Source organism: Neopelma chrysocephalum, unplaced genomic scaffold (genome assembly GCF_003984885.1).
Source record: "Neopelma chrysocephalum unplaced genomic scaffold, ASM398488v2 Primary Assembly neopelma1_60, whole genome shotgun sequence".
NCBI lineage: Eukaryota > Metazoa > Chordata > Aves > Passeriformes > Pipridae > Neopelma > Neopelma chrysocephalum.
The window spans coordinates 5,596,353-5,653,775 of NW_020897715.1; the positions used below are offsets into that span (position 1 = coordinate 5,596,353).

Here is a 57,423-nt window from a genome sequence, read left to right on the forward strand (position 1 = left end):
TGTTCAGGTGAGAAGACCTCCATGCAGCATCTGTGCAGAGATGTCTATGGGGGCTGCATGAGCTCAGTGCACCAGGAGGGATTTGCATGGCATATAGACTTGCCAGATAGATCCCTTCTCTGGGGCTATGAGTTAGAGGTCCCAACTCCTCCATAATCCTCAAACACTCCCTTCCCACTCCATCAGTTTTGCAGGTGAAGGGTACAAACATATAAAAGCTGGAACTGGACAGGAGAGTGGTTGATGTGAGTGGCCGGGAGAAGGGATCTCCCAGAGGAATGCAACCCACCATGATCCACAGTATCCCCATCAAGACCTGGCATGCAGCTGATGAGGAGCTGCTAGTTTGGTTTCCTCTAAAGCAATGCCCATTCACACATACTGCAACCACTCCATATGTTGGCTCAATGCATGGTAAAACAGAGCCAAGCAGTTAATTTAAAAATCCCTCTACAGACCAAGGATAAATTGGTAGCGTAGATGAAGCCCTACTGCACAAATGTCAGGTGAGATTCTTTTTTATTCCTTTGAATCTTGTTTTCTATCATACTTCTGTTTTTCTTTCTGTGAATTCCTCAGAGCAAACACATAAAGCAAGATGTCAATAAAGATCATGTGAAACTTATCTGTTCTGTTTGGAGCAAATTGTCAGAAGCTGTTATATCATTAACAATGCAGAAAAATACTCGCATCAAGAACTCCAGACAAACTGCTTTTATTGCAAAGATATCCCTTAATTTTATGGCAGGTTTGGGGTTTTATTTAATATTAGAGTACATTAATTTAGTCTTTCTTCTTCTTCCTTTACATGCACATTAGGCATTTTAACTAACACTAAAAATAAATTCTGGTCATAGAGTGAGGAATTAAAAAGTTAAGGAATATAAAATTTAAATTCACCTAGCCAATTTTAATTCAATACCCTTGATAATCTATTAAAAAGACTGTTATTCTGTCTTCTGCATCTTCTTCCCTCAATGTGGTTTTTTATGTAAACCATCAAATTTCTGCCATTAACAAATATTTATCCATAAAAATCCTTTAAGCAAGCATTTTCAGGTACTTTGGAAAATCTCAGCACTGAGATTTCTGTCAATACTGAATGCATGCATGTCATATATATTAGTAACCTGAGCACTTCATTAATATATTCCTTTTTTTGCCAGGAGGAAAAAGAGAAATCTCTGTTGAAATACCAAAAATGTATTTCATTGCCTGCTTGTCTAAATAGCTCTCCATTTCTAGAAGTCTTTTCAAGCCAGCTGTTGCTAATCAATAACCAAATATTTGAGGATGTTTGCCTCAGGAATGAGAAGTAGAGGTAGAGCTGGAAAAGTGCTGAGTGATGAGCCATGTATAATTTTTTGCTTTTAGTTAAATCATTAATGTTTATTACCTGCATTACTGACATTTCTAAAAGTATCACTCATATTCCAATGTCACTGTGACACTAGAACAAATATTTGAAAAAAGAACTTTTAGATAAATTCATGTTACTGAAATGTCTTAAGGTCAAAAGATATGTGGAGAACCAAACATTTCAATGCATGTTATGGATTGGCCAAAACAATCAAGTTCTGTTGTTTTCACATCTTATTAAGTTCTTTCAATTTCTCTGAAAATAAGTAAAAATCACACTTTAGCAATTAATCCAAGAGATACATCAAGCTTCCTGGTATATTAAAATAGTGATGCAGGATATTTGAGATGGAGAGTGCCTAACATTGCATTCAAAAGGCACGTGTAGATGTGCCACTTGGGGATAATTTTTAGTGGTGAACACAGTGGCGCTGTGATAACAGTTGTACTCGATGCTCTTAGGGGTCATTCCAACCTAAGTGATTCTATGACTCCATTCCTTCCTTGATTATTCATCCACTCTTCTTCTTTTGTTAGCAACCAGGCTGGCTGGAAATCTTCAGCTTCTTGTCTCTTGTTATGGCTACCAACTGCCAGCCCCCGCCACTGTCACCAGAACACAAGTCCTTAGCTGAATTCAGCTGTTTTGCTGAATATTTTGCTGAGAATTTCCATCTTTACCTCATCAAAACGTGGGGTTTCAAAAGATACACCCCTGGTCATTTCTGAGCTGTTGCCTTCCTTCTTTGCCCGCACTGCACGATACTATGCTTGCACTAAAAACAGAGCTTTGACTAACTTCTGAACTTATAACTTTATCTCAGTGAAATCCCCTTAGAACTAGAGGAAAGTCAAATTGTTTGTACTTTTGTGTTGTGAAAATGTTGTAGGGAAACTATCAATAAAATATTCACTTTTTAAAGATTTCAGTGGTTTTTTGGATGCAGCTTATGCTACATGGAAATAGTTTGAATGGAGGGTTTACAAATCACATATAGTGTGTGAAGAAAGATGACTCTTCTTACTGTCATTTAAAAATGCTTTTACCATCACAACAGTCCTTATAAAGTAACTGCATGATGCTTTTTATTCTCTTGGGAAAACCACTCCTTCACTTGCTCCATCTGCATCTGCCCAGATCCAGAAATTGCACTGGAAATAAGACATTTAGTAGGTGTTTTATTTTTGTTGTTCAGGTATTTTGCCTCTCAGTCTGGCAGACCTGTGAATACTGGGAAGATATTGTGATCAATTGTGTGTAGGGCAATAAATTCCTGACATCTTTCACTGGTTATCTGTGCAGTTGGTTAAAATACTGCACTTCCACAGTTTCCATTCAATGTCCCTTAGGCACAACACTGCTGGTAGGCAATGCAGTGCCTAGGTTGGTAAAAAACTGGAACAAGAAAGTCACAAAAAATGGAAGGTCTGACTAAAGCCAATAATTTGCAAGGAAAAGTGTCTTTGCTTAAATAAATTCTACGCACATTAACTGACACGGCTAAGGCATTCTATGACTTTCTACTCAGATGTCTTGTTTCTTGTTTGTTAATTTTTGGAGGGAAAAAGAAGTTTATTTAGATCCAAATTTAACAGTAAGATCTTTGACACCATGAAGTATTTATGTCTGATTTCAGCCACGTGTTTTGTATAGTTTCGGGGTTTTTTTCCAGAACTACCAGTTCAAAAAGCTGTAGAAAGGAGTATCATAGTGTTTATTTTAATTCCTTTGTGTTTCTGTATCTGGAACTCTGATGAAGTTCTTAGTGCTAGGAAAGGTAACTGGTTTATACATCATGATCAGGTGAATAAAGATTGCATCCTTAGCACAGACAAGGGAAAAATGTCTTCAGAAATGAACATTAACATCAGTATTAACTAGAAAAACTCACGTCTTCTCATTATAACTCCATACATGGCTTTTTTTAAGGTCTTAGGCAAACCCTGTCTCCTCTCATCATCTTTCTCTGTAAGCTGTCACTTAAGTGCATGAGTTAACTATGTGCCTGGTGGGTAGTGAAAAAGAATTGATGAGCAAAACCTTCCCACTCATTTTATACCTTCATAAAAGGTTCTGATTTGCACCATTTCCAGTGAAAGGAGAATGGATGGTACTTTGAAGAATTACATCGAGGCAAAATATTGTATTTGGCATTTAAATTCAAAGTTGATAGCAGTTTCAGAAATGCCTGAACTAGACAGTCGGTGCCAAGGGCTACATTTTTCATATTCTGTAATGTTCTTCAGTAATTGCTCCAAGACTTATACAGAGAAAACAGTGCACAGTGAAGGCTGTTACTAATTTTTTGATCAAAATCATATGATTCACCTTTCTGATTTTTTTAAAGTTTCATAGCTGTTCTTGCTTTGGTTACTGTCTTAAGAGTTCTCGATGCGAAGCACCACTTACATGTTTGCCACAGCTTCTGAGGCTTGTACACGTGCGAGTAATAACAATCAAGATGCAATAAATTTCCTGAGGATTAATGGCTGGTGGGGAGGAGACAAAGGTCAGCAGCACAGCCAAGGATCATTAACCCAGGCTGGTCATTAATCTCAAGAATTTATTCCTGCCAAGGTCAGTATTGTTATTTTAAGCCAGCTATGAAAAAAATATGGCCATGTGAATTTTTATTTGATAGGCTTAATGGTAACATCTAGCATATTTTAGAAAAAAATTTAATTTTACTTGGAAGAAATACATTAGCTAATCAGACCACCAGCCCATCTTCCAGTGACTGATTAGTTTTGCTTTCTTTAACATATGTACTGTCAGAAGGGATTTATACCATTTTTTTCAATGTGCAATTGCTGTGGACCTATTAAATAGTGACCTTATTTGTGTATCTATTTGCAAGTTTCTATTTCCTTCCCAAATTTTAACTCCTAGAGCTTCTTACATCTCTCTCAAAATATTTGTATGACTGAACATCTGCTTAAGTTTTTAAAGTGATGTTTCAAAAGACTGCTGTTTGAAAGTGAGGATGTTATAGCTAACTAGGGGGTGTCTACAATGTAGGGAGCATTTACTCTCTTTAGAAGCAGTACTTTAGTACTCTCCCTTTCTCAAATGTCCCCCAGCTCTTCTGGCTCTTCCAAAGTACTATTGATATAGATGACAGTTGAAGAAAACAAAGACTCAGCAAAAGGGGGGGAAAATGCAATTTATCTTACACAATACAAGAAATATTTAGATGTTTCTAAAGTAAATAGCATTTTTCATGTTTCAAGGTGGAGCTTGCCTTTTTTTCTACATTTCTTCTTGCTAGGAAATTTGTCCCTGTGAGTTGCTCCTCAGCCTTTGCAATTCAAATCCTCAGTTGACTATTTCCGTCTTTGCTCCCACATGGGGAATTGCTGCTGAAAGAGACAAAATCTTTGAGTTCAGTCCTCTAAGTTTACATGAAACTGTGCAGTAGACAGAGATCTACAGAGCTTTGACTCAACTCACCACAGATCACAAAATATTTTTCAACATTTCTTACAAACTTTAACTCCATGCTAAGAGACCAAAATGAGAGAGTCATGTGCTACATGAAAAGAGCAAGAATGACAAGGATCCATCACAGGAATTTTACTTGCTCAGCTGCATCCTGGCTCCAGCTGAGGTCAATCTGCAATGCTTTAGAGCATGACTCACCAACGAGGCACCTTGAAGACTTTAATACCTTTCTAAATCACCCCCTCATTTATTCTTACTGACATATGTTATGTCTCTACTTGTAACATATTTTTATTATTTCCTTTAAAATATATTAACAGGTGTGTGTGTGAAAAATGGACAACTTAAGGAGGTGGTTGTTGCTGGATAAAGACTCGATTTGAGTGTAGTCCAATGAAAATGTTACACTATGCACTCTTAGAAGCCAAAAAAAAAAAAAAGCTTCCCAAATCTCACATTCGGATTGTAGATCAGGCTAATTCAGCCAGAAATATGTTATTATTCAGGTTCCTTCCCACAATATATTCAGTTTCTTCTTTCAGTCATGCTTTTTTGTATCTTTTTCTTTTACTTTTCCTTAAAAAAAACCAAGATAATTAAAGTCTTGATATAAAGTTATGGAAAGTCATAGCAAATGTGGCCTCCCATCCATAGTCCTTAGCATTTATGTTGGTGGCAGTCTGCTCCTCACCTCTTGTACCGTCATAAGGTCCTTCATTATAGGCCAAATTTTGCTCTTCTATTTTTGGCTGGACAACGTATGATTTCAGAACTTGTTCTACAAAAGTACCATTATGTGAATACTTGTGACTTGAACTTTTCAATGTACACTCATCAATCAGTACAATATACACACCTACAGACAACATATGTTTTGTATAATATTAGTGTCTTTTTCCTAACACTGTCAAGATGCTTTCTTTAGGCAACCCTCAAGAAAGTTGTTCCTCTGAGGTGATTAATGACATAAGCTTGCTGCATCAACAGTTTGTGTTTTGGTAGACAACTGCCGACCCCCACACCCCTCCCCTCAGCTTTTGAAGCATGATGGTAATGGAACATCAAATGTCATTATGAAAGACATATTAAGGTTGTTTTGAAGTGAAAACCATTTTTAATATCCCTTTATTAGATTTTCATACTAAAATTCATACACACAGGAAAAACCACCATAATTTCATGTTGATTTTGTTTAGTTTCTTAATGGTCATGCTTTCCTTTACTATATGAACAAAATGGTCCAGGAAATAATAGAAGGTGCTGAAAAATGTGCCTAATTTATCCAAACAAACAGAGAGAGATAAAAAATTTACTAATGTGAAAAGCACAGCCTGCCTAATCTAGTATCAGTATCAGTATAATCAGTATGACCAGTGTCAGCCAGGAGAAAGTACAGGGAATCTTCCCCATGGCAGGTGTTTCCCCTCATATTTTTACAAGAAAACTGTATTAGAATCATAGAATCATTAAGGTGAAAAAGACCTCCAACATCACTCAAATTCAACTTTTGTCCAAACACCATAGCACTGATTGCAATGTCCAATCATTCTTTTAATACTTCAAGAGATGGAGACTCCACCATTTCCATGGGCAGCCAATTCCAACGATGAACCACCCTTTCACTGATGAAATTCCTCCTGATGTCCAACCTGAACCTCCCCTGATGCAGCTTGAGGGCATTTCCTCTTGTCCTGTTACTAGTTAGCTGGGAAAAGAGCCCAACCCCCACCTGGCTACAACCTCCTTTCAGGCAGCTGTAGAGCTCTGAGGTCCCCGCCAAGCCTCCTTTTCTCCAGGCTGAGCCACTTCCAGATCCCTCAGCCACTCCTCACAGGACTTATGCTCTAGACCCTCGCCCAGTCCATTGTCCTACAATGGATGGACAAAGAATGGACTCCCAAGCAAGTTTTCAGACAAAAACCTAGGAGGAGTAGTTCTGTAGTGAAACGGCAAGAAGCCACAAACACAAGTTGAAACAAGCAAAGTTCAGGCTGGATGGGAAGGAAAACATTCTCACCCTGACTCTCACAGTCAAGCAGTGGAACAGTTGCTGGTTACTTTGTGCAGGCTCCATCTTTGGAGGGTTTCAAAACCTGCCTGGAGAAAGCCCCAGGCAGCCTGGTCTGATCCCAAAGACGGCCCTGCTTTGCGCAGGAGGTTGGACCAGAGACCTGAACCCCTTTCCTACCTGACTGCCACTTTGATCCTACAATTAGAGGCCTCTTACTAGAATAGTAAAATTAAAAAAAATCTGTTCAAATCTCCTCACTATGTTTGGTTGTTCTTAGGCCTCTTCCTTAGAGATGTTTCAGTTCAAACTGAATCACTTTTTGTAGTGAGTTTCTCTGGTATAACCTGCTTCAACAAGTCAACAGAAAATAATATTTTTTTCTACTAAGAAGTCTCAGAACTCATTTTTAATGTAGAGTAACCCCATCAGAATTAAAACTAAGTACATAATGTTTGAATAACCTGAGCATCTAATAAATCCTACTCTAAATGCTCATTCGCAGACAGCTGTTTTTTATTTAAAACAAAAGCGTCAGTGTATTTTATTGTCTGTTCCTTAAACAAATTGCTTGAAACTTTTGGCTTCATTTACATATTTTGAAAATTAGTTCTATTACTTAATCATATACTGTGAAACAAACTATATTTCTTGCCTTTTAAGTTTCATGAGTTCCTGAAAACTCACTTACAGTTTCAATTTTTTCAGTTCATACAATGTAGTTTTCAACATTCACTGTTTTAAAAGCTTCAATCTCATTTTATTCTTACTCTTCCCTTGTCTCACATTCTAATCTATTCTCCAGAAAGACAGTCTTTTCCTGGCTTCAGCAGCTTTCCATCACCCATTTATGAGCTTCTTTATAAAACAGCACACAAAAAATAGGATTACATATATATATAAATGTATATATACATCACCACATAATATATATTATGTATATACAATACTATTTTTATATAATGCCATTATAAATATATGTGTGTTTATATACCTTAACACCAATATATATAATAATATAATAATATCAAGTTTTGTTTATCCTGTTCTAACCTAAGATATGCCTGTGGTATCTCTTTCATTTGCTAAACAGATTTTCCCTGATTTTCCATGATAGTGATTTATTTTCTGATGAATGACAACAAATTTATTCTGAAATATATAAGGAGAATTATAATTGTTCTCTCTAGGTTTTCTGTCTTCTATTTATGAACACTAGAGTACCTACAGCTCTGATGAAGTCAACAAAGTTATAACTTAAAATAAGTAAAGAGTTGATCTGGTGCATTTATACCTACTCAGATGCTTATGATAAGACAAGATTGATGTTAATTATAGTTGTCTCTGACACTGACTAATTTAAATAATGAACTGACTGTGGTGTTCCTGCTTCTTTACAGAGTCCTGTATAGAACTTAATTTTTTGTAAGTTCTTGGGGAAATCAGACATCATTCCTGCCCCCTGAAGGAAGAAGCATTGGTATCCCAATTAAAAAAGAAAGTTCCCCTATAACTCTGCTGCTTGAGGTGGTTTGGTTTAAGTTGTAAACGTAAACCAAAGAACTTGATCATTGGTGACTGAAAAAAAAACAATTCCATTTTTTTACATTAGCAGTAGGTTTTTCCTAGGTTTCTGGCCTACATCCAGTTTAAAAAAGTATATATGACTACTTACTACACATTCTCTTTCTGCTCAGTTGATTATGGCATTATTCATTTTCTCTCCTGAAGTGTTGAAATACTTTTGTACACTATTAAAAAGTTCCTTGCCTTTTCCCTGAGGGAGCTCCATTTCAATGTTGAGTGATGTAATTCCTTCAATAGCTGGTAACTGGTTTTTAAAGTTTCACGTGCACTCTGAGATCTTTTCAGGAAGGGCTATAAACAAGTATCCATTATTCTTACTCTCTAATGTGTCATCCCTGGACCATTCCTTAGCAGGTCTAAAAATTCCACAGTGTGACTAAACCTCACCATGCCATGATGTATTGCTGCAATGTCATGAGGTAAGGGCAAGAATTTTCATCAGTCAGGAGGGAAGCAAGGAAGTGAAAAAAGATTTGAGCTATTCACCTTAGAAATACAAAAGAATAGTGTATAAAACCAATCATTGACTCATCTGACAGGATCTATGGAAAATGGGGAATTTTATTGGAGTATAAACTACAAGATTTGGCTTTTGGTATGGTTTGGTAATTCAGGTATACAATTAGAATGGGTAATTTGGAAATGTGACACTTGGAAAAAGAAGTTAATTATCAAAAGACTAGAAATTAGTAACATCCAAGTGTTTTTCACATCAATAGCAGCAATAGTTCTTTGCTTAATAGTCAGGGAAACAGTAAAAAGATTATAGTATTTTGGCCTTATCTATGTAATAAGCATGTTATTTGAGGATGTCAGGGTCAAAAGGAGATGACAATATTTGATTGTGGTTAAAGATGGAAGCAAGGGAATGAATGAGTGCAGGAATAGGCTTCAAACCTGATTGGTTAAATAACCATCTCAAGCATGATATTATGAATATGTGGTGTCAAAAAGAAATAGAATAAAAGACTGATCAGTAAAAAAGCTATGTCTTGCAAGCTAGAATATAAAATGTAACACAAGAAATGTTAAAATAAGTTTGAAATAGTCTTAATGAAGACTAATGCCCCATCCCTGGAAGTGTTCAAGGCCAGGTTGGATGAGGCTTGGACTAGTAAGAGGTGTCCCTGTCCACAGCAGGGGGGTTGGAACTAGATGAACTTTAACATCCCTTCTAACCCAAGCCATTTTATGATTCTAGGATTCTATTGAAGATATTAAATACTAGAGCAAAATGGTTTGCACACGTGTTCAAAAAGACAAGCAGGAAAGCAGCAGGACCTCTGTACTGTTGACCTGGAATAACAGTTAAAAACAACAGACAGATGATGATTTGGGTTGTGATGGCAGAGGCAGCATATTACTGCAGTGTCTGCCTCCATTTTTAAACACAAAAATAATCTACTTAGACTCCCATGCAGCTTTAGATGTGGAAAAGTATGAACTAAGCTGGAAATTATGGAATTGGCAGCAGGAATATGAGGTGAACAAGAAACTGAATAAAAGTCATATACCATGCTGAAAAGTATGAGGTTCAAAGTCACTAATGGTTACTTCCTGAAATATCAGTCTTGGGGCTGATTTTACTGAAGTTTTTTATCAGTATCCTTGGCATCACTATGATGATGACATGAAATCAGGAGACAACCTTTGGAGGAGTGAACAAAATGACCAGAATGTGAGCAATACGCATGCAAAAAGGGCACTATTAAAAACAATAAAATCCTATGGAATTCTCACTTTAGTCAGTTATTTGGAAACCATTGAGGAAAAACCGAGGAAAACCAGCTGATCACAAAATGGAAAGAAACTATTTCTGCAAAGAAAGTGATCCTGGGATGTACCAGGAAAATCCCACAAGAGATAATGAAGCTAGTAAATTCTTCAAAGCATCAATAAGGCATTACCTGTAGTCTTTGTACAAGTCACATTCACAAGTCACATGAAGTCTGACTTGAATCTATACATGGAAAGTCTAGAAGTGCAGTAAGAGAAATTAAAATAATGTCTTATGACAGGAAATTTTAAGAACATTTCTTATTTAGTCAAGCAAAACAAAGGCTGACGAGAACCTTTCTTTGTCTACAAACCCATCAAGGAAAAACAACGAAAAGAATCGCTTAAGCTCACATACTTGCCAGAAGAGAGAGTATAAAATCTATCACCTCTGCATTTAGGACAGGAATTACAAGGTTTCTAATGATTAGAGCACCAAAGTGTTATAACAGCTTTTCATTAGAAATATTGATGGCAAGAAGCCTATATACTTCTAAGAAGATACTTTCTCAGTTTGAGAAAGAGATTATAAGATGAGGTTGCTTGTTGGACTATTTAGATAAAGAGATTTCTTCCAGAGCTTTCTTAGCATTCTGCTACCAGTTGTCCTGGTAGCTCCACTTCCTTGAATACAGTGAAACAGGAGCATTCATAGGCCCAGCACAGGTCTACATTTCTTCCAGGACACAGAGGGCCAGATGCAGCTGTGAAATGTTTGAGAATTTTATAATGGAGATCTCTGAGGGCTGACAGGCAGTTAGGAAATCATGGGTTAAAGATTTGCTGTATGAGAAGTATGGCACTGAATTCCAAATGGGATGAAGCCATACATCTTAGTGTAAACAAACGGTTATGATTCCTGTCAAGAACAATTTTTCATCTCCATAAAGCCTACTTTATTAACATAGCACAGGCACCACTGAAAAACATAGTCCCGTATTAGTCTTCCAACAACTTCCCAAAATTGAAATAGAATCTGTTTTGGCAAAAACAGTACAGTTACCTACCAAGAAAAACATTTTAGGTACGCAGTTATATAAGCAATAAAAATAAATGTTTTGTAAAATTCATCCAGAAGGACTTATAAGTATTAAAAAAACTCAATAATAATTAACTAGAATTCATGAAGTATGAAACAGCCAAAAATAATAACCAGTACAGCTGAAGATGGTGAAGTAATTTCTTCTACAGCACTCCAAAGCTTGACCACCTGTAGAGATGAAAAAAATATATCCAAAGAATTAATTTTCCCAATATGGACACAATGCAAAATTCTGTCTCTTAACATGATTTCATTTTGCCAAAGTAATGGAATTTTATGCAAGCTTAACATGTTTTACAAGTATTTGTTTCTCTGGCACAGCAGCAGATCTTTGGGAAGACAGATGAAATGAAGGAGTATCTACTGGGTTTCCTTTTAAGCTAAAAAACCTGTTATGGTCTCCTGTCAAGCCCCTGACCCACAGAAGCAGTCTATTTTGCTCCACTGATGGTCCAGGTAAGAGCAGATTAACATTAACCTCAGTCAGAACCCACCATTCTGACACAAATGTGATATTCCTACTCTTATCAGCCAAGAGATTTCAAGTTAAGGAAACTATTATCTTCTCACAGGCTAAGATCTCATTTAGCCTGTATTTAGACACCATGTTGAATACCACAATAAATCTTATCAGAACAGGATGATGAAAGAATATGATAAGGACATAAATTAGGAGGCAACAAGGACTAATTTAGTTGGCAAAATGAAGGTTGAGGTAGGTTATGATAACACTTCATGTGGGGGAATAAATGAAGAGAAAATAACATTTTAAACTAAAAGTAATATTAGTACAAGATCAGGTCCATGAATAAACTGAATACTCTGAAAACTGAAATTTTCTGAACTTCTCATTTTCTAGAATTGTTTTACACTCTAGATGGTGGACCAAGAAACCTGTTTTAAAATAAAACTTGATGGTTTCATTTCCATGACAGGACAAAAATAATCCTTGAGTTAAAACCTCATTTTTGATGTCTGAATATTTATCTCTGGATATCTGATTGCATTCACTTACCCCAAAAGATTGGACATAAAGGACTTACTACAGACTCATCATAATTCTTGTCACGTATTTCTGGTATATTATTATTATTATTGTTAATTTCTGGTTACTTGAAAAAGGTTGGCTTTGAGAATAAAGAGCAGCATGTTGATTCTACTTGGAAACCCGGGACACAGCCAAAGGCAGATGTAAGGCAGGATGTACTGAATAATGCTGAATTTTCAGTTAAATCTTCCAGGTACCTGGCTGGTGAGCTGGTGTCCAACACTTGGGTCAGGCAACACTAGTTAGCTGCTCTTTTTTGTTGTTGTTGCGGTTTTTTTCTCCAGTGTGCAGCCATAGTCCTTTTTCTAAGAGAATTTACCCAAACAAATTTCTTGTTGTGGCAAGAACTGACTATAATGATGACACCATTTTTTTCTCACACCCACGTATGTGAAATAGATGAACAACAAACATTCAGTACAAAGTATCTATTTCACAATTCCTTGCAATGGAGGGTAAAGGATGAGATCCTCACATGACACAGTGTTCTGTTTAGAACGGCTGGGACCAATTCATCGTTGGATGGGTGTAACCCAAAACTGTGTATTCTGTGGCCTTCCATGCCATTTCCCAGAAACTGTTGTCAGTAGAGGCCTGTGAGGTGGGAAGGTGTTCCTATACCCTTTTATGGAATTCCCCTCTTTGAGGGAGGGACTGAGCATCCTGATACCCTTTTATGGAATTCCCCCCTCTGAGGGAGGGACTGAGCACTCCCGCCTGAACTGGAGAATACAGAAACTGGGAGTTTCGGAACCTTTCCACCACTCGTGGGATCCAGAGGAAGACTGCAGACCACCGCTCTCAACCAGACTGAGACCACCACCCTCAACTGGACTGCAATCCCCACTTTTGACCAGACTGCAACAGCTCTCCCACCAGCAGGTTTTTCCCCTCTCCCTTTACTTTGGACTCGGGGGGGGGGGGCAAGGTACACCACTTTTGTTCATACCCCAGGGTGCCAGGTTCTACATGTTGGGTTTTGCGGGTTAAAACCAATTCTCTGTCTGTATAATTGTACTTATTGTATTATTTTAATAAATTGTTATTCTGACTTATAAATCTCTCTTTTGAATTGAGTTCATTTCCCCTGCTGGTTAACTTTTAAACCAGCACATTTAGGAATTCTAAATCAGACACTGATTGTTTTGCAGTGCTCCTATTTGTACGTGTTTTGTCCCGGTAGTGTTCCAGCAAGTGACAGGAATTATTTGGAATCAACAAATGACAGAAACCTTTTGGCTTACAAGTCTACCCAAGATTCTATGTGGTTGTAAAATAACAATATTTGAGGTACTGGACCTCACAAAAGAAAAGATCCTATGTAGAGAAACTAGTCAAGAAACCTGCAAAGGAAGAATTGATGTTTGTGGACCTCCCTATAAGCACTGGCTCGCATCATGCCTGCAATTTTCTTGTGATGAACTGGTAACCTTCCAGTTAAGTGCAGAAATGGTTTCTTTTCTAGCATGGAGGCAAGAGATACCTGCACTATCACTCCATGAGGTGGAGAGAACTGACCGCAGTCGGGAGTCAACTGGGGCAGGAGGGTTTACTCACCATGAGGCCTGGAATCTGTACAGAGAGTACAAGCTTTCTGTGGGAGCGGTTAGTAAGACCAGGATGTTGTCTGGTGTTGCATCCGACTCCAGCTCTACGTAGCCTGGGATAGCTCCTAACAGGCCTATAAATGTGTGGCTGGCAGTCGACCACTTCATACTATAAAAGATGAATCTGAGGTATAAAATCGTCCAATAGCCTAAAGCTCCATTTAGTAGGAAACCCTGAATTTCATCCCATTGTCCAGGCCCACCAGCCCTGGCTCTAAGGGGTTTTATAAGAAAATATAAACCAGGACAGTGATGGGAGAGTAACAGAGGGTGAGAGTGGTGGGGGGGATATATGTGTGGCTGCGTCCTGATGGCAGCAAATCCACGTTTTGGGGTACAACCCACCCTTCCACCACCTCTCTCTCTCTGTTTCCCAGTTTGCTGCCGCTGCCAGAGCCACCCAAGCCAGGCTGTTTTCCCAGCGCCGCTCCCCCAACCCGCTGGGAGGGGGCTGGAGGGGGGTGGCACATACCAATTGCGGGAAGTTTTTTAACCCAATTGGTGTTTGTGGTTCTTTTGGGGGCAGGTGGCAGAGGTTGGCAGTGTCTGCCAACCATTTGTGGGGGGGACCTTGTAAAGTAAGGGGGAGGCTTGTGGGTTTGAAATCAATACGAGCTGGGGGGGGTGGGGGGGTGGGATGAACAGTTTGGTGACCAGGTGGGACCCCACCTGCAAAGCCTCCAGCTGGCACTGGGTGAGTTCACCTGGGGTCTTTGGAGTGGGGAGGAGCCAAAGGGTGAGTGTTTAAATTCCCTGAGGAGTTTCTGTGTAAGTTAGGAGGTGGATTGGTGTCTCTCTGGCAGTGTAGCACTGAGCACAGATTTGGTGGAGTTCTTGGTAGTGGGTTGAGAATGGGTGCGCAGCTTGATCAGAGGAGGTTTGGAGACCCTCCTAAGGCACAAGGGGAGGGGGCACGAGTCTCTTCTAGGATGCAGAAGGGTTTTGGAGACCCCCATAACAACAACAACAACAACAACAAAAGAGGTGTCTGGGGGCTGCCATCCATTTGCGGGGGGGGGGGTTGTTGTAAAATAAGATTGAGGGATTTAATGTCAATAAGGTGTGGGGGGAGGCTTGGGGGTTTAAAGTCAACAACTGGGGCAGGATGATAAAAAAAGGGTATCTGGTTGCTGCAGGCCCAGCCTCTGTCACCCATTTGGTGGGGGATGTTGCAAAATAAGATTTGGGGATTTCAAGTCAATCAATGGGGGTGGGGGTGGTGTTTCACAGGATAGGTCAGGCTGGAAGGGACTGCAGCGGGGCATGCGGTCCCACCTCCCTGCTCAGGCAGGGTCATCCCAGGATGCTGGGTTATACATTTGGGTTTTGCGGGTTAAAACCAATTGTCTGTCTGTATAATTGTACTTATTGCATTATTTTAATAAATTGTTATTTTGACTTATAAATCTCTCTTTTGAATTGAGTTTATTTCCCCTGCTGGTTAACTTTTAAACCAGCACATCAGAAACTCCCTTTCTGTGTTTTCCTACATTTCCTACAGCTATGTAAAGCTGACCCTACAGTGGATACAGAAATAAAGAGAAAAAAACTAGCTTCAAAATGAGTTTAGCAGCACTTGTGAACTACAAGCTGCTCAAAAATGAAGTTGTTCTTCTGTAGGAATGGCAGATATCCTCTGTTTTACAGAAGCCATTCACAGTTGCAAGTGAAAAGTGGAAATGGGTTATCTTTCCCAGGTTCCAGAAAAAAAACAAAATGCAGGGTAGCAAACAAGACATACCTGACTTAGGTACATTTATGTACTTAAAGTACATAACATACTGTCATGGTTTAGGAATGGTATTCTCCAATTCAGTGTTCCTGTCCCGCTGCCCTTCTCCTGTGGCAGGCTGGAGAGGACAATTAGAGGTACAAAAGTTAAAGACCACAGGTTGAGATATGAACAATTTATTGGAAACAGCAATGAGACAAGAAAACGAACAGTAACAGCAACAATACTAATAACAGAATGTACAAGAAATGTTATTGTGGAAACTCTCAACCATACCTGACCGTGCCACACTACGCCGACACGGAAGCAGGCCCTTTCCCTGTTCCCAGAAAATGAGGTGAAGTGGTATAGAATAACCTGCAGGTCCCAGCCATGTTCCCTCCTGGCTACTGCAAAAATTAACCCTGTCCTGTCTGGAACCCGGGCACATACATACTTGTATTTTAAGTACATTTATATACATAAGTCAACAAAGATTAATCCACTGGGTTAGTTGTTTAGGTGCATTTTTTTCCTTCTTTAGCCAAAACTCATGTTACTTGAAATTGCTATCAAAATAACATTTTAAATTCTAACTTGTTTGTTAACATCACCTTTTTCCTTCATTGACCTAGACATTCATCATACTGTCAGAATTTGAGTGTTCAGTGCATTAATAATTAAACACAGATATTTAATGGGAATTAGAATTTGTCCACCTCTCTCTTCTGCTTTTGATCACAATTTGTTTGGGTTTTGTTGTGTAGAGAAAATTATTAGTCTGATCTGTGCCCTGAAATTTCCCCTCAATTCTTAGTTTTGCAGAGCCTCATTTTTGTTAGTGTACTGCATCCATCTCTGGGGTCCCAAGCACAGGAAGGACATCGACATGTGGGAGCAAGTCTGAAAGAGGACACCAGCATTACTGGAGTGAGCACCTCTCCTATGAAGAAAGGCTGAGAGAATTGGGATTGTTCAGCCTAGAAAAGAGAAAGTTTCAGGGTGACCTAATTGAGGTCTTCCAGTACCCAAAGAGCTTAGAAGAAAGATGGAGAGAGACTACTTACAGGGGCATGAAGTGAAAAAGGGTTAAGACTTCAAACAGAAAGAGAGTAGGTTTAGATTGGATATTAGGATGAAATTCTTTTAGTGTGAGTGTGGTGAGACAATGGAACAGGTTGCCCAGAGAAGCTGTGGCTGCCCCATCCCTGGAAGTGTTTCAGGCCAGGTTGGATGGGGCTCTGAGCAACCTGCTCTAGTGGAAGGTGTCCCTGCCCACGGCAGAGGGGTTGGAACTAGACGATCTTTAAGGTCCCTTCCAACCCAGGCCATTCTGTGATTCTATGACTCTGAAGTTCACAGGGTTGGTACATAAGGATGCGGTGAGGTGTTGTTGGTAAAAAATCACAGAAACATAGTATTTTATAACTGGAAAACAGAGCTTCGTTTGAGTATCAGTGTAAGGGTTTCCCCTGTGTGCTTCGAAAACTTCCCTCAGCGCCTCTTTCATTCGGTGTTCACGCTGACTCCCTGTGGTAGTTCTCATGGTGAACACACAATTTGTGAAGCGGACACCAATATTATGAGCAACACCAGCAGGGCTCTCTCGCATCGGCACTCACGGACACCCACGGCGGGCTGGTCGCGCACACCGAGGGTGTTTAGCGCCGGCTCTGTGGGATCGGTGGGATCGGTGGGGCCGGTGCGGCACCGCCCCGCCCGCCGCAGTCCCGGCCCGCGCAGTTCCCTCCCCCCGCCCCGCCCCTTCCCCCCCGCGCCGGAGGTGTCGCCATGGCGGGGCCTGCGCTGTCCACCCCGCTATACGGACACCTGGGCCCGGGGGGGCCCTTCCGCGATGTGTACGAGCCGGCTGAGGACACCTTCCTGCTGCTGGATGCGCTGGAGCAGGATGCGGGCCGCCTGCGGGAGGCTCGGTAGGGGCGGCGCGGAGGGGCGGAACCAGCACCGGCCGCCAGGCACCTGAGGAGGGGGTTAATGTGCTGAGGGATTGCTGTCACAGAGGGACTGGGCGCCACAGTATCAGACGGGTCTTAAAGCTGTCAGTATCCAGAGGAGGGCTACGAAGATGGTGAAGGGTCTAGAGGGGCCATACGAGGAGCGGCTGAGTTCACTGGACTTGTTCAGCCTGGAGAAGAGCACACTGAGGACAGACCCCATAGCTTCCCTCGTGAGGGGAAGTGGAGGGACAGACACTAATCTTTGCTCTCTGTTTACCGGGGACAAGCCCCGAAGGATCGGCATGAAGCTGTGTCAGGGAAGATTGAAGTTGGATATCAGGAAAACATTGTTCACCCCGAGGGTGGTTGGGCACTGGAACAGGCTCCCCAGGGAAGCGGTCACAGCCCCAAGCCTGACAGAGTTCAGGGAGGGTTTGGACAATGCTCTCAGGCACATGGTGTTATTCTTGAGGTGTCCTGCGCCGGGGCAGGAGTTGGACTTTGATAATCCTTTTGAGTCCCTTCCAACTCAGAATATTCTATGATGCCATGCATTTGAGCCCTGCTCTCTTTGAGCAGCTTCACAATGATCTTTCATAATTTATATTGGAGTTCAGCCTCACTGCAATAAACGTACAATAAATGCTGTAGAAATGTAGCTTGTACTGTTGAGATTACATAGTTAACAGAAACTTTCATGTTAGGCATAGGAGAAACATATGTGTTTCCAGAAGTGGCTTGTGATCACCAGGAATCATCTGTATGGGCACCAGGAGGCCTGGAAGCCCCTATGGGACAGGTGACATAATGTGAGCATTGAGGGCCATGTGACCAGCAAGTTCGGGAGCTGGAATTGATGATCCTTGTGGGTCCCTTCCAACTCGGGATATTCTATGATATTCTGTGACTTTAGCACGTTTGGGAGAAGGACAGCATGTTTCATAACACTGTCTTGACTAATTCTGTGTCTGTTGTGATGCTCTTATATGTTACAAATAAAAGTCATCCAGAGTTTTCTCTCTTTAGAGTTGAGATCTGCCTTGAAATAGGATCTGGATCTGGTGTGGTTTCAACATTTCTAGCTTCTTCCATTCTTGGATCCAGTGTACTGTACATGTAAGTATAACAGCATTTAAACTGTTGCGTGCAATAATAAAGAATGCTTAGCCCTCACATATATATTTCTCATTTTCCCATTTTAAAAACTATTTACAAAGAAATATTAGCTTAGTTCTACAGCTAAGGAAATTAAAGCAAAAAGAAAGCTTGTTGAGCATTTCTGAGATGTGGACTGAGGGCAAAAGGGGATGCACCACAACAGGTACTGAACTATTTACTTCAGGTTCTGTAACAATCAAGTAGTGCTGTGACTACAATTCCATTTTTCCATGGCTACACTTGTGTTTGCTGGGTTGAATATTAAATTTTACCCACTGACTAGTCTTCCTGTGGTCTCATGAGATTAGTTACCTGGGTGTTGGCAGTAACTGAATTTTATTAGAGACTTGTATGAATATATATATTTATGCAGAGCTAGCGTTGAAGTGGAAATCCTACACTTCAGCTTTCAGCCAGCCATTAAAACTTACAGTGTAGCACTGAGTGGTTTAGCTGCTAATATAATGTGTATTTTACTAGGTGTTTTTTGCTATTTACTTGCAAAGTAAAGGATGCTGAAATGGATGTTTTCTTTGAGAGTACATAAATTAGCATGTGGTTCATAGGGTTAAACTTCCATGTACGGTAGCCTATAACTTACACTTAGTAATATTTTGCTTTTAGATGTACAGATATCAACCCCATGGCAGCTTACTGTACACAGGAGACAGCTCGGCTTAACAATGTTCACCTTCAGCCAGTCATTACTGACTTGGTAAGATAGATGTTTCAATAATATCTTCTTTATAGTTTTTGTAATTTTTTAATACTTGTTAGAGATCACGGAATCACACAATAGTTAAGAACATGTCCAGGTGGATTTTGAATGTTTCCAGAAAGGGAGAATCCATGACCTCCCTGGACAGGCTGTTCCAGTGCTCTGCCACCCTCAATGTAAAGAAGTTCTTCCTCATGTTGAGGTGGAACTTGTTGTGTTTTAGTTTATGGTCATTACTCCTTGTTTTGTCATTGGGCACCACTGAAAAGAGTCTGGCACCATCCTCTTGGTACCCACCTTTGAGATATTTATATGCATTAATAAGATTCCCCCCTCTCAGTCTTTTCTGCAGACTAAGCAGGCCCAGCTCCTGCAGTCTCTTCTCGTAAGAGAGATGCTCCAGACCTGTAATCATCTTTGTGGCCCTGATACTGAAAAGTAACTAAAAAGCCTAGAACAAACCTTCTTTTTAAAAGCATGGATAGGGAAGAAGAAAACCAAAATGCCAAAATGTTTCTGAAAGAAGAGAAGACCAAACTACACAAGCTCTAGAATTCATAATTAAGCTCTAAAAAGTCATTGAATTAATTTAAAAAATAAATTCTGTAGATGCAATTTGGGAAAATGCTGAACAAGGAATTCTGTAGTGACTTGACATTATCATACCCCTTCCTCTAAAGCTATAGAGTTCTTAGTTCTCAGCCTTTTCTGATTTAATTAGGACTTGTGTATATTGTTACTTTTAGTTTCTTACAAAATTTGATATGGAGAAAACCTAATTTTCTCATCTTTTAACCCCGAATATATATGTTTACAAAAGACAATGTAGATAGGCAACAATAAATGGGATTTAAAATGGATGAACAACTGCTCATACCTGAGAACTGAACTGCAGTTGTCACAGATCAGTCATTTTGGCTAACAAATGTTAACCAATGATAAACTCAACATTCTTTTATATCTAACTTAAATTCTGAACTGAGCAAGAATAAAGTACTACCCCTGTGTCCGCACATATGTCTCTTACGTTTTTACAACTTATGCATAACATAATCGTAAGACTGTTGAAATTGTTCTGCTCTGCATGGGTACTTCTTCTTGATGCTTCTCTTGCACATAGAAAGTAAAGGTTAGTGTTCCTGACTCAGGATGAAATGCTTAGAATATCCAGCATTACATAACTGTATTTTTACAAAATATTTGCATTCTTCATGTTTCAAAAAAAAAACCCCACACAAAAGAATCATCAACTTCATCTACAGGTCAAAGGATTGTCTCCAAGATTAAATGGGAAGGTTGATCTGCTGCTGTTTAATCCACCATATGTGGTAACACCTTCTGAAGAGGTAAGAAAAATTTGAAATACACAATAAAAATAGTATTTCTACTGTCAGAGGAGAGACGGCAAATCAAAAAGACCCTGCTATGAAAACTGCAAGGGTTTTTTAAAATAGTAAAGGATGTTGTAGGACCAGCACTGATTTAGTGAAAATGCTGGAGTTCCCTATAAAGTCTACGTGGGAATAAGGATTGCTAGCTGCTGCTTCTTAATACCTGCTTCCTCCATCAAGTATAAACCATGTAGGACTCCTGTTAGGCATGCTAAGGAATTCTTATAGAAGACTTTCAACTGAAAATGCATGTTTCCTGCAGAATAAAAATCCTCTGCTTCTGCAGACTCCTGCTCTCAGAATTTGACCCATAAACACTTCAGGGGTTTTCTGACCACCTTTGACTTGGCAAACAAGCTCATAAAACATTACAAGAAAATAGTCATACAAAGTATGTGACAATGTAGCTCTTTTAATTCAGTTTAAGAATAGAACTTGAAACAAAATAGTATGTTCATCCTGTAGAAAGTAGTCTTGAAGTAATTTGCTGTGTAAACTAACCTGCTGAATCAAAATTGTCAGACTTCTAATGGCAGACACCTAAAGCTAGAGATAATAATGATGTTTCTCTTACAAGTACCAGTGACAATGCTATCAGTCTATGTTATGACAGTCTTTGTTTTCATTCTTCCTAGGTGAAAAGCCATGGAATAGAGGTATCCTGGGCCGGTGGCAAACAGGGCAGAGAGGTAATGGATAGAGTTTTCCCGTTAGTACCAGACCTACTTTCACCCGGAGGATTATTCTACTTGGTCACAATTAAAGAAAATAATCCAGGTGATCACTGTCCTTGGACATTTAAATGTGCCAAACCAGTTTTAACACTATTAATCAAAACATTGATCACAGCTAGACCAAAAATACAAGCAAATTTATCAAAACTAAGACCTCCCCAAGCTAATTTGGAAAATGGTAGTATGTAGGACCCTGGCAGCTCTGCAAGAGTTCAGTTCCAAGTCTGAGAGGTGACTGTAAATCTTCTGAACTAATTAACAAAGCCAGGCCAATCCTTTCTCATGGAAGAGAATGGTGGTGTTAACTTAAAAGGCAAAAGCCCTTAGCTGGAAATGTGACATCTTTCATTTTAAAGATCTAGGGAAAAGATTTGGGCTTGTTTCTTCTGATCTAATGCCAATGGCTACAAGTTATCAAGTAATTTTAAGAAGAAAGATTATTCTTCACACATGATTTATTAGGCAGCTTTTGGGAGACAATGCTGCAAAATCTCCTTTTTCCTTTCTCCTACAGTTTAGCTTCATACAGAATTTTTCTTTGTTATTAATAGCAAAATACTGAACTTCGGGTAATAAATTGTAAGCTTTATTCTTGGTGGGAAATTATTTTGCATAAAAATTACTGTCTGAAAGAATAAGAGGACATAGTTTATAATCTTTGCTTTACAGTTTACATTTGACAGATACTTTATAACCAGTTTCTAATTCAGTTGTAAACACTGAACTTTCAATTACAGATGAAATTCTGGAAACAATGAAGAAAAGTGGCTTAGAAGGCATACAAGTACTTTCCAGGCAAGCAGGACAAGAGAAGCTGACTATCCTCAAATTTAGGAAGTCTTGATAATTTCTCTTCACCTTCCAGGTAGTAGGCATGCAGAAAGTTGAACATCTAGTTGTCAGTTGAACACTGAAGTTGTCAAATAATTTTTAAACCAAGATTTTGACCTTCTTAAGGTGTATTTTCACTTCCTGATTACTGCAGTGAGACTGATCAAGACTCTGTATTTATATTTATTCTGGATGTGAACCAGCTGTTGTCTGCTGGCAGAGGTACAGTTATCCTCTGGCTATCTGCAGGGCAGTTGTGGAGGAACCATGAAGTAACCCACCCTGCTGCATTTGCACTTAAGCACCAAAGGCTTTTTCCTCTATAAATAGGTATTTGTCTATTTGTCATTGTGTCTTGTTATAATAATGTACTTTATGTAATTCCTCCTGTTTTTATAGCTAGTTTGTAGCTATGCTGGGTTTAAAGGAATACTTTGAATCAGTGGTACTCCTTTTGATGTAGTGTCAGGCACCTTTACAGGTCTAAGGCACAATGAGCAAGTTTGTTTCTGTCAGAAGGAAATGGTGTACTTCTGAACAGAAAGGTGAAGCAAGTGTCTTTCCTGTGCCAGGTCCTGCCCTTGGGTCACCACAACCCCCTGCAGCGCTACAGGCTGGGGGCAGAGTGACTGGAAAGCTGCCCAGCAGAAAAGAACCTGGGGGTGCAGGTTGACAGTGGCTGAACATGATCCAGTGTGTGCCCGGGTGGCCAAGAGGCCCAGTGGCATCCTGGCCTGTGTCAGCAATAGTGTGGCCATCAGGACCAGGGCAGTGATTGTCCCCCTGTGCTGGGCACTGGTGAGGCCACACCTCAAATCCTGGATTCAGTTTTGGGCCCCTCAGTTCAGGAAGAATGTTGAGGTGCTGAAGCGTATCCAGAGAAGTGCAAGGGAGCTGGGGAAGGGTCTGGAGAACAAGTCTGATGAGCAGCTGAGGGAGCTGGGGGTGTTTAGCCTGGAGAACAGGAGGCTCAGGGGACACCTTGTCACTACAACTCGCTGAAGGGAGGTTGCACCCAGGTGTGGGTTGGCCTCTTCTCCCAGGTAACAAGTGACAGGATGAGAGGAAAAAGCCTCAAGTTGCGCCAGGGGAGGTTTAGATTAGGTATTAAAAAAAAAATAAATTCACACACAGAGAGTTGTCAAGCTTTGGAATAGGCTTCCAGGGAAATGTGAAGTCACCATCCCTGGAAATGTTCAAAAAACATGTGGATATAGCACTTGAGGACATCGTTTAATAGTGAACATGGAAGTGGTGGTGGGTTGGTTGGACTTGATGATCCTGAAGATCTTTTCAGCCTTAACAATTCTATGATTCAAGGCATGCTATTCCTCTCCTGAAGTCTTCTGGGCAGTAACATGGTGATTGCGCTCCCTTTTATGCCATTTTACAAGGAGGATACTACTATGGAGTAATCTAGATGAAGAGTAGTCATCCATGAAAAGGTATTAAGGAGGAAAAAAGCGTGCAGTTAAAAAGGCTAGTACCTGGGTAACTGAAAACAATGACTGTAAGGAAGTAGAGAAGTGGAATAAAAGTCCTTTCTCAAAATCACTATCCAAAATAGGAAGGTATTTCCTGACCAACAGACCCCAATGGAGAGCTTTTGTCTGCAGTGACCTAAAAAAAAACTTCTCTGGGAGACTGAAAAAAGGAGGGTTTAGACAGGCAAAAGTGGAGGTGCTGTTAGCACAAACATGCCTTTCTATGCCACTTGAGGTATTTTACTGCAAAGAAGCTCATATAGGTCAAAAGTCAACTTAGGCCAGTCTGGCATAAAAATTATTCCTTAAACCATCCTGAAGAAGATAGAAAAAAGGACTGAATTGCAGGAAGTGTGCAGTGGTGATTGTTTTACACTCTTGAGAGCTGCCATTCCCCAGTTTAGCAGGCCACTGAAGAGCAAAGCTGCAAGTCAATTCAACAATTCAAACGCAGCTAACAGCTCCCTTCAGTAGCTTTTCTGTCCATTTGTTTTTATATGAATGAACATGAATGTGAACACAAACACACAACAGGAGGGTTTAGAAGGAAGATGCAGTCATGATAAAGGTGTTGCTTAACATTTATACAGTATACTAGAAATTACAGTTCTTGAAACTACTGAGGCTAAAAAAAAAATTGCATTTAATTGACCAAAGTGAGGCTTGACTCAGGACTTTGTTTTACCTTCTGAATAACTTGTTAAGAGAAACTTTAAGCCATATGTGATATGAAGTGTTTCCACACTGAAGATTTTAAGCAAAGTTTTGATTTTGCAGTGACCAACTAGTCACTTCTGAGAAGCTATATTGCAATTTGCCTGCTTCCTACTTCTAGAACCTTTTTGACTTGATGACAGACCCTTAGCAAAGCCACACTTTTTTTTTTGCTTCAGTTTTCCCTTACAAAACTGCTAGAAGAGGTTTTATGCACAATTTTGTTTTTCTGTAGAATCATGGGATTTGATGTTATAGGCACAGGGCTGTTTGAATGAACCAAAATGCTGTCACAGCCATAGACCCCTCTAGAAGTTTTGCGGTGTTGACCGCTTTGGCTAATCAGAAGATTTTAAGATGCAATCACAACATGCAATAGAATCAAGCTACATGTTTAACAAAAGGCAGTTTTAATTAAACTGTCTAGATTTTAGTTATCACTAAAGAATTAGTTTTAAAATAGGTAATCAAAGATAAAAGAGAGCAGTCATCCAGCACATTAGATCACAACACTCAACAGTGTGTGCAGTTTTAAGTTATAAAGGACAGAATAATAAAAATCAGAACAGAAAGTGTAATAAAACAACATGCTTTGAACAAAAGAATGATTGCACTGAACTATCTAACAACTGGCTATTTGGAAAAGGAAATACATGCATCCACTTAAATAATTCATGAGGCAGTTCTCCTGGCTCCAATTGGTCTGCTGCAGCTTTGGTGGAAGTACTTCTCAAAATGCACTCCAAATGAGAACGTAGGTGAGTTCTGCCAGAGGTGATCCCTGTTATGCTCCCATCAGCCTGGTGAAGACTGGGAACTAGTGACACAACAGGTAATTTTTTTTTAATTTTGAAATTTGCCATCTACAGTTGTGTGCAGGTACACCTAGCATTTGTTAAGGTCTGCTAGAAGAGTTTAATATGGCTCTTTTCAAGCATTAGCTGGTTAATCCCAACTGACCTTCAGGTCAGTTACTGACCTTGTAAATAAGTTATTTAGAATAACCAAAGTGATGCAACTGAGACAATCCTGGAGTTTTAGCATCAGTAACTATGAAACAATACAGCTGCTACCTACTCTGTCTTTTCAGTACTCTGTCTTTTCAGTTAGACCTTTTCAATACCAGTGTTAAATCCTTTCCATTCTCTCTTACTCAAAAAAGAAGGTCAAGGAATTTCTCCTCTGGAAGCCCAGTCTTATCTGTTAAAAATATAGGCTTCAGTTATCAACAGCTAAAATAATTTCTAGAGCTGTCACCTCAAAAGTGACCAACTTTGAGAAAGCATACAGAACCTAAAATTTATACTATTAATGCCTGAAAGTTTTTCACACAGAGGAAGAAACAGCAATCCGGAGACTACAGAGATTGACAAAATTTATTTATTTATTCCCCCCTTTTATTGACTTTTCAAAGAAATCCACCACAAATATCATCCAGGTTGGAATATATTAGTATGCTACCGCTGTTAAAAAAAAGAAGGCATGAAAAAATGTATAGTTGAAAGCTATTAAATTAAGATACATCTGTATATTCACTTAAGAGTCCTTATTATTATAGGACAGTGGAAGTACGGTGGACATTCAGCGATAGCTAATTTGCCAGCTAATGAAGATAAACAAAGATTGATAAGTGTGTATGCCTTCTCTTTAGAAGCCAATCAGCAATAAATAGATGGTGTTATTCATTGTCATGCAGAAATGATTGTGCTCTCTCTACTTAGTTGGGCTTCTGAGTTTTCAAGTTTTTAGGCTGCTGGATGGCTGAGGAGTTTTGGGAAAAAGAAACTGTTAAAGGGAAACTTCAGTTTATAAACATGTTAATTTAGAACAGGCTATGTTTAAATATTATGCTTTAACAGCAGATTATCACTGTAGTTTCATGCCTTAATGTCTAACAGCAACAACATTTTTTTCCTCCATAAGAGGGACTATTATGAATGCATCATAATCAAAAATCAAGTCTTTATACCACCTCTTTTATATCTGTTATATTAAGAGGTATGATCTGGGTTAATTACATAACACCATGTTAGAATATGCCTAAAATAAGAGGTTTTAATCAACTATGCTGTGGCTTAAACACCACTTTTTCAGACATAACTCTGCATTATTTCTGAAATTTTTAACATATCTTAAAAATATACCAATTAAAATAAATTATTGTTATCTATTTCTTTATATCAAAGAAGAATCTTCAAACTTACAAAAACAACAGTCCAGAGGTAAATATGTGTCATATTCCACTGGTGAAGAATTTAAAGTAACTGACATTATTTCCAAGGAGTTAGCTTCTTTCAACATAGAGTTTATCGCCTGCTCTTCATGTTAATTAGCTCGCAGAAAGAAGAAAGGCAGTTTTATTTCAGAAGAATGTCTCTCGACAGAGTGGACACGTGGATTTGTTGCTGGATGTGAACCATTTGTACTGAAAAAAGAGAAATACAGCTGTTTAATATACAAATGCAAGCTGAATATCAGGAACGCTGTACATCAATAATAATCATTATTTGCCAATGAATATAACTACCAAAACATTAACTATACTTAAAAAAACCCCCTTTTCACTTGTGCATGTATGCATGTGTATAAATACATAAGTATTTGTACATAACACATATTACACATACACTCTGTAGCAGCCCCTCTCATTACCTGCCCTTATGTCTTAGTACAAAATCCAGAGATAATTTATGAGTTCAGTTAATCCCAGATACTCCAATGACAAAGTGGAAAATTGATGGTACCACACTAGAAGTTTAAACTAGATGGTTTAAACTATATGGATAGCCAGGTTGGATGGGGTTCTGGGCAACCTGGTCTACTGGAAGTGTCCCTGCCTATGGCGGGGGGTTGGAACTAGATGAGCTATAAGGTCCCTTCCAACCCAAACTGCTCTATGAGTCCAGGATATTTTGCCTATTTAAAAAGATTTAGTCAAGGTACTTACCAAGCAAGCTGAATGAAACTTTTTCTTGCATGTTCTGCAAGCTTTTTTGGGAAGAGAATAGTTGGAACCATGAATGACTGAAAAGCAGATCATGCAATCTTCAACGCCTTCAAAACGTTTATCGACATTATTTTTCCACAAAGATAAGCCTTCCATAATACTTCCATTCTAACAGAGGAAAAAGAGCTGTTAATACTGTAGAATTCCTTTGGACTATTCCTACTATTATTCATCAACACATGAAGAAAACAAAGCCTGAAGGCTTTATAATCTGAAATTATGTGCAATACATGCAGTGAGTAACTTATGATAGTCTAATCTACAGAATGCAAGTATTCATCACAGAGGTAGAATGCATTTAGGAGCACTTAAAAGGGGATTATAAAATTTTCAATCACTGTTTTGTTATAACCACAGATGATGCAACTTCAGCAACCACAAGTCTTTTAGAGAATTCCATGGACTGGGTTTTCAAGTTTGATTTTTTTTTGGTGTTATTTGTTTGGGGTTTTTTTCAAATTACAGTTGAGATGGCATTGCCACATGGGGCAAACACTGGCCCATGTCTTAAGAGTGAATTTTCAACTCAGGCTATAGATTTAACAGGACTTAGCAGGCTGATCATTGTACCTCTGTTTAAGCAACTGGAAAAAAGCAGATGGTAAGAGTGACCCGAATCCTATGAAGTGCTTTGCAATCAACTGATGAGATCCATTATCCAGATCTATACAATATTGCATTACCAGGAATATTCTTCTATTATATGGACTTTTAAGTTTTCAAAACTAGGAGCTTTCTTTAAACCCACCTGATGTGTAAGGTATGTGCTTAACTGTAGCATCCAATTACGCCACTGCTGAACAGCCACACCAACCCTCTTTCCACTCTCAACTGTTATGGATCCCAGTGGGTAATTTGGTGGAAGCTGTATTATTAGTTCAATAAAGATATCATCAACTGAATAGGTAGCAATGACTTCTCGTGCTGCAGACCGAGCTTTTACCTATGAAAAAAATGCACATATTAAAAAAACTCCACAGAGATACTCACCATCTCTAGTCTTTATACATATATAATATAAACTATGAATACGTTACTATATGCATTAAATAATTTTCTTAGACCAGGTAAACATTTTTCTCAAAGAAAACAAAAATCTACTTATATTTTGGCAAACTAAAAGGAAATTACCAGCCATTTTCCAATCTAGTGATGGGTTACATCTTTTTAAAAAAGCAAAAAGTAGTATATTGATAACAGTATCTTCCACTTCCTCAACTTCTCCAACATCCTGAAACCCATTCTTTCATTTTTTTTCTAAACAGTAATATTATTAAACATCAATTTAATATATTGATACCAAGCAAAACTATGTTTCATCAGTCATTTAGAACAACAAAAATGCAATCATATAAAACACTCAGAACCACAGTCTGGTTATGAGAAGTCAGATTTCTTAAAATGTTTGCAAAAAACTGAAGTAAATAAAAAGAAAGGACAAAAAGTCTTACTAACCGTCATGCCATTAAACAACTGTGTGCTAGTCTGAACAGAAGAGATTTCCTGGGAAGAAAGGACGCTGCTGACGTATTTGCTTGTAAATTTATCTACAACATTGAAGACACGTTTTTCACAGCTATTCCACCAAAGCCTGACCATGGCCGGCAAGTCTTTCAGAGTTATGTGGTACACAGAGCAGGCCAAGTGCGGAATCTGGGATGACAGCACTCCTGTCCCGGGGAGGGAAAGAAAGGATGCTGAAATACTCTTAACACATTAGTCATGGATGTTGGTGCCTCCACACCACATACAAAAATTATGATCTCAAAAGAACTGTGGTAACCAGAATTTCACATACATATTCCTATTATTGCTACTCTGAGGGCTTGTTTGACTCAGCCGTTCTTCCCTAGGCTGGTTTCTTTGTTTCTTAGCTTAATACTTCACACCTCAAAATTCACGTGGACTATCATAAATCAAGAATAATTTTATATTATAGAAATTACAAAATGCTCACTTTGGAGCGAACAAGCAATAAGATGTTTGGAGAACAGCTGAGGTTTGCAATGTTCATGCATAGAAATGGCCTCAGGGTGCACCAACAGAGGTTCAGATTGATATTAGGAAAAAATTCTTCACTGAAAGAGTGTTTGAGCATTAGAACAGGGGGCCCAGGGAAGTGGTGGAGTCACCGTCCCTGGACATGTTCCAAAAACAAGTAGACAGGGCACTCAGTGATACGGTTTAGTGGGCACGGTGCTGTTTGATCAAAGGTTGAACTTGGATGATCTTGGAGGTCTTTTCCACCTTACTGATTCTATGATGAGATAAGGGAAATCTTTCCCTTGAGTTGTCATCTTAGTAATTCTTTCTTAACTGTCATCCAGATAAATTGTTCTGCAACATAGTGATGTTCAAGCAAAAAATTAAGAAATGGAAACTCAGTTTCTTTGCTTATACCTACACAGGTACATAAAATAAAAACTTCAATGAAGTAACTTTAAAAAATAATACTCTTTTTCATGTTTCTCAGCTAAAAAAAAGCTGTGTATCTTCTTTCATCATCATTGATTAACGGGGTCTTCAGAACAGCATGAAAAAAACAAGACAGTGTCTCAAACATTTAAAATATATATATTAAAATATTTTTTAATTTTTTGTATTTATATATTGATATACAAGAAAAAATGAAAATTCTATTTAGCATTAAAAAGATATATCTAGAAGCAATGGTCCCAGAATAGATCACACATTTTTAGTGTTTTGGAATCTTTACATTCAGATTTCAATAGTAGCAATGTATTATTCCTGTTTTTTGTTGTCCTTGATTTTTCTGATCAACATTTCAACTTTGATAAAGTTTCAAATGGGGAGTGTTAACCAAAGATTTCTAAACATATGTATGTATTTGTCTCTCTGTGTATCTGTTTTATAGGTAAGATTTTCTAAATAAGTATTTTTAAGCAAAAAAAAAACATATTTAAACTTCTGCAATATAACAGCTCTCTCAAATACACAAATACAATTTTTACTAACCTTTAACATCTAAATGAAGCTCTTCAGTAAAGAAGGTTTTTGTGTCCTTATTTGAAACTTCTGTAGCTGGCCCAGAAAAGACAGGGTTTTCAGGCATAAGCCTGAACAAGTGATAAAGCAGTTTATTCAAGCTTTTAGTTCTTCTAAGGTATTGTGAGTAGAGAACTCGCAGCTGGTACCATTAAAAAAAATACACAAAAAATACAAAACACACTTTATAAATATAGCTTATTCTGTAAATGATACAAATATGTCCTTGCAGGGAGGAAAAGCAAGACTGTGATTCAGAACAAGTGGTCAGAAGAGGGATTTAGTTCTCTGCACCATTTTGAATGATTAGAAGATCGTAATATATAGCAAGCTTGTTTGAAAACGCAAGGAAGAATCATCTATTAATGAATCTTAATTCTTCATTCCTCTTAATATTACCACCCTCAACTATAGCAGTGCAGAAATCTAAGTCCAGGGATGCTTTCAGAATTTCACTAATTCCACAAAAACAAGAGGTAGGATTACATAATTAATAACAAGGCTGATGAAACTTCAAGATTCAAACTAAATAAGTAGTTTAAGAAATTCAGTTAAAATGAAAAGACTGAACATATACCTGAGAAGAAGCTGCTTTGAAGAAAGCTAATATTAACTTCCAAGTGAGAAGATATCCCAGAACAAGGCAGAACTCATCACTCAGGGGCTGAATAACTGCAAATTCTCCAACTGGAATGCATTCCAGGATGTTTTCTACCAAGAGTTCTTGAGTGGCCAGGATAGACATAAGAGCTGCTGGAGGTGATCTACGGAAAAAATGTTATCTGGAACAGTGAACTCCAATCTTGAGCACTGAATTTATGTTCATAGTCTTCCTAGAAAGTCATGGTAGTAAAGCCATGCATGCAGAACATAAAAAGGGGCCTGTTATTACAGGAAAATTTACTTTCCAACTCACACATCAGTACTATATAGGGATTTTTTAATTGGTGTTTTTACCTTCTTACAAGACAAATTTAAACTGAATGCTGATTGCTTAATCTGGAAGGGGTCTATGGCTGAGATGATTTAACCTACATCATGGATAGCTGCTTTGCTTGCTTTCTTATCACACCAACAAAGGAGCAACTGAACAATGGATCTCCTAATCACTGTTGGGTTTGGATTAAAAAGCCTTTTGCAGCTCCACAGTTAGGAAAGGTATTAATCATTGGGCTGAGGTTATAAAATGAATTTTAACCAGTTACTGTACTCCCTCTTCAACCATAGATTTTACTGGATTCAAGTTGTATAAAACACTCAGGTTGATTTTGGAGTTTCAAATACCTGAAGTTACCTGTGCAGATGGACACGTTCTGAATAAAAGTAAAAATCTGTCAAGATTTTCCAATATAAAGCATATATATGGCACTTAGTCTAGTAACTTTAACTAAAAACATTGTGAATACTGTCTCTAGTTTTAGCAAAGGCAGATTTAACCAATTATATTGAATATTTTAAATATTTATGACCCTATTGTCATAGCCATGTAATTTTTTTCTTTTAACTTCTTCTGACAGAGGACTACTCTACTGCATATTTCAGTCTTATAACACATTTTAAAAATACGGAAAACAGTCTTAAAAAAATGAGGGAAAAAATACCCACAATGCCAGTTCCTCCTCTTCGTCACCATAGGATTTGAGATTTTCATCATCAAATTTAGGTAATTCAGGCATTAATCTATAGAAATATGGAAAGAAAATCATATTTAATTTTTCAATAATTTTTAGTAAATTATTTTAATATATGTGATGTGTAGTTCTTTGCTTATCAATGTCAATATTACTGATAGGCAATAAAATAATGGCAATTATTGCTCAACAATAACACAGAATCTTTAAGAGACATGTCACCATTGCAAAGATGGTTCATTAGTGACATAAATGAGCACATAGCCTTGCTCAGTTCTTTTCCAGATCTCTTACATTTCCTGAGACATGCTAAAATAAAATAAAATTCTCTATCAGAATAAAGCTATTGCACATACTATTTTTCAAATTCTGTAGTCTCTCTTTAGGTATTAGAGATATCCAAGAAGTTCACAAGAATACTACCTATTTTTATTCACTTTCTTAATGTCTTATCTAAATTAGTGAAAATACTATTTAATGATCGTGTCAGATGCCAGTCAAACCTGGAACACTTCAGTTCACATTTTAGGATTCATTTTGGGGTAAAAATAAATAGCTTTATAATTATGATACTGATATCTATCTAACTATGATACAGAAAATAAAATTGTATCTTCATGTACTGCAGTAAAATTTCTCAGTATATATTAAGTCTACTTTTACAATTAAATTTAGCATTCATAGCTTTATATAATGTTCTCCAATATAGAACACAAATTGCCCAGTTAAGAATTTTCACCCATAATGGAACATGGTTTTGCTAAACATGCAGCTATAAGTGCACGTTCTACAGCACATTTAAAAAATAAAGGGTGGGGTGAGAGGTGAAGGAAGTGCGAAATTTGTTGATTCTTACTTGTACAGCATGTGGTAGACAGAAATCTGTACAGGTCGAGCCCGAAAAAGCAACAATGGAGACAATGTATTCAGTAGAGTCTGGAGTTTATCTGGCAGATTTGTTTTCTGGCCTGCAACAAACTTCGGTGGCAGTTTATGGTTTAACAACTGGTCCTTCGATATGTAAGTTAGAGCTTCACCCAAAGATATTAACACAGAGTTCTGAAAAGAACCTTCTGATGCATTTTTGGTTTCTCCTATATAAAACAAGACAAGCCGTGATGCAAAACGTGGATGATATCACAAACAAGCATCGCTAGAAATAAGTCAAGACTGCACTTAGCAGCATCCATCTAATCTTAAGAATCAGTAGGTTAAGTGCAATTACTTTCCTAATTAGCATGTAAGGGTTAAAAAATCTGAGTTTTTATAGACTATATTGACATAATATTCCTATAAATTCAAAAATACAGCCCATTCAGTTCTATTACAGAACACCCTGGCTATTGCCCTCTTTGCCATATACTTGCCTGTGATTTTCACCAACAAAGGTAACAGCAAATTGTGAATTCCCTCAGAAAAGAATTCTTTCCATTCACTGATCAAGTTCTTAGGGAGATTTTCAGTAGTTTCAGGAGCTGCAGCTTCAAAGTAAGCACTAAGGGCAGATGCCAAGTCACAACTAACACAAGCAAAAATCTGCACAAGCGGGACATGATAAAGGGAACGGTTTTCACTTGTTGTCTAGGAGGAAATAAACAAAGAGAAAGATTTCTTAACCATAAATTTGCTTTAAAGTATGTTTCACATTCCTTGTCTACACCAGAAAGCAGAAGTTCAAAGAAGATTCAATTGCAAGGACCATTTGAAAATTATTTGGGGTGGTGGGCTGTGTTTAAAAATGTAAATTATACTCTAGTAGGACTTCCTGAAATCAATTTCAAAGTCTCACCAACATTTAGAACCCTGGATTGCTTCCATTATATAACCTCCTTTATAATGACAGAAAGAAAATCAAACAGGAATGTACCACACCTGGAGCACTTGTGCAGTCCAATGAGACAAAACTGATCTGTGAAGTGCTTTCACTATTCTCTCTCAAACATAAAAGCTTTACCAATATCATATTTGCATTTGCAAATTGCAAAAAGGAATTGACAACATGCTATTAAAAACTAGAAATTATTGAAGTGACTGTTAGAAGAATATTTCTTTTCCCCCAACATTTCTTCTTCTTTTTATTTTTGTTCTTACCAGTTCCCCCAAAAAGGAATATCATTATAAATTAAAAATATTCCCAAGCACTTAGTCTACACAAGATTTTCACACAAGTTGGTTATTTGTTTTTAAATTAAAAAAAAAAAATAGATAGTTTTGAGGCACATGCAAGAATGGTCACATGGAATTTTCCAGCCTGCCCTTCTAAGTGCATAACAGAGTGAGAGACTCTGTATCTTTATTTGCTTAATCAGGAAGTAGTCAGCTGACTACTGACCTGTTTCCTAGCAGCGTTGGAATATAATTTTGATATTTCACGTGATTAGTTAGACATTGAAATGCAGATACTGCTTTTTATTCAGTTAATTTTTATGGATCATGTTAGACTTTGGTCTTAAAGGAATATTATTTTTCAACACAGAGATCTACAACATCTGTTGTAGCCGGGTGGGCGTCGGTCTCTTCTCCCAGACAACCAGCAGTAGGACAAGAGGGCACGTTCTTAAGCTGTGCCAGGGGAGGTTTAGGTTGGATATTGGGAAAAAATTTTTTACAGAGAGAGTAATCAGACATTGGAATGGGCTGCCCAGGGAGGTGGTGGATTCACCGTCCTTGGAGGTTTTTAAGATGAGACTGGATGTGGCACTTAGTGCCATGGTATAGTAACCATGGTGGTGTTGGATCAAGGGTTGGACTTGATGATCTCGGAGGTCTCTTCCAACAAGATCAATTCTATGATTCTATGAACAGACATATTTCAAAATTATTCTCCAATTACCAATGACATTATTAAATATCATATTACTTGAAGAGTGAGCTGATTTCATCTCCATATACAATAAGAAACAGGAGAGTATAGCTTTTAAACTACACATGACCTTTGTCAAAGCCCAACACACACAGGACTTTATGCAATTCTTTTTAACGTTGTGTCAAATTTTCGTTAAACTGAGATTACAAGTGTCCCTGCCATATGCAGGGAATGATCAAAAAAGATAACCATGTCAAAAGTGAGGATGCTTTCACATTACCTCTAACCAAGCCAGCATGGAGCACATGATGAAGTCCCACTCATTATCGGCCAAAGGAGCTGTGGAATACTTCAGCAACAAGGGAAAGTAACGGATCATCTCAATGTTCAAACCAAGCAACTGAGCACTTGTTTCTTTCAGATTGCTGTAACAAAAATACAGCCAAAGCTTACCTATCTTCATGTTGCAGACATGAGTATCTATATTCTTGCCTTCACTCCTCCCCCCATGACAAATTAGTCTGGCACCACCACACTCTGTGCTTTTGATACTCTATCTATCAAAGGCCGAGTGCTACATTAGCTGCCAAGACTACATAAGATTCCTAAATTACAGATTCATAAATTTCTAAAATTTACACATTCTCTCAAGTAATATATTTACATAACCTATGAAATTTAGCAATTTCAATTAAATCAATGCAAGGAAAATAATAATTTTAAATTAATAATTTAAGAAAAAAATATAAGCCCTCAGTTCTTCAAATACTGTACATTATAAGTGTCCAAATATTGTACATTATAAGTTTAGGTTAGATATTGGTGAGGCCCTGGCACAGGTTGCCCAGAGAGGCTGTGGCTGCCCCATCCCTGGAAGTGTTCAAAGCCAGGTTGGATGGAGCTCTGAGCAACCTGGTGCAGTGGAAGGTGTCCCTGCCTCTGGGAGTGGCATGGAATGAGATGAGCTTTACGGTGTCTTCCAACCCAGGCCACTCTATGGTACTATAATTATTCTGAGACTTTGTTGCCAGGATTTTTCTCACTATAGTCAAGACAAATGAATGTTAGTATATCTTCACTTCTTGCTGGAAGCTTTTCAAGTTACAGAATTTTAAAAGACAGACATCTAAGTCTGGTATCCAGGTTTTCTTCCTGGTACTGAAATAAGCAATCAGAATTTAGAACTGATATCCAGGAACACTTACAAAAGTTGGTCAGTTCTAAATGCTTTTGAAAACAATTGACATCTAGGTGCATTTAAATAACTCCTTAGTTTCCCAGTCTTCAACCATCCAGGTAATTTTCTGCAATATGAGTTATTAAATACCTAAAGACAGGTATATGAAACCAAGGAATGCAGTTCTACAAAGGTTTAAATATGTAACAGTAGAACAGTGGATGGCAGTTGTAATGTACAGATTGATTTTGTCTGAGTTAATAACTAGTCTGTATTTTTAAATGCTTGTCTTAGAAATGAAAAAAAGTCAAATTATCTCCAAGTTGCACCCACCAGCTAAAGAGAAAGCTGTCCTCATTATCATTTTTCCAAGATATTATGATTTTCAGTATTCCAGGTAGTAGATGATCACAATCAACACTTCTATCATTCAGGCAGGAGTTCAAAATGGAAAGACACCCAAATGCTCCTATAATACAGTAAAAATATATATTCAATAGTCTTAATTATCAAGACAAAACAAATGTTAAAATGTGTGTCAAATGACTGAATCATTTTATTTGAATGTAACATTAACATCATAAGACAGTTTGGATAATACCTAAGCTTTCTTCTTTGAACATGTAATCCACAGATGCCATTGTTAAATCAGAATACTATATCCAACCCAAACTTTAAAAAAAAACCACAAACCACCTTCTAGAAGATTAATTGATAGTTTATACAATTAACAAAAAGGAAAAATACCTGCTAAGATTGAAATCTCTTTGTGCTACTAAAAATGTAGTATGCTAAGCAATAATTTGGACAGATAGTGAAGGAAATGCAACTGAGTTGTGAATTCTAGTATTAATGGCGTGTTAATTAGAGTTCTCATTGGAATGTTAATTTTTACTTTCAGAGTGAAGTACTACTGATGCAATAGTACTGTTTTCCATTTTAAAGAAAAACTGCATTTATCTAGATTTCTTGGAGAAAATGAACATTTCCTACAAGCACGATGACAAAGAAATAAGGCAAAGTACCACAAAGGCATAGCAAAACCAACCAAACAAACCCCTGCTTCACTTAAACAGCTGAGCAACAATTTACAATGACTTTACCAGCACTTTTCTGACCTGAAAAGAAAAAGACCATTGGAATGGTAAGCCAACAGCCTATGTCCCATTTAATGTGAATTTGGATATATGTGGTCTGCTCAGGAATCCCTAGAAAACTGTGAAGCAGCAGAAAGGAAATGCAGATTACAAATAGGAGCACTCCACAGCACGTGAGGAGTGAGGATTCTTTTTCCCATTTTCTTCTGTTTAGAGTTTCACAGACACAATTTTTGCCTCACTGGTTCACTTAGAAAGCCAAGAAGGCTTAACTAAGCTCAAAGAGTAAGAGTTAGGGAAACTACCATAGCAGAAGGATTTTTAAGATTCTTCTCAATTGCTGCATGACACTAACACTGATAATTTTCACACTTTAAGGACATCCATTTGAAGAATTCATCTGAAATCCTGAGGACACTGCCAAGGGACAGATGTCCACAGTTTAAAGTCACCAAAGATAGGGTGTTTTTTCAATTTAAGGAAGCACAGTCCTGTTAAAAAAGACAAAACCTATATTTCAGTTTTTATACAGACTGATCAATAACAGTATGTGCAAAAACATACAAAAGCAGTACTGGGAAAAAATAGAAAGTACTTTTAAATGACATCTAATTAATAAATGTGTGTGACCATTTCTAAATAATTTTCTTGAAAAGCAACAAGTTTGTGAAAATATAGACCCAAATTAAGTGGGTATATTCAAGGCAATAGTATATCACATCTCATTCACCTCTCAAGTAATTTTTCCACAGCTGCTGTAGGTGTATGTAGAGCAATTCTGACTGAGCACACTGTATGCCATGCACTTGGAGGAACTACTCAAAAATTGTATGTAAACCATGAAAGAGTTCTTGCCAAAGCATCTGAAGACGATGACACTGCCAGTTGACAATAGTAATATTTTTGCATACTATGTAAAGCCTAAATGGTTAACTGAAAACTTTGATATTTACAGATGTGTTTAAATAAGATAGACCACACAAGAAGTACAATATCAAAATGCTTTTAACAATTCAGCCTAAGTCCTTTAGTTCCAATTTTGTACCAAGCAGTATACCTTACACTTTCTGAATAAGGCAGAAAACTGTCTGAAAGAAATATGCAACTGAGAAAACATTTCTTTCTAGAAAAAATAATGTTATTATAGTTAAAGCATTTGACCTAAAAACAAACAGTATTACAAAATAGCGTTCTTAAATTCTAATGAACTAGACTGAGGGAGGTAAGAACATACTCACCATCAGTGCTGGAAAGATCTGTCTGTGTGCATGTCATAAGTTTAGCCACACAGTGGAAGACAAGTTCTCTCTTTTCTTCCTCAATTAAGAAAGGTGATAAACACTGAAGTGTATGCAATCTGCCCTCTGTTAATGGCAGAAACCTGTTCATACAAGCAAAACATCAAGAATGAAATGAACCCAAAAATTTAACTAGAAAACAAAATGTAAATTGTTTCATAATGATCTAATATCCTCTGATGTAACTAATTCCACACACTAAAATGCAGTCTCACTTTCATATGCCACACACATATACCACTTAATTTTCAGTCTTCAGTAGTCATTTGTCAGAATAAGGATTATTTAACATTATCAACATTCACAACAAACTGAAAGCTTATAGGCAGCAGTATTAAGATACCCTTCTGTTGTCTTGAAAAGTTCTTTCCTCTCCCAGGATTCGGTGTTTTCTGCACGGATCACTTTAGCCATGGTTAAGGACCACAGTCTTCCATGTTCCTCTGATCTTCAAAGAAGAGGAAAGACCCTGGTTAATATATACAGATGCTCAGAGCACCACAAAAGCATTTGGATGAAGTTTGAATCAAGACAGAGAAGGAAATATAGTGGCACTTAATACTCTATACAACACAAAATTTGAAGACAGAGTTAAGAGTTGTTTTACTTGTACTCACATACCTATCAAATATAGTTTGCTGAAGGCTAGCTGTATTGCTTAGGGTACTGAATTTCTTGTATGTGATGTGCATCTCTTCTAACATATGAAGATATTCCAGAAGCAGGGAAGGAGGATTCTCTAGTTCTTCAATCCATTGTAAGGAGTACAACAGTTCTGCAACTAATTAAACAACAGAAACTGTTGTTTACAAATGACTGCTGAATATATTCAGTGCATAAGCAAGATGTTTCAAGTCAAGTTTTTGTTGGTTTTTTCAATATGCTTTTAATGCATTAAAAGTATTATATTTACACACAATCTCAGGTGCTTCAGAGCATGAACTGGATATTTGCCATTGTACCATAAAATACAAGAAAACAAAAAGCTACAGTAATCTGTTCTAGATATTCAAGAAATTTTAAAGCAAATCAAGCAAGCATGACACGAATTACAACTCCTCTCTATTCTCCTTTTTTTTGACATATACTTCTTGCAGACAAGACAATCAAGATCTAAGTCCAGAAGAAAACCAAACAAATTTGATGACAAGAGCTAGCATGTGGTTCCTTCATTAGCTTACAAAGATCCACACTAAGCAATTACACTTCTCATCATGGTGAGATTTTTGGAGATAGAATTGTTCATTTCATTTGAGCACTCTAAAAATAAAAAGAAACTACATTCCACCTGGTGGAATTAAGAAAAATTGCTGCCTCAAGCTATATTTACATTATGGCTAAACCCTCAGGGCAGGGATACAGTTCCTATTGACCACTCATGCCAGTGCACTGTGTGTTTTGGCAATGAACAAATCTGAAGCTCATTAAAAATTCAAACATCTCCCAGTTGAAAGTTCTGTTGAGGTAGGATGTATATAATCAAAAAAGGTCCCAAGGATATAAACACTACAGTTGCACATACTTAAACTTTTAAAGGAGACCTGAAGAAAAAAAAACAAAACAAAACAAAACAACAACAAAAGGTAAAAGGATAATTTCTCATACCTGTATACCAGTCTTTAACTATGCATTTCTAATTATCAATCCAGGTTACAACTACTATAAGATAAAATTCCTTTAAGTTTTACCACTGTAACTTACTTATATTGTCAATTTTCTTTCTTTCAGCATCATCATTTCCATGGACTGCAGCATTTTCCAGTACAAGAAGCACCATTTTACTTAATAAGGCTGAAGTACACAAATGGCCTGGAAGTTTAGTTGTGTCACACAGCTTGACACTTGATCCCAGAGGTTCACAATTCATACTAAGCCTTCCTTCCAAAAGAGGTTTGTGTATCCACTGTAATATGTGCATAAAAAGAGTGTGAAGAAATAACTGGCATTTTAATAATGCACGGAAGAGCTATGATGTCTTTAATCTTGAAAATTCAGAATTACTAAAAAATAACCACAAAACACATAAATTGACAGCAAAAGCACAATGCTGAGGATGACCCGCTCCAGCGTATTAAAAACCTAAATGCACAGCAGTAATTTGAAACTGCCTTGTTGCTTCAGAAACAAATATGTTTCTTTAGAATTCTACATATTTTACAAGAAATACTAGGTTTACTGAAGCTGGGTGGTTGGATAGGAAATTTATGTCCTTCCCCACTCTCTACTATATGTGTGTCAGCATTTTGTTGATAGTCAGCACACCATGTTCCTCTGCAGATATTGGTGTCTTTCACAAAATTAATCTTTTTGAAGAATTAAAGTACATCTTCACAATGTACATTTTGTCAGAAAAAATTCCAGAATTTTTAAGCAAGTTGCTGGTGTTCCATGCAGAAAAGGATAATTTTAATTTTCTCCAGTAGTACTGGATGCACCCATAAACATAGAGATTTTGTCCTTTTCCCAGACAGAGGCTGAAAAGAACCTCTGCACAGACATAACTGCAGTGCCATGTCAGAAGAAAGAATGCTTACCACCCTAAGGGAGAGAGGTTTGAGGAAAGATTGACTACGCCATGCAAGCCCATTATCATTTCCATACCTCAGTAGATAGAGACTCATGTAACTTCCCCCACTCAGTTTTGTTCGGTGTGACATGCTCAACAAAAGCTCTCACAAGGTATCCAGATTGTCCATCAGCTTCCATGAGCTTCGACAACAAATCACTAACTGCAGAGATCAACATCTGAAGACTGAGAAAAGGAGAAAACACTGCAAACGAGTTTGGCACTCTCCAGTAAAAGCAAGCTGCATATTCTACATTGATACAGTGCTCTATATGTTGTACCAATGCTCTATACCTGTTGTACCAGTGGTGGTTTTCTGCTCTACCCACCGCCATCAACAGGCTGAAAAGCCTCTCAGCAATACAAATGACCATTAAATAAAAAATAGTATAGCACTGATCTTAGTTTGTTTTAGAGAACAACATATTATGAAGCAGACATGTGCATCCCAATTACCTTTTAACGTCCAAAGAGGAAGACTGAATTTGATTCTTGACCCACAGTGCAGCGTTAAGCAAAAAGGTGCTCTGTTTGTGTGTGCTCTGAAGCTGATGCACAAGTGAATTTACACCAGACATCCAAGTGTGTTTTAATTTGCATACAAGTAAATCTATTGTAGGGAAAAGAAAAAAGAAAACAAAACAATAACAAATGGACAAGAAGGCCACCACAAACAGGTAAACTCTAATTACAATCTACAGCATACAGGATGTAAATCTACATGGATAGCGTGTCTAAAGGTCCTTGAGTAGGAAAACAATTCTCTTTTCTATGTGGTTACATGGAAAAACTATCAAGGGCAAATATACAGCTCTCTTGTTGAAGAGCAATTTTAAATTAACTATGACACACAGGTAAAATTTAATTTAATGGAGAATAAGTGATGTTCCTGTTGTCTACTACAATATGTCCACATGGTCTTCAAAACCACAGATTTTTTTACTGAAATACTGAACATACACAGCATCAATAGTCATTTGCAAAGCAGCAGTGGTTCTCAAGCTAGTACTGTCCTACTTCATTTCTATGACAACTCTGAAACATTGTATTTATTTGTGTTGATGTCAGTAAATACATGTACAAATTTATCACTCTCAAATTCTGCCTTCAAAGAATATAAATCAGGATCTCAGTCTGAACATGAGATGCTGCTAAAGAGAGAGGTATGGATCACAATTTGTCTGGGCAACTTAACCAATACAAATGGTTTCAGAATAAATACATGTGTCTGAAGTGATTGCACACATTTTTTCATAGAATCCCTACACTACAAAATGAACAAAAAAAATGCTCATTTCTTGTATTTCATAGACTTTAAATAACTTACATAACACTCCGAAAAGTGTGCAGTATCACAGCCTCAAAGTTACCTGATATTAACATTAAAGAAGTTTAAAAATCCTTGTAAAGATGTACAGGACTTGATGTTTAGTAGTAACTATGGGCACTGTAAATTAAAGCATAAATCAGTTACATCTGCAAGTGCTCAATGTATGGGAATTCAGTATTCTATTACATACTTGAATCTATTTCCTGAAAAAGAAGAATTCAGATGTAATCATCACCTGTGAGAAAGTTTGGTTGAAGTTCTTTTTCTAGATTACCTGTTAAGTGTGTTGCATCCTGCCTCTGAGCACAGAGCTGGAAGATGGTAAGCAGCAAGTCTTCTGAGGATGGCATCAATAAACACCCTTTAACGGAGCTGAAAAAGCTTGAGGCTACATCACAGATGAAAGATACTGATGGTTCAGTATTTCCAGCTTCAGAAAGATCCTTTGCTTTAGACAGAGCTGCTTGAAGTTTATCAATTATCCTTTCAATAAAAGTTTCATCAATCAATGATTCTATTGGGGAGAGGAAAACAACAGCATGCTTTGATTTCTTGATAAACATGGTCATTCAAAGACGTCATATTAATATGGACCAATTTGGTTTATATTTACTGATTCTGAAACCAAAATAAAGTGCAAAGCAGTTTCACTCTAATGTATACATAAACTCTCTTATTTCACAGACATCAAGGATCACCTAGGCAAAGTTTCACACTGTCAATTATCTCCTCTCTAAACCAGCTGAAGCAGCTTCGAAAAACATATATAAAATAGAGCAAGTGCAGACTGATCCCTCCCCCTTTTATGCCTTCCTAGCTTCTGACATTCAACTGTGAGCCCAAGATTACACTTGGACTGCATATAATTACCCCAAGCAGATCAGTCTTCTGTGAACATGCTTGGCTCCTTTTTTGTGGGACCCAAGCAGGCCAATCCCATTTATCCTCAAACTCCACAACACCCTGTGGCAATGAGTTCCATTATTTAATTCTAAACTGGATGAAGAAGTGTACTTTTCCCTCAAGACTTCTATCTAAACATCTGTTAGCAACTCAGGTTCTTCCACTGAAAGAAACAATGAAAAATTTCTTCCTATTTGCATTTTCCATACAAATTATGATTTTATAGCTCTTTAGCGCAACCCCATCCCTAATCACTTTCGCTGCAAGTAAAAAATTCTAGTCTGTTCTATTGCCTCTACAAGCAGAAGCCACTGCTTGTCTAACCATCTCTGCCAGCTTTCTTTGGGCATATTCTAATTCTATCACACTTTTTCTCAAAAGCATACAGGTGAACTAGAATATTGCAGTGACCAAAACCACACGCAGTATTACAGATACTGACTACATATTCAATGCATTGACTACATGTCATTTGTCCTGGGTTCTTTTCACAGCAGCTCCGAATAACCTGTATTCCTTTTTTACTGCTGAGCACAACCTGCCACTTACAGGGAACCACCACAATGACTGAAGGTCTCTTTTTGAGTTTTAACAGCTCAGAGCCTATCACTGAATCGTTACAGTTACAGTTGGTTCTTCCCTTGTATGCTTGTGATATGTATTGGGTTTGGATTTCTTTTGTACTTATTTCAGTTAAGCATTCAGTATCACAACACACTGCTACAGGTCTGTGAAGTTTCAGTTTGGATTACTCTGAATAATTTATCAGAAACAACTATCTTCCTTTCAGTATTTATCCTTTTTCCCCTTTAATTCTTATCATCTGATAGGCTACTGACCCATGAAAGGCTCTTTCATTTCCTCCATGGCAATTTACCTTGAGAAACTGAGATAAGAGATTTAAAAATTTTTTTTTGAAAGTCCACATACTCTATTTTGGCCTAAATCACTAGCTCAAGAACCACCTTAGCTCCTGAAAGTCTCTTAGGCTTCAACCAGTATGAATTAAAAACAGGTCACCCAGCAGAAATCGAGCTGAGCAGTACCCCCAGCTCTAGAGTCAGAAAGCAAAAGTCACTTGAAAATTAGCCCTATTTGAATCTGAATTTGAATCTGTTCTTTAAACACTGACTTTGTTTAGCAATGTGCAGGTGTAAAAAAAGAAAGCCCAAAAGAAATAAACAAAAACTTCAAACCAACAAACAAACCAAAAGAAGAAAGCCTAAATGTTCCAAATTAAGCATTCTGGAACATCTCAAATTCTTTTCAACCTTATGCAAAGCATAAGTGCACTTCACTTACGCTTTACACTTCACAAATTCCAAGGATTGGAGTATTTACACTTCACAAACTCCAAGGATTATACATGCTTACCACTTTTAACGTGCTGTGACAACACCAAGCTCAGGAGGGTCCACCTTTCTGAAGAGGCTGAGTCTGATGAGGCTGCGCTAGGTTTTAAACACAGGCGGCACAGATCATCTGCCAGCATCACCAGTCTTTCTCCAAGTGTATCTCCCTTCAGCCAGTCAGAGACTAAGGAAAGTTTTGTTGTGCTTGAGCATGCCTGAATCACGAGAAAATAATTCTAAGAATCTTTTAAGAGTATAGAATCATAGAATAGTTTGGATTGGACATTAAAGATCATCTTCCATGTTCCAATTCAAGCACCAACGCCCCGTCACAGACAGGGATACCTTCCTCTAGACCAAATTGCTCCATGCCCCATCCAACCAGGCCTTGAACACTTCCAGGGATGTGGCATCTACAACTTTCTGGGCAACTTGTTTTTAACTATTATTACTAAGTAAGCATAAGATTACTATGTCAAACCTACACATAGAGTGGGAATCATATCATCTGTCACAAACAATAAGTCTTTAGGTGTTTACATCTGCAAGAATCCCCTCAGCTTTCTTTTTGGTCAGAGACAGCAGTTTATGGCTAGGTCAGACCTCTGCTGTAGAGCGAAAAAAGTCACCTTCTGAAAATGCTTCCTTTTCCTTTTCTTCAACTATAGAGCCCAGGGAATTCCTACATTGGAATTACAAAAATAACTTTTGGATGACCAAGTTGGCTGAAATAAAAACTACTTACAAAATCCATTTACAGCACCTGAATTTCTTTAAAAAGAAATGGAGGGTCACAAATCAAAAACATTATTTTGGTGATGAGGCACTCCAAGTTACAAAATCATAAAAACTGAGTATTCCTAAAATACACAGCATGTGTGAGGGAAGATACTGTGGTCTACGCACTGGATTATAAATCAAGTACAATGAGTTTTTGTCCAAAAGTTCATCATACATTTTCTATTGCATCCTATGAAATTACTTAAATGTAATTTAAGTCTCAATATTGGATGTGAAGAAATGGAATACTACCTTTTCCTTGTAAGCATCATGTAAGGGTGATGATACAAATGATCATTTAAGTATTGGTCTAATCCCCAGCTCCATTCTCTCTAGCTTAGCACAGCTAACCAACAAATCAGGAATCCCTCTGGCTCAAAAAGCAAACTGACCAAAAATAGAAGGGACAAAGATTCTTTTGTTTTGGTATCATCATTTCATTTTTAAAACTGTCTCCAGATTTAAATGCATTTAAAACAAACACTACTCTGAAACTATTAATGTAAGATTTTCAAACTATGGAAATTATCACTACATAAGTAAAAAAAAAAAAGCCATTCAAACATATGTGAATCTCAAAGCTAACATCAGAGAAACAATCAAAACTATGCATAACAAGAACAAAAAAAAATAAATCTTAAGGGGTACCTTTTGAATTATCTGGAGAAAAATAATCCATTTCAGATCCATCTGAAAAGAAAAACAAAATTTCATAATATTTAACAAATTTTTTTGCTGAATAGGAAACATTAATATCATTTTAACTATTCTGCAGGGATTAAGTAGAAGTTGCTAAATTTCAGTAACAAAATCAATAAGGGATTTCATTTAAAAGAAGGTCCACCAATGACTAGTATAAAACCACACTGTATAAAGAAGTAAGAGCAGAGAAATTCTGATGTTCCTTTTTTTTAATGATTTTTACCATAAAGAAAGGAACAGATGTCGTAACCTTTCACCCCAACACTGTCATGTCAAGCTTTCCTAAAACTACCTTCCCTAAATTGAGCTTACCCAAGTTCACGTAGAATTTTTTCTATTTGACAGTGCCAATATAAGATTATTAATGAACAACAGCCCACAAAAACAGACTTTGATAAAAATTAATGACATAATGTACAAGTCATACCTTTGCTAAATCATCAAGAATGATTTTCCTTTCTTCATTACTGTTGCAACAACGAAGCACGCTGTATAAAATATCAACTAGGAAATGGGTGTCTTTTCTCCAGTCTTCTTTCAGCCAAGTTATTAAATTCATATACAGAAATTGTACAGATGGACTTCTGTTATGAGCTTTCATTTTGTTTTGGGATTCAGCTTGAGCATGGCTTGCATCATTTCCCTGCTCTAAAAGTACTTGAAAAACTCTGTTTGAGGAAAAAGAGTTGAGCAGGGCCGAGAGAAATTTCAAATGCTGTTCTGACTTCTGTTCATTGACATACACAATGCTCAGCTCAGCAAGGTTGCAGACTAAGTTCTCTAAAGGTTCTTTCCTTAGACGTGAACTATGCTGCAAGTCAGCCTGTATTTCAGAGTCACCTTTTCTCACTTCTGTGAGCTTTCCATTCTCTGTGTTTCTTTCAGATTCATCCTCGTCCGTAAATCTGATTTTTAGAAATTTTTTGTTGTTTGGTTTGGTAGCACTCTTTGGATTCTGAAGAATTTCTAGCATACCAGATATGGCAAACAATGATTTCTCATCAGCATCCAACCTATCAACATGAAGTACACATAATTTTAAAAGATGGTCCCAAAAATTTGACAACAGTTTCTGGAAAACTTCATCTGTGCCATCATCACTGGAGAGTTCTGCTTTAGCTTCCCAGGAGCTCAGCATTTCTGCTATTTGATAAAATAATGGTCCACTTTGTAACTTGGGCTCTTTAAGAACAGCACTGGTAAAAGGAATTAGCTATAAAGAAAAAAAAGTTATTAAAGAACAGTGATCCAGTTAAAAAATCATTTTATTCTTTGTCATGCCTCAAAATTATATATTTATTTGAAAATCATTGCAGAAGCAAATCTAAAAATATCGGAATTTCTCAAGCTCGAACACTTGAACACTCATGCTTGAAAATATTCAGGATGGCTTTTTTTCCTTAAATATAATTTAAACTGCACAGTTAAAAGGATGATTTTATAGGAAGAAAAAAAATTACTAAATTCAGTAACATTATTTTTGTTACTCATTGCTCTCTACAACTGCCTAAAAGGAGGTTGTAGCAAGGTGAGGGTCAGTCTCTTCTGCCACGTCTTAAATAAAAGGATGACAGGAAATGGTCTTTAATGGCACCAGAGGAGGGTCAGACTGAAAAATTCACTGAAAGAGTGGTGAGGCATTGGAATACATTGCCCAGGGAGGTGGTGAAGTCACCGTCTCTAGAAGTGTTCAAGAGGCGTCTGGACGTGGCACTTGGGGATGTGGTTATGGGGTAATTATGGTGGTACTGGGTTGACAGTGGAACTAGATGATCTTGAAGGTATCTTCCAAGCTGGATGATTTTGTGTGATTTTTTTTTTTTTAAATCTAGGGAAACTTTCAACAGAGAAGTAAATCCTCACCTAAATTTCACATTTTTCTTTAACGTTATTAAAATATTAATAACGTTAATTAATAATAATGGTAATTATTAAATGTACACACAAAAATATTCCATATTTCTAATAAATACCTGGTCAGATATAAGCATTTGATGAATTTGGGTTTGGTCATCCTCTTCTACTTTCTGTAGTACAGCAAAGCACAGACACTCCATAAATGCAGTTATAATTGCTGAACTTTCTGAAGGGCTGGCTATTGCCCGCTCACTTGACAACCTGTGAGAGGCAACATCAGAGGGAGGGCACACTCAGGCAACTGTGCTTCCAAGAAACCCCATATGAATGCCATGAATATACCCTCTGTTATGTTGTTCTGATCCAGACAACACCAATATGAGAATATAGGATCATGGAATCATTTACAGGAGTCAGATCAAAATAAATTCAAAATAAAGAGTTAATAAACCCCCACACTTAATATAACTTATACTAAAATAACTTCTTCATCCAGTCTTAACATTCACAAAGAAATATCTATGTAAATAGAGGAACCAGATCCAGTCAAGCACACTGTCACGTGCTTCAGCTGGCTGTCAATACTCCTTTGCAATTTTCTACGCACACCACAAAGGTTCAGAAAGTGTCACTTTCTGTCATTACAGATAAGAAAAAGAAAACAAAGCCACCTAAAGCCAGTTTCCCAGCAACCAGTTTGAGTTTGAAAAACCGGACTTTGTTTGCTTTTTAATGAAAATTAGATCACACCAATTACCAGAGAAATATTACAATCACAGAATATTCTGAGTTGGAAGGGACCCACAAGGATCACCAAGTCCAGCTCTTGAGTGAATGGCCCATATGGGGATCAAACCCACAGCGTTGGCGTTATCAGCACCATGCTCTAACCAACTGAGCCAATCTCAGGGTCATCATTTTACTACCTGTAATAACATTCAATACACTTTTCAAAACCAACCCATACATAACTCTCTTCTCCAAGAGCTCTGATACGGGTCACACCAACATCAGTTGAGAACTGATTTTTGTTTAAATAAATGGCATTTTAGTCTTTCATAAAATAATTTCTCTATGCTTTTGAGTACACAATGCACATGTATCTATTTAAATTAGATTTGACAGAAAGTTGGTTTTGATGCATTTTAAAGGCAAAAAGTGATAGCAGTTTCAATCCTTTAAAAATCAGCATCATAAGAATTAAAGTTCCTGCATACAGGAAATTCCACTATCACAATGCTAATCCCCAATAACCTCTGTAAAAATTATACACCTGTGAGAAGAGCCTGATTCTTGAGAGTCACTCTTAATTTTAAATTGACTTCTCATTTTAAAATTTGTCACGGAATAAACACAAAGTTTTGACAAGGAAAAATAATAATGCTTTATATAAGGAAGATGTAATAAAATCAAAAGGAAAGCTGAAGGTTTCTGATGACAGGAACAGGCACAAAGGACTGACTCTAGTTTTAGATATTTAAAAGAATTTTTAAAATATTATTTTCATTCATTTTTAAAAGCTTGAAGAAGATTAGTTCTCTTATTTACAAATGTAAAAGAGATTGATTCCAAATAAATAAATTTGTGGTTCATACCCTTGAATTAAAGAGCCGAAAAAAGTTCTGAAATATTCCAGCTTCGGTTTCATAACAGCAGGAGGTACCTTGCTAATGAAGGGCAAGAGGTTGGGGTATATAACAGTAGCTAGCCCTCTTCCACCTTCTCGAAGCACTGTCCATAGCTTTGGCAGAACTCCCTTTTTGGCATTTACATGACTCCAACAGTCCTATAGAAAGAAATTCACTTTCTGTAAATCAAACAAGAATATGTTGCCTCAGAAGAACTCCCAAGCCAGACATTTAAACTTACCTCCCCATACTGTAGCTGAAACAAGTTATTGTAAAATTTAAATTCTCTTAAGTTACTCTCTTTCCAGTATTTTTTAAAATCGCTTTCTCCCTGTTTCAGCTCGTGAATTCAAGAAGTTAACACAACAAAAATATTTCTGCATTGTTTAAAATCAACTGACCTTCCTTATTAGTCAGCTGGAATCAAAGGCTTCTCTTTAATAATGCTTTCATGATGCTTCATAAAAGTCATCATTGTAATTAGCTCAGTATTTAATTTTAAGTTCTCATTGTCAAGTGATACTGACTTTAGAAGCATCACTCACTTCAAAACTCTCTTCAAAAATTTCCTGATGGTTACAAAATACTTTGGCACTTTCTCCTCCCCAAAATTTTTTGCCATCTGATCTATTATATTTATTATAATACTCAGTGTAGTTCCAGATACCTATATTTATAAAAGGCTGAGCAAAGATTGGTTGGGGTTTTTTTCCACACAAATTGTTACAGTTCATACTAGCAGTTACAAAAGAGATCTTCATTATTAAGGTCTCAAAACATCCCAGTCTATGGCAACACCTCATCCTGCTAATAAATTCAAATCTGGTATTTCACTTAAAATTCAGTCAAAAAAAAAAAAAAAGGAAAAGCTACAGAACCCTTAAACTTGAAGGGGAAACAAACCAGAAATGCACTGCAGGTCATTTTTTTAACTGTCTTTAAGAAAGAAAGAGGTTTTAAACATTATTTGACTTACTAGTAACTACATTTAGTGAAAGGGATTCAGGTTAATTCAATTAAACTCATAAAAAAACTCTAATTTTCAAATACGCTGGACACAATAAAGTTACACTGAAACCCTAAGGGGGAAGAAGGAGTATGTAGCCTTGAGGAGTCCATGTTATTAATCATAAAGAAAACCCAGTCAAGCCCTTCTTCCAAATTCTATACAGAGAACTTGATGAAAAGTTAAGTTCGAGGAAAATATCTGCCTCTTAGTTTTCCCCATTACCTCAATAGCGGTGATAGCATAAAGTACAGCTTCCCAAAGAGCAGGACACACCACTGCATCGCTGTCATCAATGCTCAGAAGAACAGCAGGACAAACTCTTGGTGCTTCAGCTTTCACCAGCTCAGGCAAGTGCTGGCAAAAAGCAGAAATCAGCTCAAAGAAAGCTGAGCGAACCTGACAGACACCACAGGAAAAAAACCAAAATTTGTCACTACATGTAGTTTATAACATTCCTTTTAAAGTCAACATAACTTACAACATCTGGTCCCCATATGTTATCATATCAGCAAAAGTTTAAATATTATTAAAGAAAAATAAAGCAATTATTAAACAGGCTTATCAAATGTTCTAAAGCAATTTGTTCAGTTGTATTTTAATATACTTCTCAAAAGGCATTTTTTCCCAAAAGCAACTTGAAACTTGCTAAAAAATACTACCTCATCAGTTCATCACTCTGTGCACTACTGGTCTTGGCAGATTAAAGACCAATAAAGTGGTTTAAAAGTTGAAAATCCCAAAGCACTAAGAACACAATCAGTAAGCTGACAGAGCTTGTATCTTTTAGATGAATTTTAAATGATGGCAGATTGCCAAGAAGTAGATCATGATGATATAGAAATAACAATTTGGTCTGCTGGGTAAATATTAGAGCAATATTGTCTATTTAAGACCTAAAAACCTGAAGGCTGTTTCAAATATAAGCTAAGTGCAAAGTTCATTCTTGTAGAATACAAGTAACTAATACTTCCTTAGGTTAAGTGTATCACCTTTAACTAAAACCAACCAAAATAAAGAGAAATTAAAAAGTCACCTGTGGTATGTTATGTTTGCTGTATTTCCAAAATTTGTTTTGGGACAGAAGCGACATTAACTTTTCCTCTAATGAATGCATCTCTTTTTTGGGCAACATGTTAAGCAACTTTTTTAAAGCTAACAAGGAACAGGTCAGAATCCGGAAAAATTTGGCTTCCCTTTCTTCTTCTGGTACAGTTCTCAGAAGGCAAAACAAACAAAAAAATCAAAGTGAACAACAAATAAATCAGTAGGCTTCCCAAGTTCTTCTAAACTAAACTGTCTTCAGTTTTTTTGTGTTCTTCTTTTGATTTCAGGTGCTAGCAATGTAAATACATAAACTTTCCATAGGCTCTAAATTACATTATGAAGTGTTCGAAAGAGTTTCAAGTTATCTCATATTCTACCTAAGCACAAATGCTACTCCTAAAACAGCTGAAACAAGAATTAGATAACTGGTAACACTTTCAAAAGCATTTAAACTTAAGTCCCAAAGAAAGTCACTAGGAACTGGACTCAAATAAATACTCTGCCTCTTGAAACAAAACTAAATCCACTACCTCCAGGGACAGAGAACCCAATACAGACCAAGACTTAAACCATACACATTAAAGCAGGCAAACATACTGGGGGTCACTGAGTGTATCAGCTGTCTCCTTCAGAAGGTGATCTTGAAGTACCTAAGGGGAAAAAACCCGACACATATAAACAAAAAGAAATGCAATATTTATATGTGAACAATATAGTCCATACATTATTCAGAAACAGCTCTACAATATAATTTCCCAACCTCTGAGATGCCTATTTTAGACAAGCCAGTGAAAAAGAAAATAATTTCACTCATGATCAACACAGTAGCTGGTTGAATTAAACCTCCACAACACTTTGTAAGTTGCAGCCCTGTGCCAATGTGCTTCTGCTACAAAGAAGCCAAACTGAGGAAAACAAAAATAGTTCCATTTGCGTATGATGGGCCAGCAATGCAATCTTTTACTTTTTTAATCCAGTCAATTCAGTTTCATATAAGACTGGCATAAGAGCATTAACTTTAGTCATTACTAAACTTGTAGAGGCTGAAACACTGCTCAGCACTCTTTATTCCTTTTTCACTGCAGCTGAACTACTCCAGCATCTTTATTCCATCTGTCAGTAACTTAAAGTGTTGACTGAGCATCATTACATAGAAATGCACACAAGAAAGTTCACTATTCGTTCCTCTGTGTGCACCACAGTGTTCTTATTACCATACTCCTTTATATTTATTTATAGAAGAAGTTCTTCCCTGTGAGGGTGGTAAGGCCCTGGCACGGCTTGCCCAGAGAAGCTGTGGCTGCCCCACCCCTGGAAGTGTTCAAGGCCAGGTTAGACGGGGTTTGGAGCAACCTGGGATAGTGAAAGGTAACCCTGCCCACGGTAGGGGGGTGAAACTCGATGATCTTTAAGGTCCCTTCCAACCCACACTGTTCTATATTCTCTTCACAGGATCAAAGTTTCAGGTAAGAAAGAAATTTAACAGTGAAGAATGGATGGGAGTAGGATGAGTTTTAAATTTATAATAATAGTTGATATACACAAAGCCTTAAAGAAACACAAAAGTATAAACTCACGTTAAGAATTTCATCTTTACAAAACACTAAGGCTTCAGGCTGTTTGCTTGAAGGGAAAGCTTTTTCAAAAGCTACTTTTGCAGCAGAAGCAGCAGGAGAGTAAGTGTCACACTGAGCAATCAGCCAGTATCCCATGATACTTTTTAAGTAAGGAGCTAAGTGCTTTTTTACTTTAAGAATCAGTTGCTCAAAAGATTGCTGAGTTGCTTCTCGAACACGGCGATCATGATCCTGTCAGAATAAAAAAGAAAGGAAAGATAAATCTTTGTTGGTTTAAGAAATGCATCTTTGATGCCAGATACTTCAAAGCAGAGGTGATGATTAAAAAGCCATTTTTGTGATTAATTGGGCTACCTAGATTTGAAAATACACACCAATGACAATAAAGTCTTGGTATCCCTAGGTATGGGGAGAGCCACAACTCAGTAGCATCATATTCCCAAAAATGTTGCACACTCACAGTTGTAACCTTTTCCCAATATCCCTAACTACAGTCTCTGTTTCCAATTTATACAAACATTTAACAGAAAGACAAGACGCAAGAGAAATAGGAAACCTCAAAGACATCTTTTGAATTAGAACTACCATAAGTCTACAGAAACACTGCATCATTATTGGCTATTTGCATATGAATTTACAACATCATGACTTTCTAGGCTCTTGGCTCCTGAAAGAAACACTAGGAATTGCTCTAATGGATAAGAATAGTGATCCCTTCTGTCCCATATCATGTTTTCAAGAGTAGCCAGTCCAGAGAGTTTAAAATGTATTAAATATATAAAAAAATTATTTATTATCTGGCTACACATGGTCTTCCACATTTGGGTTTGGTTTTGGGGGCTTTTTAATATTAAGTCTGGTCAGATATTAGTCCCAGATCAAAAAGATTTATAATTATATTAACTAAACAGTCTCTTTAGCCATTCTAGAATGTATATAAAAGAACTTTTCCTGAGAAGAAATATCCTACCATCTTTTAAACATAAAGATCTAACAACAGGTATCTCCACCAATGAAATAAAGCCCAGATACCCAAAAGCTCAAGATTCCATGCACTGCCAAAACTGAAATATCTCCACAATAAAGAATAATAATTTCCTTCAACTTCTTGTTTTTCCTAGAACAAGTCAGTAATTCCAACAAAGGTAAATAACGTCAATAAAGACTACCTTGGAAGTTGTTTCAGAGAGAGGAACTATACAGAGAAGTTTCTAATTTAAATACTTCAGTACTTACTAGTGAAATTTTACAATAAATTCTTGGCCAGTAAGGAAGAACACCTTTAACAACTTCCGCTTCTCTTTCCTTGCACATTGTCCCAAACTCTTGCATAGCCTAAAATCGAAATATCAAGAGAATCACTTAAGAAGTCAGACAGATATTTTCTGTAATTTACCAGCTTATATCTGAAACTGCAACTCTCTTTTTAAAAAATCAATTCATTTCTTGCAATTGAGCATCTACAGAGATAACTGCACGATGGACCTTCCTAGAGGTTATCCAAGATAACTTCTGGATTGCAATTCTAGCAAATCTGCCAATATGAAATCAATATTAGTTATGTTCACATATTCCTCTCCCATCCTTAAGAAAAGTGTATTGTTTTCCAATTAAAAAAAGAATTATAGGAGACAAAGGATACACTTACTTTTAATTTTGTTGTGATGTCCCTTTTAGAAAGTTTTCGCAACACCATTCGGAAATCGGCATCCACAAGGCTGTCTATTTCCTCTGCTCCTTGAATTGCAGGAACATATCCTAGATCACTCTGAGATGTTCCAAAGCCAATAAACCCAGGCACTGTTCCACGTTCTTTGGCAAGGAGCTCTGCAGCTCGGCCGCTGCTAGAAGGCTGACAAAAAACAGGGACAGCAGTCAATTATGTATTTAATTTCATTTTGCATGCATCATGCATTTGAAATGATGATCCTATTTATATTGTATGATTAACCTTCTAATTAAAATAAAGTCTCACAAAAGGCCACCTATGCTTTGAATATAGAAGTTTGACCTAGAAAATTATTCTACGCTTTAGAATCAAGCTGAGAAAGTTGGGGCTGTTCATCTGGGAAAAGAGAAGGCTCTGGGGAGACTTCCAGTATCTGAAGGGAGCCTACAAGGAGAGGGACTTTTCATCAGGAACTACAGTGATAGGACAAGGGGGAATGGCTTCAAACCAAGAGTGGGTTTAAATGAGATATGAGGAAGAAATTCTTCCCTGTGAGAGTGGTGAGGCACTGGCACAGGTTGCCCAGAGAAACTGTGGATGCTCCATCCCTGGAAGTGTTCAAGGCCAGGTTGGATGGAGCTCAGAGTAACCTTGTCTAGTGGAAGGTAACCCTGCTCATGGCAAGTTGGAACTAGATGGACGGTTGGAACTAGATGGCCTTAAGGTCCCTTCCAACTCCAGCCATTCTGTGATTCTATTCTCTGATTCTATGAATCAGCATTCCCTTTTCTCATAATCCATGAAAACTTATGGAAAGTTTTATTGGATTTATACACACACAAAAAAGCATAACAGGAAAGTCCTTCTGTAGGCAAACAATTTATTAAGAAACTATTTATCTTCCTTCAATACTTTCATTTTTCCTAGTTCTTCTCATGGGCTAATACGCCTCCCAGGGAATGCTATCTGTATCACTGGGAAAAATAAGAACAGATACACAAAACATTCTCCCAGTAACAAAGTGGCCAAAAAGGATTTAGAGGAATGGAGTAAAGGGTGCATATGTAACAGAGTATAATACCAGTTAGTATTACAGTGTGTGTTTTCGAGTTTAGCATCTCTTCCAGTTTGCCCCAGTTGCTCACTGTATCACTGGCTCATGTTTATTTCAACCATACTCCTTTGGAAAGACTGCCCCACAACCGACTGATGCTTTAATGTTCTCTGTGATACCTCATATTCCAAACACCTTTTACTTCCTAACGGCAGTTGCAGTTTTGTGAGCTTGTGGGGTTTAAGTAATCTTTTCTGAATGTGATCCCTCAACTATTAAGGACATGCTGTGCTGTGTTCCCTAGTCTTCTCTAAATCCACGGAGGAATTACAGAACCTGAACACAAGGTTTCACATATATCCTGAGCGAGTGCCACATAGGACAGATTTCACACCACCACTGGCCTGGTGGCAAGACAGAGACACCAAAACAGGTGAATCCTAAGACTCTCCACAGAAAACCACGCTGAACTTTGCTGAACTCAAGAGCCGTGGTGATTTTGTAGTTACGTGCCCCGACCGCCGCCCCTCTCCATACAAACACCACGGCAACAGCAGTCACACACCCCTCAGCACGCCCCAGGCCCAGAGGTGGCCCTGGCCCCGGCTACCGCCACCGGAACCGACGACCGCGCCGCCTCCCCGCCGGAGCTGGGCCTCGGCGGCCCACGGCAGCCGGAGGGGCCGGCCCCGCGAGCCCCCGAGGCCCGGGCCGCACCGCCCTTCCCGGCCCCGCTGAGCGAGGACCCCGGGGGCGGCGGTTCCCCGTCCCACGGGCCGCGCTCACCCGCAGGTTGCCCTTGGTTCGCTGCTTGTTCTTGCCCCCCATGGCGGCGGCGGCGGCGGCACCGGGACGGGCCGGCACCGACAGGGACCGAGCGGCACTTCCGGGGCGGGGCCGGGCGGCGGGGCCCGGGGCTGACGGGGACACCCTGGCACTCAAAAAATCCATTGGACAAAAAAAAAATCCATCGATCTTAAAGCGCGGAGACTTCGAGCGTCCCGTGGCGCCTTTACGGAGCTGCGGCCTTCTCGTACACTTAAAGGGACTCTGGATTTGGGAGTTTCATCCAGAGGCAAAACCGCACTTGCCGAATGACGTCACTCCGAAGTATCGCTGCAAATTTTACTGGATCTGTACAGAAATATTTAATCAATATTTATTAAAAATATTTAATCCAAAGCGACCAATTTTTTCAGACATGGGATTTCGATACAGTATCCATAAAATTAGGATTAATTGGTACAACTCCGTTGACACTGGACTCAAAAACATGCAGCATAATGCACTTTATATTATAGGAATGAAATCCTGTGAACTCAGAAGGCTGAGGATCATTTCACAGTTTTGGAGCACGCTGTA

The 57,423-nt window shown here is 37.8% G+C and overlaps 2 protein-coding genes and 1 long non-coding RNA gene across 4 annotated transcripts in view; 1 reads left to right on the plus strand and 2 right to left on the minus strand.

Moving 5' to 3' along the window:
- The window catches only part of LOC113966347, a 20,645-nt gene extending 14,929 nt beyond the window's left edge, over positions 1 to 5,716 (minus strand). Inside the window, exon 1 of the long non-coding RNA XR_003533797.1 lies at positions 5,705 to 5,716. This is a non-coding gene — a long non-coding RNA (uncharacterized LOC113966347). The remainder of the gene's footprint in view (positions 1 to 5,704) is intronic.
- Positions 5,717 to 17,356: 11,640 nt separating this feature from the next.
- Positions 17,357 to 22,718, plus strand: N6AMT1 (N-6 adenine-specific DNA methyltransferase 1). 2 transcript variants are annotated; one of them, XM_027680905.1, is made up of 6 exons: positions 17,357 to 17,514; positions 18,565 to 18,654; positions 19,321 to 19,411; positions 20,656 to 20,760; positions 21,441 to 21,582; positions 22,277 to 22,718. In XM_027680905.1, the coding sequence occupies exons 1-6, from the start codon at positions 17,372 to 17,374 to the stop codon at positions 22,381 to 22,383; spliced, it is 678 nt and encodes a 225-aa protein (XP_027536706.1). In that variant the 5' UTR covers positions 17,357 to 17,371; the 3' UTR covers positions 22,384 to 22,718. The 2 variants fall into 2 exon arrangements, with proteins under 2 accessions (XP_027536706.1, XP_027536707.1); XM_027680906.1 differs by having other exon boundaries at positions 20,677 to 20,760.
- A 3,212-nt stretch (positions 22,719 to 25,930) lies between these two features.
- LTN1 (listerin E3 ubiquitin protein ligase 1) lies at positions 25,931 to 56,973 on the minus strand. Its single transcript, XM_027680897.1, has 30 exons — positions 56,848 to 56,973; positions 54,987 to 55,190; positions 54,575 to 54,673; positions 53,339 to 53,569; positions 52,359 to 52,411; positions 51,751 to 51,931; positions 50,940 to 51,113; positions 49,676 to 49,866; positions 48,197 to 48,341; positions 46,651 to 47,436; positions 46,170 to 46,211; positions 44,764 to 44,956; positions 42,761 to 43,000; positions 41,613 to 41,766; positions 41,192 to 41,342; positions 40,292 to 40,493; positions 39,212 to 39,371; positions 38,934 to 39,038; positions 38,531 to 38,673; positions 36,529 to 36,664; positions 35,299 to 35,443; positions 33,580 to 33,793; positions 33,069 to 33,306; positions 32,187 to 32,261; positions 31,159 to 31,345; positions 30,552 to 30,723; positions 29,031 to 29,245; positions 28,324 to 28,518; positions 27,516 to 27,683; positions 25,931 to 26,993 (listed from the first exon to the last, which is right to left on the minus strand). Exons 1-30 carry the CDS (start codon positions 56,887 to 56,889, stop codon positions 26,931 to 26,933), a joined length of 5,304 nt encoding a protein of 1,767 aa, XP_027536698.1. The 5' UTR covers positions 56,890 to 56,973; the 3' UTR covers positions 25,931 to 26,930.
- Between the last annotated feature and the right edge of the window lie 450 nt (positions 56,974 to 57,423).

Coding starts and splice junctions, on each gene's coding strand:
- N6AMT1 (XM_027680905.1), top strand. CDS start 17,372: ATGGCGGGGCCTGCGCTGTCCACCCCGCTATACGGACACCTGGGCCCG. Junction 18,655..19,320: donor GGATCCAGTGTACTGTACAT/GTAAGTATAACA, acceptor TTTTGCTTTTAG/ATGTACAGATATCAACCCCA. Junction 19,412..20,655: donor AGCCAGTCATTACTGACTTG/GTAAGATAGATG, acceptor CCCACACAAAAG/AATCATCAACTTCATCTACA.
- LTN1 (XM_027680897.1), bottom strand. CDS start 56,889: ATGGGGGGCAAGAACAAGCAGCGAACCAAGGGCAACCTGCGG. Junction 39,039..39,211: donor CAGCAAACTATATTTGATAG/GTATGTGAGTAC, acceptor TCTTCTTTGAAG/ATCAGAGGAACATGGAAGAC. Junction 31,346..32,186: donor GAAGAGGAGGAACTGGCATT/GTGGGTATTTTT, acceptor TTTTTTCCGTAG/ATCACCTCCAGCAGCTCTTA.